The 72089-nt window shown below is 38.2% G+C and overlaps 3 protein-coding genes across 3 annotated transcripts; 1 reads left to right on the top strand and 2 right to left on the bottom strand.

The window, feature by feature from the left end:
• Positions 1-15070: 15070 nt before the first annotated feature.
• Positions 15071-28276, bottom strand: KLHL42 (kelch like family member 42). Its single transcript, XM_015871129.2, has 3 exons — positions 27278-28276; positions 19585-19778; positions 15071-17578 (listed from the first exon to the last, which is right to left on the bottom strand). The coding sequence occupies exons 1-3, from the start codon at positions 28135-28137 to the stop codon at positions 17136-17138; spliced, it is 1497 nt and encodes a 498-aa protein (XP_015726615.1). The 5' UTR covers positions 28138-28276; the 3' UTR covers positions 15071-17135.
• Positions 28277-38821: 10545 nt separating this feature from the next.
• On the top strand, positions 38822-50093 carry MANSC4 (MANSC domain containing 4). The gene is made up of 4 exons (XM_015871108.2): positions 38822-39204; positions 41556-41894; positions 48317-48451; positions 49250-50093. Exons 2-4 carry the CDS (start codon positions 41666-41668, stop codon positions 49924-49926), a joined length of 1041 nt encoding a protein of 346 aa, XP_015726594.1. The 5' UTR covers positions 38822-39204; positions 41556-41665; the 3' UTR covers positions 49927-50093.
• Positions 50094-54793: 4700 nt separating this feature from the next.
• Positions 54794-68009, bottom strand: MRPS35 (mitochondrial ribosomal protein S35). Its single transcript, XM_015871095.1, has 8 exons — positions 67784-68009; positions 67011-67054; positions 65842-66009; positions 65383-65443; positions 63293-63432; positions 60492-60601; positions 58878-58947; positions 54794-55281 (listed from the first exon to the last, which is right to left on the bottom strand). Exons 1-8 carry the CDS (start codon positions 67911-67913, stop codon positions 55003-55005), a joined length of 1002 nt encoding a protein of 333 aa, XP_015726581.1. The 5' UTR covers positions 67914-68009; the 3' UTR covers positions 54794-55002.
• Positions 68010-72089: the final 4080 nt, after the last annotated feature.

Here is a 72089-nt window from a genome sequence, read left to right as displayed (position 1 = left end):
CTGTTTTCTACAAATTCTGTATCTTATATCCACTGAAAATGCTAAATGATCATGAATTTCTAAACTTTTCAGTCAACATGGTGGTGGGAAAGAGACACACAAAATACATGCCCGTAGTCACTGAAAATCTTTGGGAAATGCATATAGAGCATACTCCATAGCACTAAAAAATTCCAATGAGATCAGCTCATCTAGTATCAGTGAAACTAAAGTACATCAAGATTTATTATTTAATTACAAGTACTCAGGGAGCAAACGTTTGTGTGTCTGATACTATATTTCTCAATTACTCTGATATGTTTAATATTTGTACAAATGAAATAATTCCACACACAGGAAGAACAAGGGTAAATGCAAGCTAATGTAATACTGGCTGTTGATTACGATTGACCACTGTGAAGTAAGGCCACATACAGAGGTTGAAGTTTAAAAGGATTTTAAAATTAGAAAAAGTGTTTCTGAGCCTAGCACAGAAAAACCTTGACATTTGCAGTGCTGAGAGCAGGCTGTGAGAGGGATTTCTATCCTGGTTTCCCACTCAGAAGAATATATTTACTGTTCAAACATTTTGAGGCAGGCACCCATGGAAAGCAGCGGGAATTCTGCCACTGGTTTTAATGGGAGCAGAATCTGTCCCTATGTGTAAGTATGCAGCAATACTTTTTTCCTCTGACTGTTAAAAACCACCATCACAACTGGATGGAACCTGGTTTAAACACTCAGACGTGGGGCCTCTTTACCTCAGGAGTCTCCGATGATGTCCATCCTTAACACCATACCAGCTGCCAGTTGAAGGCTCTGAAATGCTGATTTTAATCAAAATCTTTCCTTTTAAATCTAGGTTACAGTTTACTCATAGTGCAAAAGTGCTTCTCAGCACTGGAATTTTCAGGATGCGATGTTGAGCCAAATACTGCAGGCACAGCTTGCTCATAAGACAGCAATCTTGTGGCCCACCTTGGAGGCTGTAATAGGGCTACTGTACTCAGCCTCCCACCCTTGGTGAAGCCCTCTAATAACATCTGTTTTATAGCATTCACTCCTGCAACCTGCTAGTTCCTTGGCTCTCCTGCTGTCATAGAGAGGATGTGCTTTACTATGCTGCAGGTCTGGTGGAAAGTTGTCAGACTTCAAGCCAAATGTAAAAGCAGCCAGTGCTGAATAAATGACTTGAAGTGCTTTCTCCAGGGACTCCTTCCAGATCCCAGATAGGCAGATTTGGCCAGTGTTTGTAGACAGTCTTGCTCAGAGGCAAATTAAAAACCAAAATACAGACACTGTTTGAAAAACATCGAAAGCTAGACTCAAACATCCACCATGTATTAAGACATTCTTATATAAAAATAACCACAAGGTTACAAATTCATATTTTCCTACTTGGTGAGACCAACTGCAACCAGGAATAAACCTGGATATGTGTGGGGCGGACTGCGGCACTGCCATAAGAGAAAGCATAAAACTGGAGGCTGAAAGCTGGAGGGATTAAAACAAGGCACAGTGAGACAGGCAATTGAATTAGCAGTGGGTGGCATGGGGAGAGGCCCCACCTGCACCAGCCCCACAAGCTGCCCTGCTAAGGCAATGGAAGCCAAATGAATGCCTAGGCTTTAGCAGTTAAAGCTGAATATGAGGGGATAGGGCTGTACAGAGAGAGTGCAGAACTGTCAGTTGATGTAAGTGGAGAGGAGAAAAACTTCAGGACAGTTTTTCTGCCAGATTTTATCTTGGAGAGCAGCAGTGTCAGATAAAATTGGCTAGCCATCTCCCAAGTCCTCTAGCCTTCTTTTTTTATAAAAGACGTTCTGATCTTTACAGCATTGCTATGCAAGTGTCTTGTCAACATAACTGATCAAGTGTGCTGTGGCACAGAGGTTGAAACGTGTAGAAAAATCACAAGCTAGAACAGCCGTCAAAGTCTTGATAGTGACAGATCTCAAGCTGTGGCTTCATGCACAATTTTGACAGCAACTCCATCTTCTCCAGACCACACTCTCAAGTGCTCAGACACTCTCTAACAACATGGAGCCTGGCACTTCTCAAATCTGCACCAGCTCATGCCAACATGAGAACAGTGGCAATCAGGGATGGTTTCAAAGCAATCATACAATCCTCAGTTTATAGCACGTTTACAACTAGCCCTTTTTGCATGACAAAAACGAACCTCTTTTTTACATTCTTCTATGCCCCTTCACTGCTCGTAGCACTAAGTCTTTTCTCTTCTTGTGTATTATGTTATCACTGCAAATATTTAGCAACTCAGAAATTAATAACTGTCTCTTCATGTCACCCCAGTTGCTGCTTGGGACAAACACTGTTCAAGAAAGCTAACTGTATTGGCAGTATTTGGGTGCAAACAATGTTGGCCTATTAAAAAAAAAAAAAAAAAGTGTCAGCAGATCTAAACTATAACTGTAACAAAAATGGCGGCAAAAACAAAATGAGAAACAGAAATATTCCACAAACAGGAGAATCTTTGGATAACAGTGGACTTACTGCAGGATACTTTGGCAAAATTCACTGTCATGAGTTTTTTACTTATTTGGGAGCATGCAATTAAAATGTGATTGTGATTACAACATCCACATCCAAACAAGTTTAAATACAAAACTTGGATCTGTGGAAAAAAACTAGCTGCTCTTTGAGATGGATTTTACTGCTTCTATTCAAACCTGGGACTCAAAGCCCAGAAGCCTGTCTACTTCCTCCAACTACATTGAATAATAAAAGATATCCCCACATATGAATTCTGTTTCCATAATTTCTACCAGGCTTTTGCTCCTGCTTCTATGAAGCTGAACCCTTTCTTTCACTATTCTCTATAATCTTTAAAGAATTTAGATAAGTTCTAAGGAATTCTGATGGAGCGTTTTCATTTTCACTTTCCTATTGCATTCTTAGTTTTGATACCAGTGTGTTATTCATACTTTTGCTGTCAGACTTTTCAAATCACAGTAGTTAGTGCTCTTAATTATTGGTATGACAATCTGGCCCAAGAGCACTCTTCTGGAAAAGATAAACTTTAAAAGCTTGCCGAACTGGGGGAAGCACTCATACCTGCATTGCATAATGATTACTCATAGAAGATTGGTTTGTTTTTCCTTAAGCAGAACCGATCACCATACTGAGTTACCAGAGCAGCAGGAGCAAATAGTATGTTGGTTCTCCAGCCTCTGAAGAAATAAATTCTCAAGTTTCCTTCACCAAATGAACAAACAACTGCCAGTTCTGCCTGGAGAATTACTTGATTTTTTAAAAAAGATTTGTGTGGACATCCAACTACCTGTTGATTATATGGAGATCAGAAGACATCATCAAAAATTCTGATTTAAAGTAATATTGAAGTGTTAATAAGCTCACCGTTCTGAATATAACAATAGACTGCAGACTTCAGACCAGATTTCTTAAAAGGCATTATTCTATTCTTGATACGTTTCTTTGCACTTGAACTGAACTTGATTGTTGGATTATCTGGTAGAAAATGGTTTGTTTGTTTCATTCTTGGCTACATACATTTCTTTACAGAATTAACAGCTGAATACGCTTCTCAGCTCATACTCCAGACCTGCTTACTCTCACCCTCGTGCTCTTCATTCTTGCTACTAATTGCTTCTAGGACACCTATTTTGCAAAATTTTCCAGCTTCATCTAGCTTTCTTACTGCTGCTAGCATTTACTCTTTGTGTGCCATCTCCATTACAAGAGCCAAAATTATTCTGAAGCTTAAGAGCTTCCCAAAACTTAACCCAAGTTCCTCGATGCTGACTGTGGTTTGCACATTATGTTTGGTCATCAGCTTATTGTTTTCTCTTATTTGATCCCAGCCATAATGATTATATTCAGATATAGCTGAATTACAGAAGCACAAAGAGCACCTCTAATGATATTTTACACCAGTGCTGCCTTCTCAGTGTGGCATCTTCTGCTGTATATCCTAGTGCTATGTGTCTACTTGAGAATCTGCTATCATTATGTTTGGGATACCTTTTATTTTGTCTTCACTCTTCCTCACTATCCCTGCACCAAGCCTATTTTGTATGTGTTACAGTCCCAATGACACAAAATGGAGAGAATCCTAGGCCTCCATACTTAACAAAATCTCTCTAAAACACTTAACACCTCAAAGTTAAAATCTTAGATAGGTTTTTACATAGTTTATTGATTGTGCAATTTTAATAAGTGCTTTCTCATTACCTGGATTTGGGAATAATTTGAAATGTGCCACAAATAGTACTGTGGAAAAATCATCCCTAAGCAGTAAGGAAAAGATTAGAATTTTGGTCACATTTCCAAACTAATATTTAATGTAATCTTCGGTCAACTTACATCTACCACATATTTGCCTACTCTAAAATGCTTGCTATCAAATGGGAAATTAAATTCTGACAAACACCATCACAGCTTCACTACAATGTAGTGATTGCAGGAGAGGGTGTCCACAACAGCATATACTCTGTCAAAATGTGATACCCTCATCTTTCTTAAAATTATTTTTCCAAATTATAAGAAAAAAGTAAATAAATCAAAGATTCTCAGACTTCTCGTTCATAAAAAAAGCCTGCAAGCAATTGAAGATGCAACAAGAATTTCTTCATATGCTCATTCAGGGACAAACTGCTTAAAAGGTTACAGATGAAAGTCCTTTCTTCAAGAGGCAGAGGTTATAGCCTGCTCTGGGATACCTTTATTATTGAAAAACAATGCCAAGGTTTATTATTCCATATCTAATCTGTTGTCACAAACAGTTCAAAACCATGCAATTAAATTCAAATTAAAGCAAGCCAGTAAGGCAGTAAAAAAACAGAGAGTGACAAGGATGTCAGAGTTTGGAGATATGTTCCTGGCTTATTGGGAACACACTAAAATTGCACAACATCATAGAGTACAAGTGCTAGAGGCAAAAGCATGAATGAGAATAAGCATAAAAGTTAAACAGAGTTTGACCACATGTGCATTATTTTGTGTCTTAAAGGAGCACTGTTATTACAAGCCTATAATCACATCATGATAAAGTTGCCGGCAAACACATCATATTTTTGCCAGTGATCTGTGGTCTCTGGAGTATTTTGACTGCATGGGAAAATGAAAGTTGATCTCCCATCTTTGACAGCTAAAAAGATCCTACCTTCTCTGAATTTCCTTCAAAGAAAGACTCTACAGTCCATAAATAAATAAGTTTCATGGAATGCTTGTATCTTTAGCTGAGGAAAATCAAATTCCTCATTTTAAGAGGTGAAATGGACGTGTAGGGCAGAGAGAATAGACATACATTTAAAAACAGGATACAGCCACAAAATAGATAACACAGGTATCAAAACACTGATGATGTATTGCCTTGAGAACATAGTTTATGAGAGACCAGGTTATACTCTGTTTAGCAAATCTGTACCTTGCAACTAGCAACATATTTTAGTGCAGATTGTATCTTCTTGCACATGGAATTATTACAGCTACAGCAAAGCCAAAGAAAAGGTATCTATCTCCCACATGATCAAGAGCTGCACAAATATACAATTGAAATAAGCTCACCATAGCCTTTTATTTCTTAAGTAACCAGAAATAACATCTTAACTAATACAAACCAGTATATTTATTCTAGATAACAGGCTCTTTCAGCAATGATGTATCACCACTGCAAGAGCAGTAATAACACCCAGCAACAACTTCCTCCTTACCCCTGGGGAAGTCTACATCTGTGTTGGAATAAGTTAGATAACAAAATATTTACTGAAGGAAATGTATTATACGATAAATGTTTATAGAATGCATAGTATGCTTTTTCAAAAGCAGTATATTTAAACTGTAGAGTAGGTGCATAGGGTTTATCATAAGTGCATGAGTTTAATTATTGGAAATGTTCCTAAACAACACAAAATATGACTTTTTAATAATATCTGATAAATGGCAGTTTCTCTTAAAACTGTATATGGAGTTGAAAGCTAATGTAGGACATTAACTTTCACACTGCTCCAAAAGCGATGCCTCCCATTTTATTATGTTGGTCCAGAGGTGGATGTTGGTGGTAAAGCAGCAGATATTCCTACTGGTATTGTGACTTTTTCTTTTTTTTTTTTTTTTTTTGCTGTACTGTGCTACACTGTGAACACAGTGAGGTGGTGAGTGGTGTGTTTCAGCAGTGGTGACAGTGATGTGAAAGACGAGCTCTGTTCCAGACAACCATGCAGATTTTTATAAGTATGGCATGCAGGCTCTTGTCATCACTGGAAAAAAAGCATACTTAAACATGGTGACCACATTGAAAACAAATGTTATGTAGTTGAGGATTTGCTCTATCAAATAATGTTGCTCTCTTTGTATCTGCTTTAATTTCCATGGAAATAAACAGGAGGTATTACTTTTGGAGTGACCTACATGCATACATCTCTAAGAAATCATTAAACCCATCTTACCTAGGGTGTAAAACCATATAAAAGTTGATAATTTATCTTTCTATTTTTCAAAGGATAAGGTTATTTTAGCTTCTCTGTACATTTATGTGCTGAAACTGTTTAGTTTGTAGATAGGTATTCAAAGTCAGATCAAGTCAGAGTGGTTTTTTGAAAAAGGGAGTTCCAGATCTTTTTTTAGAATAAACTAAATTGCAGAGATAACAGTGTAAGAAAGGTTATTGGAGTAAGAGCCTTCTTCAATGCATGTAAAAGCTCATTTGTACACATATACACAGGCCAAATTAACTAGTAATGAACTAGAACCTTCCTTCAGACCATCAACAGCTGGGCAGATGAAGCTCTCACAAATTCTGCCACAAGCTGTACCTTGGCACCATGGCCAAACAGAGCTGGTTGAAACTCGTGCAGATAAGAGGAATTTCAGTCTTAGCTTAAGTCTGCTGTTACCACTAATGAAGAATAATTCCTTTCTGAGCTTGAAGAGTAACACTCCTTTGTTAAAAAAACAAAACAAAACAAAACAAAACAAAATAAAATAAAATAAAATAAAATAAAATAAAATAAAATAAAATAAAATAAAATAAAATAAAATAAAATAAATCTACACAAGCTTGTTGACTCAGCACAGATGAAGTTGTCAGCTACCCAGAACAAGCCCACTGTGACAAACTCACAGAGTTGTAGGAATGGAAAACATCTTTGCCTCTCTAATCTAGCCACTTTTTACTGCTTTAGGAATACCATGGCATAAATGAATTATTCACAAAGAGACTTCTGTTGTGAAGTTCTTACCGTCTCTTTATTCATACCTCTGCTCAACATGGAGAACTGTGATGGTAAAACCTCTGAAATGGCTTTTCCACAGTCACCAAAAAATACTTCATATCATTCTTCAACTGCCAACTCTTGGTAGCAAACCATCAGCTAAATAAATTTTACATCTGGCAATTCTGAGAATCCAAGGGTGTTATACCACCTGACATCAAAATTGATATTAGCTCTACAAATCCGATATACAAATGAATACATTTTTCTTCCAACAGAAGTTTATATTTTAAATGAACGATGGTTAGAAATGCAGTAAAGAAATTGGGTTCTAAATATTCCCAGTTGCTGCTGTCAGAAAATAATGGAGAGATGGAAGTGCAAGGCTGCTCCCTCTTCCAAAAATCATCTACAACATGCACACAATTTCTCCGCCACAGAAGACATTAGGGGATGGAAGAGGAAAGGGAAGGGTGAAGAAGGAAAAGACATCTGTTAAAATCTGATAGCGAAAACTCTAGTTTAAGCAAAGTAAAGAAACTGATCCATGGAGGACTAGACTCAGACGACACAGCATTAAAAAAAAATAAATACATTTGAATACTATAATTGCTGGAAAAGATTTAGAGAAAACCTACACAAAAAAGCGTGCATCTGAAAACAAAGGCCTTTTAATCACAGTATTGTACAGATAATTTCCAGCTATTTCTATTTTTCTGCCTGTCTCTTCAGCTGAATACGTACTCCCTTTGTTGCTTAGCTTAATGCTTAACTACATCAATGCTGAGTGGTTTTCCTGCGTCATACTGTTCTTGTTTACCGATTGCTGCTCAGTAGCTCTTAATATACACATACAATATATTTTGAAATCTCTTATCTAGAATACATAGCATGAAAACTGGAGACTTGGGCTGGAAGAATTGCTCTTCCACACTGGAAGTGAGGCAAGTCCCTCACTGTTCCTGTCCAGATAACATGGGTTGAGGGAGAATTACCTAAATGAACATTTTCCATTGAGCAAATAGGTGTTTTGCCTCTAGGGTTTTCAGCGTTGTAGAGCATTCATGAGAGGATGATACTGAGGTCCTTAGTAAAATTTACAAAACAGGCTCAGAGTCATTGACTATGAATTCTAAATGCCCAGTTAGAAAAAAATTCTGTGAAGGCACTAAGTGCTGAACTTAAAACATCAGAGCCCTTGCATAAGTGTCTGAAAATTAATGTTCTGATGCTTTGGCGTTGTAAGTCATACTGAAATACCTCTACACCTTTTTCATATTTCTATGTACATCTGTGTCAATTGAGCTGAGGAAAAATAATGGCTTGCCCTGTACCCCAGTTAATATTTTCTTGGCACCAAAATATGTCCTGGATCTCTGACTTCCTTTGATTTTAAAGTGTAAGTGCATCTTAATTCTGACAAAAAGACAGCTAAATTTTACTACTGCTATTCACCACCCATGCTTGCTATAGAGGCAGGAACTCAAATCCCAAACTTGCTGTCTCTGAAAAAAAATCTTACAGCTGTTTTTAAGACCTCCCACAGAAATCAGGAAAGAATTAATGGGCTGCTGAGTTCCTAATATGTCCCACCCTATGGCACCTGAAGGAAGCAGTTGCTAGATCGACAGGGAATCTTGACAGAGTGAGTATCCAGCTTTGGCTGGATGGCCTGAAGCCAAGAGAGACTGCACACTATTACAGTCTCCCTGCAGAGAAGAAGGCCTGACAGAGAACTAATGCTTTTTCTGGCTGTCAGTGACTTAGGGTCCTTGCTCCAAGATGGGAGGGAAGTATTACCCTGTTTTGTTGTTTTTGTTAAACTTCTATTTACCACTGGAAGAGAGACAGCAGAGTGCTGGACCCAGAAGGGGTGAAAGAATTTATGTTCTTCTAAGTTTATTTTGGACCTCAAGGGATATACAGAGAGTGGAACTTCTCGTGAAAAGCAGCTGGCAGAACATGATAATGAACTTGAATGTGTTGGAAAGTAGATGGATCAGGAGAGAATCCACAAGGAAACAATGTCAAAGTTCCTGATGCATTAAGAGTGGTGTCCCACAGGGTTCCATCTTGGGACTGGTATTATTTATCATCTTTTTCAGTGACATAGATAATAGGATTGAGTGCACCCTTAGCCAGTTTGTTGATTACACCAAGCTGAGTGGCGTGCTTTCTACAGCAGAACAAAGGGATACCATCCAGAGAGACCTTGATATAACTGAAAGGTGGGCCCTTGTGAACCTAAAGAAGTTCAACAAAGAAAAGTGCAGGGTTTTGCATTTGGTTTGAGGTAATCCCAGATACATAGGCAAACTGGGAGAACTTCTTCAGAGTAGCCCTGCTGAGAACGACTTAGGGGTCCTGGTTGATCAAAAACTTAATATGAGCAAGAAGTGTGCACTTGTAGCCCAGAAAGCCAATGGTATCCTAGGTTCCATCAGAAAAGGGATAGCCAGCAGGGCAAGGGAAGTGATTGTCCTCTTCTACTCTGTCATCATGAGGCCCCCACTCGTGTACTGTGTCTAAGTCTAGGGCTTCCAGCACAGGTAAGTATTTTTCTGAGGAGGTGATAAGACATAAGGTGATAAGCAGGAGGTGGATCAGGTTGCCCGGAGATGTTGTGGATGCCCCATTCCCAGAAGTCTTTAAGGCCAAGTTTGATGGAGCCCTGGGCAACCTGGTCAAACACTTGATCTAGCAGCTGGAAACCCAGCGTTTGGCAGGGATCTGATATTTGATGATCTTTGACGTCCTGTCCAACCCAATCCATTCTATGATTCTATGATTATGCTACTTAGAAAAGGAATGTTCTAGGGGCATTATCTTCACACTGGTTAACAACAATCATTCCTTAACAGTGAAAATAGCCTCTATAACTAATCTTGAATAGCAAGTTCCACTCAGTGACCCACTTTCCTTAATGAAATAACAGTGCCAGTAAAGCCCATGTCCAATTCCTCACTAATAGATAGAAATATAGCAGATTGCAAGACAGAGGGAAATACTCTCATTTCATGAGCTGTTGAATACATACAAAAGAATATACCTGAAATGGGTTGCTCTCAAATTGTTCATGGAGCTGTTTCACCTTACATGGTTATCTGCCAAAGTTCCAGTTCTTCTGCAAATAAATCTTTTGTATTCATATATTGACCATGTAAAACAGAAATAATGGGTCTGTGTTCTACTCTGCATTTTGTGCTGTATTGAAGTATTGTAGCAGATTAGACAAATCCAACTACCTATATACAAGATTTTTTTTCCATTTATTTGATCAAAGAGGCACTGCTGAAAGAAATATAACAGTCTCAGAGCACTGTAATATAAAATATGTTCACCAGATATTCCCAGGAAAACATAATTCTCCTGACTATTTAGAACCAGCATGCTTGAAAGACTTGTCTGAACAGAGGTAAGACAACAGACAGTGCAGATGGGGCATACAAGAGATCACACTGTAAGAAAATTCTCCAAGTCTTCCATCTATGCCTCTTTTTTTCTCAACCAATTGCACAATTAGCATCTTTTCAGAATCTTTCAGAATTGATTAATTCACTGGAATATGTACCAAATTCAAAGCTGGTTCTGCTTTACTATCATCAAAAGTCTTTGGATCCAGCTCTACTAAAAATATAAACTAAAAAAAAAACAACCTTCTGCAAGCCCATTGTGCATTCTCTCCTAGATATACAATAGGGCTTCTGTGACTCTTCTCCCTGTCACATTTACCATTATTACATGTGTTAGGAGATAATATATCATGAAAAATCATAAATGTCACTCAAAGAGATCTACTGAAGCTGAAAGTAGGTTTCTGGACCTGCCAAGCAGCAGTTCTGATAAGAGATCATATTCCCAAGAACAGCATATTCTTACCTCATCGCTAACGTTTTCTTCAAAATGTACAGATGCCTTACCACAAATTATTGTGGTTGCAGGGGGAGAGAGGGGAAAAGGGAGTTGTTATTTTAAAAGCATTTAAAACTTCTTCTACTTGCTTCCACTTTGAAAATAGCTTGTGCCTGTAGGTTAGAGAATGGCTGCTCCTAGGCATCTGTTTTCTGACTTCATATTCATCCCCACCACCCCAAATCATGTTTTATGAGCTTCAGAGCAGTTACGAGTTGCTAATTTATAACAGCAAAACACACATTTCACATGACAAAGTTCTAGTCTTCACAGTAAATCAAGGCCCTACCTGTTAAGGGGCAAAATTTCCCTTACATTACTAAAAATATACTAGATTGCTATATCAGACATATATAGTAAGCCCAGCAGAAAAAGAAAACTACAATAAGAATTACCAAAGATGAAAACAGAGTCCCTTTAATATCAGTTCCAAATGTCTGATAAGTAATAGATTTTCTAATCTTGGTAAATAGTGTAAATATTGAAATTAGACCGAGTTCCAAAGGAGAATAAGTAACATCACTTTTTTATATTTCAAGCTGAAGTAGCTGAAGTCTTCCTGTAGAATAACAGATAAGATTCTACTATCTTCACTCTGCAAAAATCCCTTTTACTATGACCATTCACTAAGTACAATAACATATTCAGGGTTCTAAATAATTATGTTTCAAAGCATGACAAATAAAAGCTAACCAGAAAGTTTATATGGTAAGTCATTTTGAAGATGTGAGAACTTAAAGTTAAGAAGATTCCTGAAAGGAGGGTTTTAGGTTATACCAAAAGCTACATAGCATTTATGAGTAAGATTCAGAGGAACTTTTTGTATTTACAGAAATCTTGAACAAGAAGTGCTAGAAATAAACTCAAAAAACTGACAGAAGCTACAGCATATAGAAAGATGACAGTGATTTGTGGACTGAAAGTATATCTTAACTCAAAGTTGAATATTCCAGTACAGTAAGAAGAACTGAATTTAAGGTTTGCCCTGGTAAAGTACTTACCCAGCCACAATGGATAAGTAAAATCTTCACAGGCAAAAACTGGTGGGGCAGAGTAAACTATTTTAATGTTGGCAAGTTATTTATAAAGGGCGTCTTATCATAAAGGCACACCCTAAGAAATATATGGAAAGTATCAGACAGTGGAAAATCAACAACAGATCAAATAAACAAACAGAATATGAAGCGAGGGAGTGAGGGACTGAGAATTCAAAGAGTTTGTATTTATTGTTAAATCTTAAATAATGGTACAAGTACCATCAAACAGAAAATGCTCAAAAGCTGAACACCTTTCTCTCCTATTAGCGCCTGTATTAGTTGAAAACATACAGAATTGGATACTCTAAAACTGGATGCTGTCTAATCTGCCTTCCACTAGAAAGAGACAGCAATTGCAGTGATTCATTTACTTTTTATAAAAACTGAACAGTCTATATTTTGGCAATGAAAGCTCTCTAATTAAAATAAAGGAACCAAAACTTACTTTCAAAAATACTGATAAACTCAGGACATTATACATGCTATTGGTAATGGCAATTGGCTTCAGAAAAAAAAAAAAAAAAATGATAAAGAATGCATAATTGGGATAGCAAGTTTAAATATGTAGATGCTTTACCCAAGTAGTTCACAAAATCCAGACTCCTTATCCAAACTCCACCCTTCTTGTGGTGAAAAAAAGACATTGTTACACTACAACAGACTCTAAGCTGATTAGAGAGAAAACATACTCTGAGAATGTTAGTTATGTGGAGAAAAAAGTTTAAACATACTTCATCTCATCTTTTACTCTGGTTCATAAGTAGGTATGGGGAGCCACCCTTTGGTCATTATTGTAAATGCAGTATCAATATAGCATACTGTGGATGCTAACAGTTCCTGCCCTTAAAAGACTTTTGGTGACTCCTTGTAAGTTCACTGGTAACACTGACAGGTATCCCAGGGACTGTCACTGGTTTAACATCGTTTACAGTACGTACCTTGTCTTACAGGGACGACTGTGATGATAAATCTCCGCTCTTGCAGGTCTTTGAGCACGTTGTACGCTACCTGTCATCACTGTACTCGGAGCCTTCCACACTGACATACTGATATGGGCCAATTTCCAGAGATTCTGAATCTGTAGCATTATTTCTCACTCAAATGAGAATTAAATGGGAAAACAAACAAATAAATAAATAAATGAAAATGTAGCTTGGTAGACTTACCTTTCAAAAGGCAAGAATGAATAAATGAAATGAAAAACCTGAATTACAAATTACTTTTTCATCTCAGTGTCTGACAGACACAGACCAGTGAAAAGGAGACTAACAAAAAGAAAAGGCCAACAAACTGTTATCACATGATTCCATCCAAACAGTCTGGACTCTGATGTAGGACAAAACTCTCACAGAACGGAAAAAATAAAAAATGAAAAATCAGGCAAAGAAAGTTCAGCTGACAGGGCAGAAAGAGAAATCTATGGAAATTGGCCAGGGAGATTAAACCTAAGCTTCACATAACTCTTATTTCACATTGAAAACCACAAACCATTCCTGGAAAGGAAGAAACTATTATGCTCTCTTAGACTTGATGCGAGCAACCTTTCTAAACACTTCTCTATTTTATGGGAAGGGAATAAAGTTCCCAGAGTTTTCCATTTACCTCTCCCTCAGGACTTAGAGGCTGTTGTTCTTCCTGTTATTCTTTCTTTCAACTTGGGATCGTCCTCTACTATAGTCAGCTTTTACTGGCTAGTATCAAGCAGACTCAGTCCACGAAGATGAAAAGTGGATATGCAAGCACTGGATAACCAAAACACGGCAGGAAAGCAGCACTTCTAAATTTGGATACAGCCTTGAGAACACCAACACTAAGAAACCTAGGGAAACTGTAAGCTAGTAGGTGACAGAAACAGAAGTAACAGATAAGAAGCCATCAGTTCAAAATGAAGATAATTAGCAGAGACCAAATGAGGTTACTAGCTGTCTTCTATCTTGCCACTTTCCATCAAATAATTAAGTAGATGCAACAAGCAGAATATTTTTTCTTCTTCACACACTCAAGAGATCTCAGAAACACTGCCATACCAGAAAAACCATGTGTCCCCGCATGATCAACATTCCTACTCATATGTTGTTGTAGGGAATGAAGACATAAGCAGGTAGAACAATCTCTATAAGGCCACGTAGTAAAGTCAAAATGTGGATAACAGGATAACCCTGAAGAATTTTGTAGCTGATAACATCATTAAGACCATTGCTCTACACTTCAACTGCTGTCATTCAAAAGAAGCTTTTCTGTCTGCAAGACAGGACTTTTTCTCAACCAAGAAAGCAAACACAGCACACGGAATCACTGAACATTTCCACTGGCTATAAAGCAGCTTTTAAATTATTCGCTGCGAGTGACTCTAAATCAGTTTTCCTTGCCCAGAATGGCAGAAACTGCTCAGCACTGCCTTATGTGGAATATTAAAATGCTGGAAAGAAAATAAGGGCACAGGTTGCAGGAATTTTTCCTGATTTACAAGGAATATCCATTGTATGTTTTTCTGTAATTAATCTTGCTTAAAAACTATATTTATTTCAGCCTGTAGTTATACAGTCCAGTTAGCTTAATTAGTTTCATTCTTCTAAATTTAACACCAGTTTTGATTTGTGACTGTAGCACAGTTAATTGTCATTACTGATAAATTTACTCCACAGATCTGACTGCATTTACAATCTGAGCTGTTTTCTCTTCTACATTTGAGCAGGTTCTCTACCTGCATATATATATATATACACACACACACACACACACACATATATATACACACGTATAATTCTGATTTAGGAAGGCCTCTCATGACAAAGATCACACTATAAGCACCATATCACATCTTTTGTAATGATGCCTGCTCTACAAAACAGGTGTGTTTGAAAGGATTAGACACACTAAACTGAAAATCTGGAAATGCGAGTTCTTCACAGTTAATATGCCAGGTGAGAGAATGTCACAACTCAAATATGATTTCTGCCACCGCTATTAATGAGTTTACTAAGGAATTATAGTAGGGTAGTGTACATAGAAATGAAAAGTAAAATAATGTGGCTGAAATAATTTATAACCAGACAACAGAACAATGCTTACATTTATTCTAAAACACTTATAAAAGTTAAAAACAAATCACTTAAGAATCTTAGGAAAGTCACCCTATTTTTTTCGTTGTAGAAAAGCCATTGTTTGGTCTGATGCAACTGTTATAACACAGCAGCCACTCAGTGCATGAGGTTTTCAAAGGAATGAAAACTGAAAAATAGACAAAGGCTAAACTTGTGAAATCTATGCATACAGATGAATGGCAGACACTATTTTCGGCTTAAGCATAACATGCTCCGCCAGACTGCAAAAATTCCACCCACAAGGTTAATTCTGGTTATTCAAAGTACCTTGGTTAATGTCCACACTAGATAAACAGAGTTTCCTGGTTTTCTATTTGGGTTGCTATACATGATCTGATCAGAAGCATCAAAATTATGCACCTAAGAACAGAATGTGTTACAGATAATGGTCTGATAGCTCTTTTAACATCAACTTAATACAAGACCATGGAAAAGATGGGAGTTAAAAAGAGACTTGAGGGAACCATTGCTGCCTTTTCTTTCTCTGTACAACAGGCATCTTATTTTCAAGTCAATTCAGATTCCTGAATTTCAAGAGGGGAAATAAAAGTCTCCCCTCACTAGGAACACATTCAAGTGAATTAAATATCACAATTTCGAGAAAAACCTGGTACAAAACCAAAATCTATGCAACCTCTCTTTCCCAAAGGCAGCAGTTGTGAAACCTTCCCAGGATAACAACCAAGGCCTTCAGGAGACTCCAGTGAACCTGTCACCTCCAAAAAGGAAAGGATCTCAGGCAATATGCAGAAACTAGGAAACACAAATAAGAATCTATGGTGATTATCCCCCTATGTTCTTTGTAGAAACTAACAACTTCAGGTAACAAACTGGTTATGTTACCAGGAACCTGGTAGATATAAGAAAGTCAGCATCCACATAAACCTGTTAGAGCTGGTGTCGTAAGGAAGCTGCTAAAACAAATGAACCCTGCCACATAAAGTCTCCTCTTTTGCACTAGATAACTGTTATCAAGCAGCGAGTGCCTGGTGCAGAATCACCACAGTGTGTACGCAATTACATCCTCCTACAACGCAGCTTGCTGCTAACATCTGTTTTTTAGTTTCTATAATTTGATTTTTAACATTCAGTGCTGCAGAAAACAACAGGATAACTAAAAGTGAAAATCTTCTGAAGATCAGTGAACTTCTCCCTTTGAATTCACAGCCTTTTTACCTCTGTCATAAAGGCAACCATAAATGCTGCTAACTGCCATTAAAGCAGCATTTAACGTCCAGAAAGAAAGAAACTTTCGATCTCCAGGTAGTTCTTCCCAGTTCCTTGTGAAGTATTTCATGCCAAATAATTCAGGGGAATACATGTTTCTTGAGGATACCTACTTACTGGAACACTTGAAACTCACCCATGACTATAGAAGAGAGAATAACATGAGACACTACGCAATTTTAAACATTACAATTTTAAACATTATGCATTTGACAGAACACAGTTTGTGTAAAAATCATATTAAAAAAAATTATTCATTTTTTTGATATATCTCAGATATAGTATTTATTTTATTGAATTACATTCACTTTCACCATGTATGCTCTCTTCTATTTTGTCTATAATGATGGAGAATAAAAATGAGAATAATCAGCTTTGCCTTTGGAACTCTATCCTTCATTAGTAACCAACATACAATTTTTATGTTTAAGTTGTAAACAATATTCGGTGAAATTTAAATACAAAATACAAGAAAATTAAACTGAAATCTTGGAACTGTTTCTAGAACCATTATTCTTAATATTAGATTTTGAAACTTTTTTTGTTTAAGAAAAGAACCTTTATTTTATGCCTATGTTATGCAACCACATTACATTCTGAAACTGGAATTACTTAGAGGGAGCAATATTTCTTCCAAGAATGATTAATGAGCTGCAAAGAAAAACTTGATGCCATTACATGCCTCACACACCAGGCAAGTACATAGAACAGATCAGCATGTTTTGTCCAAAGGCTGGAAAGCGTCTTAGTGACTCCCAACTGTCTGTGAATATATTATACTTCAGAAAAACACGGTGCTCCAAGCTCGTAGATAAAGTAATATCTCTACTCAATATATAAACTCCATCGTTATGTAGAGTGCAAGTCAAGTTAAGACCCGACTTCGATGTGTTCTCTTTGAGGTAGAGCCATTCTTTGGTAGCAGTGTTGTAAGACTGCACAGCTAAGACATCTTCACTTTGGCTGGATTTTTGGTTTGGTCCAAGTTCATGGATACAACCTCCTACTAGATAGATTGTTTCTTCAACAGAGACCATCTGCTGTTTACGAACGTGGACGTCACAGATTTCAAAGTTGGTCCAGGAATCAGAAGTAGGACAGTATTGCAAGATGTTCATATTTCTGTCTGAAACAGAGGAAAGAGATTTATAAATAAAAAAAATAAATAAATGGCACTTATTGAGGAGTATTCTTTCTGTCTACAAATTGTATTAGCCATTATTATGGACAATACAGAAGTTTAGGAGACAGGGAAGGAACAGATTACTGAGAACTGTGAGTCTTTGCCCCCAGTGATAAAGCTAGAACGTTTTATTCTATCACAGTAAGAAAAATAAAGCTTCTGGTGTCCTATTAAATCATACAAATGGTCTGGGAACATAGATTTTAGATGCTTAATTCCTAGCCATTACCTAATAATTTTGATTTTGCCTTTGATCGATATGCAAGATATTTTTTTATGTAAAGGTAAATAGAACTATGTTCTGCTTTCCAATGGTGGTCAGAGATAAATCAAATTATCATGAAAATTCTATGCTTCATTAATAGCTGTCAAGTGATGATTTATCATCCAAGCTTAACTTTTCATTTCAAACCACAAATCAAAGTTTTAGGGAATAAAACTCATAAAGCCAGTTACATTCCATCAAGTGGCATGGATGGATGACCTAAGGGCACATTTTCAGTACCTCATAAAGAGAGAAATACACAAGGTCAAACTCACCTAAAGATCAGGAAATCCATGCAACAGCACCAGATAGAGGTACAGAGAAAAGCTTAGCTGTATCTGTGCTTCAGCTACAATTCAACAGATGTATTTGCAACACTGTTATTCTGAGAAACTGTTACACTACCTCCCTGATTTAATGTGCAGGAGACATGGTAGCATCCCCATTGAAGGCTTCACTAAATTAACAAAGAATGCACTCGAATTTTTAGCTAGTAAATTCAGTTTCAACCTCTGGAGACCAGAGCTTAAATATGAACCCAAGTGTCAAGTGGTAACAGGCCTGCAAACTCCAGTTTGGCCTTTCAATAAAATCTGCTCTGTATTACAAGTCTACTCTGCATGATGATCTCCAGATGAACTCCCAAGTGGAACAGCAGATGGTGACACACTAACAAGTTATGTAAGAGCACAGGTATAAACAGCCATAAATATAACTGGATTGTCCTAAGTGCAGTTCACGAGCAGCATGGCTTTGGAGATTCTGCTATAGCATTTGCTTGCACTGTAATGACTTTTGGTCATTGCTTATTACTCATTATCATCTTCCTGTACACTTAACCCACATTAAATAAAGAAAAAAAGAATAGGAAACATATTTGCACTGCTGTATAAAAATGCTGATCAAAACTCCACTTATAAATGATCTTTGCCTATAAACAATGAATAATTTCCTGACTCTCTGAGGGGGGTTGGGGGGGAGGGAGAGGAGGGAAATCCCAGTATTCCTAGAAACATTAAGTTTCTGTGTCTTTCCATAGCAGTAAAATTCCAAGGAAAAAAAAATAAAATACCATGCTACTGTTTGAGAGAAGACAAATGAAATGGAAGTCTATTGCAATGTAGCCTTCACTTATTCAGTACAAAGCCCAAGATTTTTGATATGCACAGGAAAAAACAACAACAACCTTGAAATGCTGCATGCACTATAACAAATATGAAAAACACAATATAGGCAGTCTTTCTTAATATTTTTCCAAAAAAGTTTACCTCCTGACACCTTTCTTACTACTACACGACCAAAATCTAAGAGGAGGAGGACTATGCTGGATTCTGAAGTACACACTGGACTATTTCATCAGAAAAGCAGAGCTGCAGGTCCAAATACCAGCTACTCATGTGGGAAATTACAGACAACTATCTAGTTTTCAAGTTCTTATGTTTGACAGGCAGAATTACAGCTCCTAGGTATAGGCTGTGAAAACACCCATAACCTGATGATAGTATGACAGAACTAATTTTTTATTTCATTTCATGGGTTTGTTTCATTACACCAGATGAAAATATTTCCTGAAAATTAAAATGATGTGGTCCAGAGAAGCAGTAAGGAAAAGAGGTAAAGGGGGGGAATACAAAGCAATACAGAACAAACTCAAAAAAATAAGAATACAAAAAAAGCTTTCTACCTCGTGTAGTATATCCGCCAATAACATAAAGCTTACTCTTGCACTTGAAATCTGTGAACTTTACAAGAGAGTTTAGCTTGGCTGCTACAGAATTCCATCGCTCATTTTCTGGGTCACAGCAGTCCACATTGAAAAGGTATTGACCAGTGATGGCATAGAGCTTTCCATTTACAGCCAGCAGCTTAAAGTTTGACCTGAAAGACAAAGATTGCGGCACCAAAATAGGTTAAAAAAAATGTACTGAAAAACATAAGAAACTTCTTCCTAATCAGGCTCCACCACACTCATCATTACATCATATCAATTCATTTATTACAGAATCTGAAGTCTCCAGTGCATGTCCAAAATTCTGTAATCACACTTTAATTATTGAGGACAGCAAATGGTGACATTCTGATATTTCTGATGTTGATACTGAAACTAATGCAAATTTTATTTTGGATTGCAATCTAAGGCAGTTTGAGCTGTAGATGTTTCGTTAGCTAATCTAACGATTGGTAGATGTCTCATTTTTAATAGGCTTTACTGAAGTATCTTTAGTACAGACAAATATACATACACACAGTCAAGGAGATTATTTTAGTTAAAATCACAGAAATTTCAAACAAGATAAGCAAGTGCAGGAATGTGTACACATCCTAGTCTGTTTCACAGTCTCTTCAATAACCTTAATAAATAGAAATATAATGTGGAAAGCAGTGAATTACATTCTACAATTGAAAAGAGAAACTCCTGTACCTCATTTAGCATTCATTTAGGCTGCTAAAGACACCCTCCACCCCAGTGAAGCAAGACGCATCTGTAAATTAACGTTCCATTCATAGCTGAACAAAATACGCTGCACTCCACAGACAATGATCTGTTTTTATTTCTTATTCTACTCAGTTATCTTGTCATATCTTATATGTAACAAAGGGTAACAACCTAGTTACTGAACTGCAAGAAGCCTTACATCTTGCAGTTTTAAGGCAATATAGAAATGAATAGTCACTGGATACTGGAGTGCAAGTGTGGAGGATCTGAATTTCAATCTATTCCTTCTGGCTATAGAAGATGGTCTAGTAAAGTCTTCCCCTCTTCAGAAACAGTCCTACTTACAAGTCTATGCCATCACCTAAGCAAGATTTTTCTTTCAGTACTGTCCATTTTAAACCAGATCCATGAGCTTTTATCACACAGTATCCTGATTAACTAAGTGTATGAAAGTCATTGGTGTGCAACAGATCAACACAAAAACAAATGAGGAACTGCATTATATCTGTAAAACCAAAGTGCTGCTTTAGCAATGCACTCACTGAGTTGTAAAAACAAATTCCATTCTGCACGAATCCAAGATTAAAAACTTACCACCATGCATTTTTGCAGGGTTTTACCTTGACAGAGCAAACCCTCTAGAGCTGCAGACTGTTCTGTAACTTCTTTAATTAAATGTATAGAGGAAAAAAAAAAAGTTTCCAGATAGAATCATTTTGTTCCTATCATCATGATAAAGCTTTGAAAACTAATATGCTTCTTCGAAGGAATTAATTCTATTATCTTTTTTACTGATATTTACAATTAGTCACACTGTTCATCTTCTCTGTACAGCAATTGTTTTCCGTATTAAAGAATTCAGAAAAATATGGTGATCAATAGTCGGTGTGAAATGAGGATAATTACTTGAAAAACATCATTATTTCCAAAGTAGCGTACCTGTCATAAAACTTATAGTAGAGAAAAAATGTCCATAAATTAGCAGAGACAAAAAAGAACAAACAAACCAACAAAAAAAAAACACAAAAAAAACACCAACAAGCAAAACAAAACAAAAAACAACCCACCCAAACCATAGTTTCCAAATGTCCTTTAAAATCAACATTAGAAAGTCTGCAACTCTGTGTCTATGATGGAGATGGTAGAGGATTTTGGCTTAAAAATAAGTTCATACACTCAGAGACAGTGTTTTATTATTGGAAAAAAAATTTAGTCACATTTAATATGCAAATTCCTCTAAAAGTAATGCCTCCTGTCTATTTCTGTGGAACTACAATTGATGCAAAGAGCACAAAAGCACTATTTGACAGAGCAAATTCTCAGCTACTGAACACTATTTTTCAACATGGTTCCCACCATTAACTATGTACTCTCAACAGCAATGAATAGGAGCATGCATGCTGCATGTGTATGGATTTTTATCCACATCGACAGAGGTGACACACTGTTGCTGTCACAACAAATACACCACTCACCACCTTACTGTGCTAACATTCATTGTTTGGTCTCCGTACGTTAAACAACCATCAGTGAATGTCAACTAGGTGCCATTTTTTCCTGCATGAAGAAATTCAGTTCCATAGGCACTTCCATGTCAGATGCTGTTTTGTCAGACTACTTCTCTGCTGTCATCTGTCACACGACAACAAAATTCAACAGCCAAATCAGCAGGAAGCTTCAACCTGTACTGCCATACCACTAACATCCACCTCTGATGTTGTGGACTAACGTAACAAAATATGAGACACTACTTCCAGAGTAGCAATTGTACATGCTATAAGTTCTGGCAGATAAGACATGAAAAACAAGCGTGTACTGTCCAAATACAAAAGAATTCAGGTTTCCTAATTGACACTCACTTTTCTAGTAACCAAATAATTTAAACAGGTGGTTGAGTGATTTAACCACTTCCAACGTTAATTAAAATGGACGTTAATCAGTGCAAGTATCTCAGATTTATGGGATACATTAATCAAAAGCTGCAACAAGTACCCAACAAGTACTACTTGACATGAATGTTTGGACAGTGGCCCAATACATCATGAAAAACTTCTCCCAGTCACCTTTCTACGCCAGTAACAGCAGGTATTTTTACGGAGAGTGAATATTAAGAAATATTTAGTGTATTTTTGCATTCTTAATGTGTTGGAGCAGCTGGAAACAACAAAAACAAGCGTGAAGCCAGCTCTCCACAACTAACAAGTGTTCTTTGTGCTACAGCTTGGGAAACAACCAAGCTTAAGAGCCTGTCAAATTCAGCTGTGGTAACTCCACTCACTTATGTGAGTTGATTAAACTCAGGGATCTGAAGCACTTTACAGACACTAGGCTTAGTGCTCTCTAGTTGTTATCACTTCTTGTTAGGATATGGCTATGTGTTCTGAAGATGCTCATTTCCTCTTGAAAGGAGTCCCAGGAACACAAGCAAGGGTGGGTATAAGGGTGGCTAATATAAAGATGTTAACAAAGATGATGGTAGATATTCAAAGGTTATTAGCAAAGGAAAATTAACCAATGTTGACGCCTTGACCGGAAAGCTGAAGCAGTCTCCACTGGGGAGCAATCTCCAAGAGATGCTGCCTCAGTGGTGGTCAGCCGTTAAATGAGCTCTTAGAGGAGGTGGAGTCCAGCTTCACCCCTTCCAGGAGCACAGCTAAATTACTCTCACCTGTGCTCCCACAGCTGACCCAACACTTGCCTCAGCTGATTAATCAGAGGTTCAAGCTGTGATTTCCCATACAGTGGGTTTTGCAGCAGTTTAAATTACAATTTTTTTTCATTCACTGAAAGAAGCGCAGAGTGCAGAAAGGAAAAAGAATCTGATGTACGTGGACCAAAGGGTCAGAATGCACAACTTTCCAAATATTTTGTGAAAAGCGCAGGTTGCTCTGGATTGCATAAACAGCCATATAACGTGTCTGTAAGAGACCACTGGCTATGAAGAAGACAGCAAGTGCTCTCTTGTTCACTGACAGACCTTATACATTCAGTATACAACAAGAAGTTATCTTAGATATTAGAGAGGATTTTCTAATCAGGGAGGTAGCTAAGCATGGGAAAAAAGTTACTTCCAAAGCACTGCACATTTACTGCACGAACTATTATTCATACGTTCCTTATATGACTACAGAACATACTGCTTCCATACTTGAGCTTTGGAAGCATGCATGATATATTTGCGATAGATGTAACATAGATACTTTCAGCCTGAAAATATTTGAAAAATCTATTTCCCCTCAAGCCAAGAGAAATTTTAAAGAGGAAAAAAAATGATTTTTTAAAAAAAGCAAATGAACAAGGAACAAGGAAATTTCCTAAACCACTACCAATTCCTAGGAACATCCTCTCTTGCATTCCTGTAAAGAGTCCCCAAAGTGGCAGCAGTTCAGGCAGAGATGGCTCACAAAAACAGTATTCAAAGTGCATGTATATAATCCCAGCCAGGGGCTTAAAAGTGTCTTCCAAGACTAGAAGATTTATCTGTCGGGAGCGTGCTGAAAGAAAATAAACATGAAATACTCAGCTGTGACTGGGACACGCAATAGAAATCCCATATTGTTTTTACATGATCAATTTCAACTGTCAACACTGAAATAATTTAAAAAAAAAATAAAAAATGGAAAGGTACTGAAATACATGACTTGAACCATCCTCAAATTTCCTTATTACCTTCCTATCCCCAAAGACCCCAAGTAGTCTTGGGCAACCTGTACATGAAGTTTCTTCCTCAAAGAAGTCCATGTAGTTCTCTGAAGACACTATTCCAAGCACAGCACCTCTAGAATGAAAAAAAAATTAGAGATCTAGAAACGATCATCTGTTAGGGATTATTTATGGATGGTATTGGATCTAGCCTCAGATGATAAGAAGTTCCTGGCTCAGACACCAGCTCCCTATGGACCTGAGCAAATTACTTTTTACCTAATTTGTGCATGCAAAAGCAGGAAATAGTGTTTCATCAAATTAATGTGGGCATTGCAGGAATAATATATGAAAGCTATCTATTATGAACAAATTTTAAATGACTGTAGTAAGATCTCTATGCCTAGGAAGAGAGCTAAAAGCTGTTACATAAACCACAGTATTCAGCATACATCTGACAGTTCTCTTCTATTTAGAGATAAGTTGGGAATATTTCATCTATGCACACATAATAGATCCCAACATCCTCAGTTACTACGTTATAATAAAGCAAATAAGATAAAAACATTGTAGTATTCACAAGTTTTTGGAGGGCAAAATACTTGCTATATTCAAATGAAATAAACACAATTACATCCATAAATCCTCATCTTTCTCTTAAGGACAACACATGCCTCCAGTCACATAGGCCAAATCTAAATCCTGCTAGAATGTTGCCTGAAGTCAAACCCACTTCAGTGAGAAGTAGAACTTTCTCTCAAGGTATGTAAAAGATGCACCCACAATATGTAATTGTATCAGCTGACATCGACTAGCTTGGTAGACAGCCAAACAAGCCAATTACCTAAGCAGCATGCTAGGCAACTGCCCTGCTTGTTTTATTGCAGCACAACAAACTAAAACTGCAATGCCAAGCAAACTGCATTTCATCTAATCAGCAGACTGGAACCAGTGCTGTTCCCGTTGAATTTAAACACTGAGTACAAAAATTCCCTTCCCCTGCTCTTAGCTCTCACAGCACAAGCCATCCTTTTTTTGCATTCTGGCCACAAGCTGTTCAACCAGTCACAATCTGGTATCAGAGAGTTGAAATGTTAAGTTAGAAAAGTTAGAAAAAATACAGAACTTCAGGGCTGAGACTCTACAAAGATGTTAAAGTCAACAAGTTTTATGATGGGATTAGTAGAATTTCCATGAAAAAAATTTCCAGTACTCATTATTCATGGAGCTATATACTCATTAGCTGCCATCCAGCCTAGAAGTCAACATGATGCTGGTCTCTTTTTAGCCTTCAATCACTACACTTTAATGTAAGACTGTTGGCTATTTCAAAAACATCTATTTGCATGCTCCTTTTTTGGCATAAATTGCCAACATGAAATCCCATACTGAGTAACACCTGTTGTAGGCTTAAAGATTGTTGGTAAGGTAGTATAGATGAAAATACTAATAAAAGGAGAAAATAATCATTTGTTTATTTCACATAATGACTATGTATCCTAGAATTTGAACAGTCAGGTAACAAGGTGAAAAAAGGGCCTTAACAATGCATTTTTAGAACCCCTCTCATTTCCCATGCTGCAGAGTTATTTCATATAATAACATCTGCCTTGCTATGGACACTACACAAACCAATACCAAACTTCATAATTTGATCAAAATGGGGCTTCTACAGGAGACGCTGATTGGTTTGATCTGTCATACTTTTTCTACTGAGGCCAATGTGCTCTCAGCCATTTTGGCAGGCAATACTGCATAGGCCAGGCCTATCAAAATAGCCCAGTCCCCAGAGGGGTCTCTAGGAATTACCAACAGGCTGCAAGAAATACACGCAAACACACAGAAAGAGATGTTCAGTGTTCAAAAGCTAAGCACTTTATAGCAGTTATTGTGTACAGTGTCTTTCCAACAAGCCAGATACACCCTATGTTTCCAATCAGTTCCAATGGCTGACCAGGTATGCAAACATTTCAGTGAATTTCTCACAGTGATAAACGCAGGAAGTGAAAGGATATTAAAGTAGGAAACTATTCATTTTAGGTCTCTAGGTCCTCAGTTTTGAGGCATTTTAGAATGCAAGCTCAACTGGAAGAGAGACTCCAGATTTACTACACTAACTGAAAGCATTCATGCTGGGGTCTCTAGTCGCTACTTGAATTTGCTGGATGGAGAAAATAATTTTCATTCTAAAGCAAATTCTAGATTCTGTACTTGTTTCAGCACAGATTCAGATTGAGAAGAAAAAAAATCAAACACCTTTGTAAAATGGAAACAGCTAAAAAAATTCATCTTTGATATTTTGTTTCAGTGAAGTTTGTATTTTGAGAAGTCTGCAACACCAAGGCAGAGCAGCCACAGCCTTTGATGGGAAGGACTCCCCTTGGGTCTCCATCAACACTAGCCCCCATACACAGAAATATTTCTGAATAGCAACTTCATCATAAATGTTAAAAGAAAAATTAAATAAATAAAGGGGAAAAAAATAATCAAGATGCTTAATGTTTACTAGGTTCAAATATTCTCATAAACTGAGACATTTCTGACAATCTTCGTGCCTTTTTTTTTTTTTCTGGTAGAGATTTCAACAAAATGCAGACCTAGAAAACATTTGGGTTTTTATAAAAGTACAAACCAATAACAAAACTTTTCAGCAATCCCTAGTTCTGATAAACTGAACATCTCCATTATGAACAGTGAAACATTTTATCACATAGAGTACTAGAGATAAAACTTACAAAAAAAACCAACCAAACAAACAAAAAAGTAGAATTCTCTTTTTTGTTGTTTTGTTATTTTAAATAGAATTTCAACTACCAGTATTAACAGCTGTTTGGAGACTGGAGCTCCTAGAAAACTATGATTTAAAGGAAAAATGGGAACCCACCATTACTTTACATCAAGGTGAATGACCACATATGGCAGATGGCCACAGCTCAGTCCTCAGCTGTACCTAACTCCCATTTTCCCCACACATGTGGCCTTAATCACCTGCATTTGCCCAACAGAGCCCCATTCTCCTCACCCTTCCTACAGCAGCTCCCTGCGCCACACTTTGGGGCCACCAAAAAGTAGAGAGCCTACAGGGCTGTGCCACAGCTGAGGGGCTGCCACCAGCAAAACTGAAGCCTTAAGGCTGCCATGCTATTGCCAAGCCCTTCAGTCCTTCCCATCACATGATGCAAGAGACAGATCTGAATCACTTCTTGTAAGGTTGCGTCTGTCCAACTCCAGGTGACTCAGCAGGCTCTGTTTTGAAAACAGACAGGGACACATGCACACACCAGGGTGCAGAGGTTACCTCTTCTGGTTCATTGAAGACAGCTGACTCCACTCATTTAGGCAAGGGTTGTAACAATGGGCAGCTGAGATCTCCTGACTGGTGGTGATCCGGTACCCCCCAATGATGAAGAGGTAGTTGTCCAACATGGCTGACCCGTAGCCTCGCACATTCACCAGATCTGGAGGTAGGTTGTTGGCCAGGGGCAGCCATTGCTCTGCTTCCTCATCGTATCTCAGCATGGACCAAGGGGCCTCTGCCTGCGGGTGGCCCGTGGATGAGGTACCCATGAAGTCCCCAATAGCCACCAAAGTGGCAGTGCCTCTCATCCGCCTCTCCTTCAGGTGCTGCTGGAGAGCGTGAGGCAGGTTGAGGTGCAGCCGGGTATCGGGCCTGCGCAGCACCTGGTGGTAATGGGAAGCCATGAAGTCCAAACAAGCATCGTGCAGATCCTGCAGGCCATAGACCTGGGCCAGGTGATGTAGCTCCAGGCAGTTGCCCAATCGCACCTGGGAGAGCAGCAAGCGCAGCAGGGGAGTGACTTGCAGGTAGGAGGCGGCCTCCACCAGCTCCTCTAACAGAGGAGGCTCCTCCTCACCCTCTTGCTCCAGCCGGGCAAGGCAGGAAGTGTTGATGAAGTCCAGCACCAACTCCAGTCCCAGCGCGCTCAGCCCTCCTCGCAACAGCTGCTCTTCCTGGCCCTGCCCTGCCTCCCGCATGCCCGAACGGTACAGGGCTCGGAAATAGTCACTCTGTTCGATCAGCTTCCTCTTGCACACCGGGTAGCACTTGTCCCCCAGCCGGATCTGAACCACTTCCTCTCCGCTGCCGTCCCCTTCCCCCTCCTCTTCCTCCATCCGCTGTCGCTCCGCAAGGGACATCGCGACCCCCTACCAACCAACCCGGCCCCAGCCGGCTCCACCTCTGCCCTGGGGTTCGCTGCCGGGTAGGAGGAGCTGAGCCGGCAACAACAGAAAAAAAAAGTAAAAAGCCCTAAAAAGGGAACGGCGCAGCGCTCAGCCGTTTTGCTCCGCCCCGATGGCAGTTCGCCGCTGGCGGTGCGAGAGTCCGCTGTAGGGTAAGGAGCAGCTGCTCGCCTCCTCCTCGCGCTGCCCGAATTGGGATGGCCGCGCTGCACCAACCCGCTGCCATAAATGTCCCTGCGAAGCCCCGCAGCGGGGAATGTTCTGGAACGTGGGGAGAAATGCGTGTGACCCTGAATAGCTGGGGGGAGGCGGCAGCGCGATTGCCTGCTGCTCCGCATAACAGCGAAAAGAAACGTCCTTCACGTCTAGCACCAAGATTTAGTAACTCGTACTATGATACCTGGTTCCTCTTGCATGTGTACCGGCTCTTCCTTTGGCACATAGAGATACTATAACTTTTTTTGCTACTCTTACCTTTTAAACTAGGTTCCAGGGATAGGAAGTGTATTACTCACCAGAGTCACCTGCAGAGCAGAGCCACGATTTTGTTTGACGTAAGTAACCAAGGAGTTAATAGCTGAGCATCTTGCTTCATGTTTAAAGTGGCTGCTCTGGTACTGGCTCCCTTGCATGCTTGAAGCACAGTGGAGCTGGTTGGGTTTTTTTTTCTTTTTTAAACGGCTGATGATGCTGCAAGATACACTCTTACATAATGACAATATAAAATGCACAACATGAAGACTTTAAAGATCTATTCTCCCCCTTTCTTTTAATTTCCATTCTGTGCATTGCTAGACTATAGTTTAGCATTATTTTCCTCTCAGCACTGATGTGACTCACCTCTAGTTACTGCAGATTGTGTAGCTTTCAGATAAATCCTGTCTTCCCCTGCTCATTTCCCACAGTTAATTGAACTGTTCAGAATGTCTGGGTTTGGGTTGGTTGATTATTTTCTTGTTGCTGCTTTCTTTTTGTTTTCCATCTCATTTCAAAAGCAAGATGATGCAAATGCTTTAAAGGGCCAATTTTGTGTTATGAAACACTTTCAGTTTCAAAGCAGTTTCAGTAATGTCATTCACAACAAGCTGAGGCCCTAACACTTCAGAAGAAGTCCAAGCTATTCATCCTATTATACTTAAATTCACAGAGCAAGACTTTCCGAGTCATTGTAATGGTTAACATGCTAGATGTAAACAGAGAGCTCATGCTTGTTATGGCCATTAAGATTCCCTCTGGAATACAGTGTGATTGCCAATGTGGTGGTATGATTGCCATCTTTAGACATCTGGTTTGGAATATCATATGTTTGATGCACTGGCAAGTTAGCTACTAATTGCTGAGTGATTTTTTCCATGTAGTGAGTTATGATAAGTTCTGTTCCCTCTAAGTATGAACACCGGCACCTAGATAGAATATTTCTGCTGCTGCCTTAGTGTCTTCCTGTGTGCCTGCACTTGTCACTCTGCCAGGGATTTCAAGTTCACCTTTCACAAGATTTTTACTAGACTGCATCAGTTCTGTAATGTACTAATAGATATGAGTATTTTCTACCAACAAACTTCTGAGAGTGTCATGTGCACAATAAGACAGCACAGCACTCCTTACTGAGTAGGCACTTTTGCAGAAAGCATAAATCTGTTTCCTCAGTCTATGGCTTTTCCTAGACTGATTCTCAGCTACTATGTTTTTATCCATGCTTAGGACTGGGTAACTGTGTTAAGTCAGAGCACACTGGCAGGGTCGATCTTCTGCTCTCTTGCTACATTAATCTGCATTCTGTGCTTACATGGTGCTAATACTGAATTGCATCAAGGTAAAGACTACCTTACTGTTTCACATTTGTACACATAATATGATCTCTTTCCTGGTGCACAGTTATACTGTGGTATACGATAAGATTGGTATTGTATCCTGCTATACTGGAGTCAAAGAAAAGGTTTTGCTGTTTCACTAGCAGTCATCTTAGTTGATCTTAGAAGCGGTGTATTTTTTACAGCTTAAAATGGAAATATCTATTGCTAGAGCTACAAAGTCAGAATCTGTAGGCAATTATAAAAACTTGCATGATCTTTGAAACAAATATGAAGGACAATCTGTAACTCTTAAAGAACACGCTGAAGCATGGAACAACATGAAAACAAGTCTGTATCGTGGTAGACATTAAACAAGTGTGTGTAAAAAGAACAGGACCTAAAAAATAAGACATTTTCACAGAGAGGAAGACAAGGGTAATTATGCTTAGCTTTTCAGTACTAAATTTGGATTTGGGCTTCTGGAGTGGAGTCTTCAGGCTTGTTTTAGATACTTCAGGTCTCTGTCTACAGTGTCTGAGAAACAAATTAATCCCTAGGGAAAAAGAAAATAATGCTCATGTGCCAGTAAATGAAAAAGGAAGTCACCAGAAATGGGCTTTCACTCTTGAGATGAAATGGCCATTTCTGCTTGGCATTCACAAGCTAGACGCTTTTGCTTGTGTACAGTAACCTAAGCTGTTCTCTTTACTTAATGCCTAAATTGTTTCCAGGGCTGAAAAAAAGATCACTCTTTTCTATTAGAAAGACTCTGAAATAGAAGAAGCTCTCTTACACAGCAGCCATTGTAATAGGCCATTCAACCATATAACTAAGCTTCTGATCCTGACTGTGCCTGGGCATACATTCTTATAGTCCTAGAATAGCAAAAATAAGGAAAGAGAGAGAGTCAGCAGGAATTGCTGCCACAAAGCAAAGCAAAGACAGAGATAACAACAGAGAAGCAGTACTTGTGCATGGCTCCTTGATTTTATCCCTCACAGAGGGCATGGAGGCACAGAACAGCTGGTTCGTGCCTGTTCTGTGTGCTACGACTGAAGCCTCCTTCAACTTCAACAGTATTTAACACCTGAACTTTATTTGTCAGAATGACAAATGCTTTTCTTCACAGGAAACTTGGTTTGCATATACATGAGATACAGCCTGAGGTTATGGAGTTGGTGAGAGTCCCTCTCTATTCTGTACTTGTGAGGTGCCATCTGGTGAATTGCATCCAGGTCTGGGGCCCTCAACACAAGGAAAGATGTGGAGCTTTTGGAGGGGATCCAGTGGAAGGCCATGAAGATGATCAAAGCGTTGGAGCACCTCTCCTATGAAGACAGACTGAGGGAGCTGGGCTTGTTCAAGAAAGCTGTGGGGAGACCTTATTATGGCCTTCCAGTATTTAAAAGGAAGATTATAAACAGGAAGGAAATCAACTTTTTTACATGGGTAAATAGTGATTGGACAAGGAAGATTGGTTTTAAACTAAAACTCATACTAGATTTAGATTAGATGTCAGGTGGATTTGTTTTTCTGTTTTCTGTGTTTTTTTAAAGAGGACAATGCTTGCACAGGCTGCCCAGAGAGGTTGTGGATACCCCATCTATATGGAGGTGTTCAAGGCCAATCTGGAGTTGGCCCTGGTCAATCTGAATTAGTACTTGATCTAGTGGTTGGTAATCTTGCCTGTGGCATGCGGCAGTTGGAACCTGATGATTCCTGCAGTCCCTTCTAACCCAAGGGTTAGAAGGATTTTTCTTTTTTTTTTTCTTTTTCTATTTGTGGGTCTAGCCCAAGACACCACAAAGAGTCTGCAGCAGTAGAGAAACAAATCCTTAAACATCAGTAAAGTGTCTAGAGGAAAACTGCATTGTTTAGTGTATATATTAAGCAAAACTTATCTTGATTTAACACAAAAACACTGGGTCATACATGGGAATTAATAAGAAACAACAACGTGTTGTTTCTTAAGGACCAGACCATGACAAAGGCAAAAAAAAAAAAAAAACAAAAAAAAAAACCTAAGAAAAATCTGAATTCCTTTCAGCCATGTCAGTCTGAAATGTGACCTGGAATCAGGGGTTGTTTAAAATATTAATACTATCAAATATAAAATGCCATATTCTTCCTTTTAAGATTCTTCCCTTAAGTTCCCTGCCAGGCAACTGTGTATTGAGAAATAGTAAATTATTCAAGAGAAGAATTAGTCTTTGGAAACAACTCACTAGCTGTTGCTAGTATTTTCCTTGTCACAGGGTACAAAGTAAGTATCTGTGGAACACAGAAAATATCCTGCATTATTTCAGCATTAAAAACATCAGTGTTTTAAAGTAACTTGGCATTTCTAAGAGCATAATTTTGTTTTAACTGAAATCTTTATCATTTGTGAAGGATGAGCTGCTTAAACGAAGGTGGGGGATTTTGTTTGGTTTGTTTGTCTCAGATTTGTAGCCAAACAAAGCACTTCTTATACAATTCCATTAATAATATTATTCAGGGAAAAAAGAAAAAAACATTAATTTTTGATAGCTCATCTTGATTTTATTCCCTGTTCTTTTCTGTTTAACTTTTTTCTGCACCGAATGTACAATTTAATATTTATTGTTTGCAATGCAAATGTTTTATAATTGTATTGGAAAAAAATTCTTTCATGATATTTTTCAAACAGAATTTAATGAATGATTAAGACTGAACTGTATATTGCAGGCAGCAGAGAGGCTTTTCCTATTGTTTGTGTGTTACTAGTCATTTTATGTGAATCATGGTAAGTTTCAATCGCCAGACAGCAGAATTGAGGTAGGAGTATGTAAACAGTTAAAATGCTAGTTAGTTGCTTCAAACAAATTCACTGAGCATGCCCAGGCCAGAATTTTCTTGCATAGCTTTGTCTAGAGTAAAACTGGTAGCATTTAAAACATCACACACATTTAAAACCTCTTGTAAACAGATAGAACCAAGTATTAGTATGAAACAGCTGGGTTAGATAAATAGTATTCTGCATAGAAAGCTTTCATTATGCATCCAGCAGTATAAAATTTTTCACAATATTGAAACTTTATCCATTTTGCTTGGTTTTCTGTTCTGTCATAAATAAATGTTCATCATGCACTGGAAAGTTTCCTAAACATTGTGCCCTTTTGTCATAAAACTTGGCTCAAGTTTATATGCATGCTATTAGATTTATATTTGTATAATCTCATCTGGCTAAGCCTTGTGTTACTCTTTGTTTGAACACTAAGACTTCAGCTTTCATATTGAAGCTTTACCAGAATTGGCCAAGCTCTGAGAGAAACTTAGGGGCTGGCAGCCCCTTGGAAACAATGTTTAAAATATGGTGGTTGTTGTTGTTTTGTTGGTTTTTATTTTTTCTCCCACAATCATAGAATCATAGAATTACCCAGGTTGGAAAAGACCTCAAAGATCATCAAGTCCAACCACAGCCTAACCATAGTGCCCTAACTCTAACAATGCTCTGCTAAATCATATCTCTGAGCACCACATCCAAACAGCTCTTAAATGTCTCAAGGATAGAAAATGTAAAGTTATAACACTTTTTACAAGAGAAGAAATATAGAGAAATGTGTTTGTAAATTCAAAAGAAGAAAGTGAACATAGTTATTTTTCCAGTCATGTAATAACGAGATATTTGCTTTTATATTTGTTTCAAAGTATTTATATTTTGTGATACATCTACAACTTTTATACTGTAAGTGTCACAGTGATATATTCTGACATTATCAAAATCCTCGGGCTTAGGTAAAATTTTGATCTTATCACTGCTGTAGTAAAATAAAAAACACATGTACGTACTTCAGTCAAATGAGATAAAAATTTCAGTCTTGCTTTTCAGCTGGCAGTTGTCCACTTTCAGCTGCTCTGTCAGCCTATAACACAAATGGATTAAGCCAGGCATGTCCAATCTGCAAGCTCTGTACAGCACTACACAACTCCCTGTGTGGCCCACCCCCTACCCTGCACCATAATGGCTGTGTCTCCGCAACACTGAGTACCCCAGCCAGCCCCTGAGCACCAACCAACTGTGCTGTTAACCTCATCTGGGCTGAAACCTGGGCACAGGGCTCGATGCAATGTCAGCTTAAATTATGGCAAATATGTTTATGGATTTTGAGGCATTAGCTGAACACAGTTCTGTGAGCAGCAAAGAATATGCAGCTGTGCTTTCTATTTTGATAAAGGAATTTGAGAAAAGGTTTCAAGATTGCAAAAAAAGTCATTCATTTCTTTATTTGCGACTCCATTTTCAGTCAATATAAATACACTATCTGCAAATGTTCAAATTGAACGTATAAAATTGTAATAAGAAAATGGATCACATCTACCAGACTTTATAAGATCTCTCTTACCAAACAGAAATATCCCTCACTTCAGTGGCATGCCCTATTCATGTAATCACTTCTTGGAAGTACGTACATTTGTGAACAGCTGTTTTCAGGGATGAAGCATAGGAAGAGTGGAATTTCATCATAAATCTCTACTGAACACCTTGAGAACTCTCTAAGAATTGCCACTGAATCAGACTGTTGCGTTACTATCACAAAAACAAAGTAAAAAAATCCCCTTTTTTTCTATATGTTTTATGGTTTTGTTGCTCTCTTTTGCATATATTTTAATAAAACACATTAAAATAAGTTATTTTACTTTATATATATATATATAAATAAATATTATATACTTTATGAAGGCTACTCAGAAAGTAATGTCTTCTAATTTATTGTGTTGACATCAGAGGTGGATTTTGGTGGAACAGCAGTAGAGGTTAAACCTTCCCAACTGTATTTTATTACATTTTATTGCTGTGTGACAGGTGGTAGCCAAGGGGAGTCTGACAAAATGGCATCTGACATGGGTGTGAAGCGAAGCCGTGGAACTGAATTCCTCTGTGCCGAAAAAATTGCGTCCACTGACGTCCATCAATGTTTGCTGAATATATGTGGACACCAAATAGCGGACAGTAGCACAGTGATGTGGTAGGTGGTGCATTTGAGAAGTGGAAGTAGCAACAGTAGGCCACCTCTGCTGGTAGATCTTTACAAACATTGTTTTCCAATGTACTTGTGTATCAGCATGGCAGCATCAAGGAGCGATTCTTGGCTGCATTGGGTATTAAGAGCATCTCTTGCTTCTCTCCCATAATCTCTTTGGTATAGAGAAGGCCCAGACATGAGATCTACCTGTTCGTTCTTGTCTAGTTTGCATCTATATGATAGATGCATCCATCTCTCATCTACCTCTGGTTTAACCACCACTGACAGAGCAGAAAACGGGAAACTTTCCAAGATAGACCCTAGTATTGGCTGGGAAAGAGCAAGGCGCAACACTGTCTATCATAGCACTTCATACAGCACAAAAGTGTAATGCCACAAAGCCATGAGGAGACATCTACTGTCCACCTGCTCCCTCTCAGCAGCCAGAGGGCAACTGTGAACAAAGACAAACTATTTGTGCACTATAATCTGACTACAGAAAGAAAGTCTTGGCACTTTTGGTCACTTTCAGGGATGCTTCCCTGTACCACAGATCATCCTTCTGGTCTTTACATATTCCAAGTACTAGAAATATATATTCCATATAAGCGAAATAAAAAAGCACATAGATATTTGAAACTACAGATAGAAAAGGTGTCTACTTTTCTTTAAATCTGGCAAAAAAAGAGTTAATGTCTGATGAATCCTTTGTACTAGTAAGCTTTTGGATTGTGCCACTATTCCTGCCAGCCCAGGTGGAACTCTTCAGGTGCTGTTTCTGTTTATAACCAGAAATATCATTCTTTTCCTTTGTGCCAGTTACACTTAACTCTTCTACTGAAAGATCTGCAAATACATCTGGCTTCTTACAGAAAACAGGTAAATGCCAGTTTGTTTTCCAGGAAGAAATCTGAGTTGAACAGTGAAAAGAATTACAAATAGCATGAAGTGCTGGTTTGATACCAGTCAGAGACTCCTTACTAACTGCAAAAGTCTCTCGATCCCTCCTTTCAGAGCACATGGAATGGTCAGTTACTAGTTTGCAGGTAAGTTCCAGATATCTACTTCTTGCAAAAACTTTTAACTATATTTCAGTATTAAATATGCATTTTCTACCCAGAAGTCAAAGTGAAATTTTGGGCAAGGTGGCAGAAGACTATGAGCTTTAACAGGAAATTGTCTACATAATTTATCTATTTATTTCAATATCTTTATTTAAACAAAGTATTTTCGTGCAGCTGTTCCTGCTCTCATAATTTACTCAGAAACAGAGAAAGAATTATGAGTAATGAAATAGAAAACAGGTTGCTTTGTTGAAGCAGGCAGCAGAAGAGAATAAAAATGGGAAGGTACTGATAAAGATTAGCAATGTGTCTATTGCCAAGCAGTGGCAAACTAAACACAGATATAAAATATATTGAAGACACATCGATCTGTACAGAACTTAACTGGTTACCAAATCTGAATCTTGAAAACAACATACTTAAACACAAGGAGTACTCTCACTTAGCCGTGTTTGGTGACTGCCTCAAAGGCAAAGGCAGGTATTTGAGAAGTTGCTCCTTTATTCAAAACACGATGCCAGATAAAGACTTACTGAACAGTCTGAAATATTATTAGAGGTTCAGTTATGTTTCACACCCAGTGTACACTTTATCCTAGTGTCTAGAGAAAGCATCATTGAAACGAAAGAAACTGTATGGTATTTCAGGTCCTTCTTATTCAAATAGGGCACAAAGCTAATCTTTAATTAATTCTCTCTTCCTACAAAGAAAGAAGCATATCTGTGATCTACGTATACAACTTGTAAGGCAATACATTTATATAAAAACAGATGATCTGAGTAATCATAATCTTTAGCAACCACAAATATATACCACTGCTGTTAAAGCTACCTTTTTTTTTCTTTTTTCTTTTAAATTTTTTTGTCATCCAAGTGATCTAATTCATTTCAGTGAACTAAAGACATGTTCAGTTTTACCCAGTAAAAATGCTTGTTTGATGTGGGTTTAATCTTTTTGTTCTACAGTGCTCCATATTATTCAGAAACATATTATTCACAAACTCTTCTTTCTTTCAGAAGAGCTGGAGCAGCAAAAGCAATCAGGAGTGAACATTTCTGTACACCAGTCTTATATACAAAATAGATCCAAAATTTATACTAAATGCTGGAGATAAAGCCACAATACAAGCATATCTTTCAAAACCATGTGTCTCACATCAAGTGATGCCCTGGAATATTTAGAAAACTTAAACCAAAATGTATTTCAGAAAAATACAAACAGTGATGCTTGTTACAATGGCGGATGCCTAAAATCACCTCTTTGGGTTTCACTGAATGCAAAAAAGTACATTGAAACACGTTCAAGGCAGAGATAAAAGCAAAAACAATGCACAACATACTACAAATAAATAAATAAATAAACCACAATAATAAGTAAAATAACAGAAATGCCAAAAGCTTGTTTTCAAGACTAAATAATTACTTCTAACAATTTCATTGAAGTTCTCACAATAGACATAGAGTCTGTTTGAAAACATAAAATGAAGGCTGCTCAGAAGGTAATGTCTCCTATTTTATTGTGTTGGTCCACAACATTGGAGGCAGATGTTTGTAGTGTGACAGTAGAGGCTAAACTTTCCCACCAATATTCAGTTACACATTGTTGCCATGTGACAGATGGCAGCAAAGGGGAATTTGGACAAAATGATGTCTGCTATGGTAGTGCCTTTGAAACAAAGGTGTGGAACTGAATTCCTCCATGTGGAAAAATGGCACCCTCTAGTATTCACTGATGCTTGCTGATTGTTCATGGAGACCAAACAGTGGATGTAAGCACAGGGAGGTAGTTAGTGGTGAATTTCAGCATAGTGACAGTGAAAGTGGGTCACCTCTGCTGGTGCAGATTTTTACAAGCACAGTATGCTGGCTCTTGTTCCTTGCTGGCGAAAATGCATAGTTTATAGTGCTGACTACTGAAAGATGGTATTCTGTAGCTGAAAATTTGTTGAACCAGACAGTGTTACTGTGCTCTCTGTATTTGTCATAGTTTCCATAGAAATAAATAGGAGGCATTATTTTTGAGGTGTCCTAAATATATATATATTATAGCCAGTATTTTAGCTGAAGAAATAAATGCTTTGATCTTGTTATTAGATCAACAGGAATTAACCTATGCTGAGGTCCTTTACCTTTCAAGTAGCTCTATAAAGAATAAAACTACTTATATGTTGTCTCATTTCCAAAATGGGGGATCTGTTTTGCAAAACAAATGCTATCAGTGATGCTAAAGAACTGAAATGACTTTGAAGCTCTCTGTGCATCTCACAGGTCAATCCTAATCTTGAAGAAAAAAATTCCTATCTAAAACAATGTTGCTGTTCCACACATGATCTCGATGGCAGACAACTGTAGTTCCCTCAGTATCTCCACATGGTCCATTGAGTGTATACGAACATGCATATTCTAGTATTTAAAATCCGTTCTGCATGGTATGTTATGTTGCATACTGCAGTGGGAATCAGAGATCAGATTGCATCCTTTTAGAAACAATACGCATAGGAGTTTCAGGTTTCAGAGCAGGTGCTTTAAAAGTTGCCTTCCTATATACCATCTGTACTTTCTTTCTTACACTCTCACAGGCTTCTTCCAAGCAGAAAAATTATGGAATCACTCTGAATAGCAGAACTGTTGGAGCTGGAAGATCACCTATCTAGAAATAACCTATTCTAATTCACCTGTTGAAGCAGGTTCCCTACACCAGATCACATAGGAAAACGTCCCAGTAGGCTTTGAAGATCTTCAAAGAAGGAGACTCCACAATCTCTCTGGGCAGCTTGTTCCAGTGCTCTGTCACCCTCAAAGTAAAGAACCTTTTCCTCATGTTCATATGGAACTTTCTGTGTTCCAGTTTATGCCTGTTGCTCCTTGTCCTGTTGTTGAGCACCTCTTGAAAGATCTTGGGCCCATCCTCTTGACATCTGTCCTTTAGATATCAGTTAGCATTGGTAAGATTTCCATTTGGGAACTGCTGAATCACAGCCTGAACCTCTAATTGATCACCTCAGGCAAGCACTGAGTCAGCTGTGGAAGCACAGGTGAAGGAAATTCAGCTTTGTGACTGAAAAGGGTGGAGCCTGGCTGCACCTTTCCTAGATCCCATTTAAGGGCTGACTGCCACCAAGCAAGCATCTTTTTCTGGAGGTTGCTCTCTTTGGAGTTTTTCTGTGAGCTTAGGAAATGGGTGAGTGTTTTCATTTATTTCTCTTATTATCCCTTTCTTCTGTGTTAATTTTTCTAGCTATATGATCTGTAGGTACCAGGCTACTTTTTATATCTGTTGATTATGCACCATCTCAGTCTTCTTCTAATCAGTTACCTGCTACTATGAAATCTACTTGAAGCCACCCATCATAAAGTTGCTTAACTGTTTTTAATATAGTTTTTTGTCAATTAAGATTGATCCACCTGATAACTATAGCTAATGAATAAATACTTCTAGAAGTCAGTTTTTTCCTAGAATATGCATCAGTAAACTGGAATTTTAACCTGAATTTGTAGTTACTATAAATAAGTTATATGTTGCATGTTATTTTGCCAGTTCAAGCCATTGAGTGTTCTTAAATGTGTGAAAGGTTAAAGGCAGAGCTGCAATTACTTCTGTAGTATGGAGACAAGTGTAGAGGATAATCTGGGAAACTACAGGCCAGTCAGCCTCACCTCTGTTCTTGGAAAGATAATGGAACTTGCTCTGGATACCATTCCCAAACAATTAGAAGAGAAGCAAGTTTTCAGGAGTATGGGCTCAACAAGGGGAAATCATACTTGGCTAACCTGGTAGCCTTCTACAATGTTATGGCTGGCTGGATCAATGGGGGGAGAGCAGTGGATGTTGTGTACTTTGACTTCAGCGAGGCATTTGATGTTGTCTCCCATGGTATCCTTGTAATGGAGCTTAGAATGTGCAGGATTGATGAGTGGACAGTGAGATGGGTTGAGGATTACCTGACTGGATAAGTTCATGGACTCGTGATCAGAGGCATAGAGGCTGGCTGGAGTCCTGTAACTAGTGGTGTTCCCCAGGGGTCAGTACTGAGTCCAGTTCTGTTTGTCAGTGACCTGGATGATGGGATAGAGGCTACCTGCAGCAAGCTTGCTGGTTATATGAAGCTGGGTGGTGTGGCTGACATTCCAGAAGGCTGTGTTGTCATTCAGCGGGACCTGGACAGATTGAAGAGTTGGGTGGAGAGTAAGCTCATGAGGTTCAACAAAAGCAACTGTAGAGTTCTGTGCCTAAGGAAAAATAACTATGTGCATCAGTACAGGTTAATGAATTACCTATTGGTGAGGAGCTCTGCAGAGAATGACACAGTGGATAAGAAGTTAGCCACAAACTAATCATGCCCTCGTAGCCAAGAAGGCCAGTATCCTGGGTTGCATTAAAAAGAGTAAGGTGAGCACACTGAAGGAGGTGATCAGGTGATCCTTCCCCTCTACTCTGCTATGATGAGGCCAGATCTGGAATATTATGTCAGGTTCTGGGCTCTCCAGTTCCAAAAACGTAGGTATCTCCTAGAAAGAGTCCAGTGGAGGGTGACTAAGATGATAAGCAGCTTGGAGCATCTCCCATTTGAGGAAAGGGTGAGAAACCTGAGTCTGTTCAACTTAAAGAAGCCTGGGAAGGAATATGATCAATGTTTATAAATATCTAAAGTGCAGGAGGCAACTGGACAAGTCCAGACTCTTTTCAGTGGTGTGTAGTGATAAGACAAGAAGCAGTGCCTAAAAACCAGAACACAGAAAGTTCCACACAAATATACTGAAGAACTTTACAGTGAGGGTGACAGAGTACTGGAACAGGCTGTCCAGAGAGGTTGTAGGATCTCCTTTGGAGATGTTCAAGACCTGTCAGGGCACCTACCTGTGTGACCTACTGTAGGAAGCCTCCTTTAGCAGGGTGTTGAACTTAATGATCTTTAGATATCCCTTCCAATCCCTGCAATTCTGTGTTTCTGTAGGTTGTAGCCTTCTCCTGTCATAGTTATCTATTGCTAGATCCTTGCAAATAAAATTGTTCTACTTTTACAACCAAAGAAGAGTGGGAAAGTACAAATTTTCACCTCTCTATGGCAGACATAATTAAATGCTTCAGTTTATTACTCAAGAAAGAAACTACATTTGCAACAACCATGCATTAAGAAACTAAATGGATCTGTTCTTTCTGTATTGAGAGTAGCAGTGGGGATGAACTAAGTGCCAGACCTGTCTGTTCTCAAATGGCAGGAATGCATTCTTTTGGAGCTGAGGTGAAACTGAATGCTGTCCTTACCATTATTTATCATGTATTAAGGTTGTCTACATAGTTTGATATTAGGACAAACAGGAGATTACAGAAGCAAGATCTCTGAATGACTACAAGCAGCACGTGCCTATTGCCTCTCAAAAACTGCCTCCAAATAATGCAGGGCACAATAATAACTATTACAACCATATGTAGCTCATAAAATAGCTGCTTCCTTTCAGCAGCTGGCCAAACAACATCATCAGAATTGTTTGGGGGAAAAAAAACCTTCTCTTGGCTTCTTTCCCTGGCAGAATTGGTAGTGTCCTTACCACTCAAGAGGATGTCTCTTAAAATGCTGGTCCAAACTTCAGCACATCCATGAAGGAGAATGCACACTCACTAAACCAATTACACTGAAGAGATGGTTCTGCTGGTGGCAATATCAGAGGTGCTGTTGATTCTGGGATTGGCAGGAGAGTCAGATTCTCTCTGCACACCCACCATGTTTTACAAGAACTGCTGGATCCGACGCTTTCCAGGTCTTCTGATTGACCTGCAGGAATCACAGAAGAGAGGAGCCCAGGTGCTGAGGCTTTATGCAGAAGTCTCTTCCCAGCAGTGCAGCAGAACCTGCTGCCTTCAGAGGAATGGTGAGTGTTTATTATCAAGACTGTGGCATACGTAAATACAAAACAAATAGCAGACATACATAATTTAGTGCTTTCCTGTCTCAAACAAGGGCACATGGTAACTGTTATGTTCAGTCCTGTAGAAAGGCATTATTTGCTAATATGAATTTTTTGGAAGTCCATGCATCCATCCATGGATGCTGATTATGTTAGGGCTCTTTGGTAGATGAGGACATGGTTTGTGCAAAGGAGGGAACACATTATTTAGCCATATCTGAGATACAAGAGTATTTATTTTCTTTGAGAGGAAAGAATGCTCTCCTGCTGTGTGTTCACACCATATTTGATCTAATTAATCTTTTATGATCCCAGTGCAGGAATGTTATGGGAGCTAGTGGGAATGGCTTGGGGGGTTGGTGAACTTAACATAAGTCTGTTTTAGTTGGGAATTGAAAGAAGACCCAAATATATTTTACAGCAGAAATGTACTCTGGACACCTCGTTTATTTTTACTTTTGCTTGAATTATGAGTCATTCTGATAATTAGGGAGCACCTTTTGCCTTTCTTTTGAGGAATCTGAAGTCAGGAAGCAGGGGAATCTCATTCTGTGTGCCGGTGACCTGCTGGTACTCTTGGGCTCTTCAGCAATTCATGAAGTGCTATGTGGCAACTCAAAAATGCAGTGAATGCTCTTAGCAATTAAAATGTCTGGAAGAATGAAGCGAGCAGTTTAATTATCTAAATTAGCTTGCTTAAGGTACCATGGTTATAGCTACTCTTGCAAAACATGCCATGAAATACATAATATTTATTAGCTGGTTGTGGCTCTGGGCAGCCTGGTCTAGTGGTTGGTGACGCTGTGCACAGCAGAAGTGTTGAAACTAGGTGATCATTATGGTTCTTTTCAACCCAGGCCATTCTATGATTCTGGTCCAGCCATAGTATAACGTTAGAATGAGCAATGAAGCTGATACAGCAGTCACTCAACAAGCAATCCTTTTTTTTCCTAGTTTTATAAAGCGAGACTTAGAATAAAAATGAGACAGTGTCATTCTTTCTCTTAAACCCAAGTCTATACTTTCCCTGTATCACACTCCTTTTGTACACAGTAGGTATATATTTTAAGATGAATCATGTGCCTGTAGTGCCTAAATTTGACTGCAAAACACACAATACTTAAAAGGCTTTTTGATATGGGAGATCAAAGTGAGCTACCAGTTATTAAATACAAATAAAATATATACATTTTGATGAAGTTTTGAATTATGAATACAGTTTTGTTCTTGAAAATCTGGCACCAATTCACCTAACCTAATGGCCATCAGTGCTCCTGTGAGCAGTCAACTTCTGCTTTAAATAAGGTGAATAAATAATAACTATAAATGTTTTAGTAACATTTTTTCCTTTTTGGACAATAACCTTTTTGGTCATAAAACATGAGACTAGCTATATAATGAAAGTAAGTAAAGGTAATTGGAGCCTTGTTTTTATACTCTTTCACAATCACAGAATCACACAGAATCAAGGTTGGAAAAGACCTAGAAGATCATCTAGTTCAACCATTACCAATACTTCCCGGCTAAATCATATTCCTCAACACAACATCCAAACGTTTCTTGAACACTCCCATGGTCGGTGACTCCACCACCTCCCTGGGCAGTGCATTCCAATGCCTGACTACCCTTTCCAAGAAGTAATACTTCCTAATGTCCAGCCTGAATCTCCCCTGGCACAGCTTAAAACCAATCCCTCTTGTTTTATCACTGATTACACGAGAGAAGAGGCCAACCCCCAGCTCACTACAACCTCACTTCAGGAAGTTATAAAGAGCTATAAGGTCTCCCCTGAGCCTTCTCTTCTCCAGGCTGAACAAAGTCGAGTGCAGGTTTGTTGTAACCTTAACTGAAGCACAGATGTCAGATGGCATTTCATAAATATGATTTAAATCAGATTGTGATTTCCATGCAGTCCTAAAGAGACAGGTGTATCCTACTACAGATATTACCCATAAGAGTCTTAATTAAAGCTTTGAGAAATGATGATTTGTAATATAGTCTTCTTTGCTGGATTCTCAGTAATAGTGCAGTTACTAGAAGGTACTCTTACAAGATAAAAATAAATTTTGAAATAATTTAGAAACAAATAATTGCAAAGTTGGCTTGTACCTCCTCAAGATGATGCAAAGTATCTTTTAACATGTTTTTCCTGACCAAATAACTATTTTTTCGCTCACCCCAAAAATAGGTTTGTGACTTACTTTTCTTACTCAATTTTATGCAATGAAATCTAACACATATACCGAAGAGAATACTTTCTCAAAAGCCAACTTCAGAGTCTGAGTTTTGTGTAGTACCTGTAAATTATCATTCTGTTTCTAATAAGCAGTGTTCTTCTACTGCTTGAAATAGCCATAACTTTCTGTGTACTAATTCTACTTTTGTAAAAGCCTTCTCTAAGCTCAGCTGCTATTTTCATAACTGGAAACTGACGAAGCCTTGTGAGAGATAGAAGATGGTCTCAGTGAAAGAACGGTTGTTTAACATCTTAGATTTACATGCATTGTCAAGTGATGACTTTGCTGTCTATTCATTGCAGCTAAGGATCCCAGTAGTTCTTGCAAGTATTACTGTTCTTGTTTCAGCTATATGAACAACTTTGATTACTTAATGCAAGTAGGTAAAAAACATAGAACAACATTAATTCAGTAACAGCACTTCTACAGTGTTTTTTTTATATTCTACATTTTATTTCCACATGGAAAAATATTTCCTAGCTGTATATACAGTGTTATTCAATGCAGTGTTTAGAATACTAACTGAAAAAATACAATGAATATAGAAAAGATAGTAGGGGTGGGTAGAGAGCATGTTCATTCTTTTTCTCATTTGTTACAAGGTAGGGTAATTTTTTTTAGTTACACATACAATGGAAAGAGTTGCATTACTTTTCTACTGCAAGTCAGTATCATTACTTACAAATAAGACAATATTTAGAATAAATACCAAAGTAAATGGAAAATATTTTGAAACTATAAGTAGCTTTTTTAACACTTTGTGTAAAATAATGGTTTTCCTTTTACTGTCTTGACATCATTATCTTGCAACTAAAATGATTGTTAATATTACAAACAAAAACAGGGAATAAAAAACCAATAACACAATTACGTTGCAATCATTTGCTTAAAGTAATAATTCAGCCATATTATAAATGTGCTTATTTGACAATTTCTTAAAAGTCATGTAAGCATCTTATCTTAATTCATTTCATTCATAACTTTCCCATCTCAGAGTTCAAAGGAATACTACAGTGCCATCCAGAGGGACCTAGACAGGCTTGAGCAGCTGGCCCAGATGAACCTCGTGAGAGTCACAAAGCCAATGGAAGGTCTTGCACCTGAGTTGAGACAACATTCGCTATCAGTGTAAGCTGTTGAGCACAGCCCTGCCAAAAAAGACCTGGGGATGCTGATGAATTGCCCTTGCAGCTCATAAAACCAATTGTCTCCTGGGCTGCATCAAAAGAAGTGCAGCCAGCAGGTTGAAGGAGTTGATCCTGTCCCTCTGCTCTGTGCTGGTGAGGCCTCATCTGATGTACTGTATACAGATATGGAGTCCTCGGTACAGGAGAGATATGGACCTGTTGGTCCAGAGGAGGGACACAAAAATGACCCAAGGGATAGATTGACTCTCTTATAAGGAGAAGTTGAGAGAGCTGGGGTTGTTCAGCCTGGAAAGGGCTGTAAGGTGACCCGATAGCAGCCTTTCAGTATCTAAAGGTGGGCTATAAGATGGAAGGGAATAGAGTCTTCAGCATTGTCTGTTGTGGTAAGACAAGGGACAATGTTTTTAAGCACAAAGAGAGTGGATTTGGGTTAGATATAAGGAAGAAGTCTTTTACAGTGAGGGTGATGAGGCACTGGAATGGGTTGCCCAGGGATATGGTGGATGCACTGTCCCCAGAGACTTTCAAAACCAGGCTAGACCAGGCTTTCAACAACCTGATTTAGCTGTGGATGTCCCTATTCATTGCAGGGAAGTTGGGCTAAATGACTTTTAAAGGTCCCTTTCCAAGCTAAGTATTCTATGATTTTCTGAAGTACAAAGCCTTGAGAATCAAAGTCAGTATCAGGAAAATTTTCCTTCAATTTTCAAATAATTTACAGTATTTTCTGCTGTTGAATGTGTCCCTTCCCTGCCGATACTTTTTCTGTAGTCCTAAAAATTCAAGTATGGAGTCTACATTCAGGACATGTAAAATAAGGTAAAAATTATAAAACTTCACTTGACTAAACAAAAATCAACACTGATCCTACTCCAAGCACAATGATACAAAATAAATTCAACTTTTGACTTGATATTTTGACTTTGATTATAACATTTACCTTGAGTATTGAACCATATATATGAGAACGTAGCATAACATTTTCAAAAGCATTTACTTAAATTGACTTCTAACTCCCTATTTTCATGCTTTCAGCTATTTTAAACCACTAGGATTCAGGTGTTTATATAGTTTTGAAAATTGGTTCTCAGTGACACTTTCTTCAAGTAGTAAGAGAGAAGTTATACTCCGAATATAGATGATGAATTGTTTTAATTTCACAGAAATAGGAAGCCCAAAGCCGAGCAAGATAAAGCAAGGCATATATTGTAGTTAAGGATATGGCATCCTATGGTTGTTTAGTAGTCTGAGTGAAAGAAGTGTTTGCTGTCCGGTTTCAAGTAGATGGGTATCAATTGCTTAAGAGAAAACACCTCAAACTTGTACTGACAGCTTTATTTTAGCAATAATCCAGTCACTGTAATAAAGATAAAAAGGAAAGGTAAAGGAGGACTACAGGCTATAGCATGTGGTTCTACTTAGTCTGAGAATTGATTTAGAATTCATTTGGCTATTCTTTTAATCTTCTCTAGGTGTAAAATATGAATACAGTTACAAGTTATTCTACTTTTATGACTGGGTGCTTAAGAGGTTTTACTTATAATGAGAATCACAGATTTGATGTACTGTGCAACTATTCAGTATTAATATTTCTTTTAATATTAAATAATGCATATAGGTCAGTCTGAAAGTAATGCCTCCTATTTATTTCCATGGAAACTACAACAGGTACAAAGAGCGCCATCTCGATCCAGTTTATAGGAGAGAGGGGAGGTTCTTTGGTATATGCATACCTGGTGTGAGATTAAGAAATAGCAATTCAAATGTTGGTCCAACTGGTTTATTACAAATCTTAATGAGGGAGAGTGGGAGGAAGGATGATTTAGGGTGATAGTGAAGGGAAAGCAGGTAATAGAAAATATAGAATAAGGCAAGAATTGCATAAAGTGGGGATAGTTACCACCAAGATCCAGAAGCTGTCCTGTTGCAAAGATGTTCTGATGGTCCCCCCCTGCAAAAGTGCAGGGGGGAGAGCAGCAGCAGCATGGCTGGCCTTGGGCAGCAAGTAGGTAGCAGGAAGAAGCCACAGCGTAAGTCCAGGAACAGGCAGCAGCATTCAAGTAGCAGGTCCGGGAGTGTCCATCAGCAAGCAGGACTTCTGTAGTGAGTGTTCTAATGGCAGACAACACTTATCCTCATGGCTTTTGATCCCTCTTTTACTCTCCTTTTTCCCTGCCTATGTGACATACTTGGGTGCTTGGGTAAGAGTCATGTGCAGCACCCCCTGAGATGGCCATCTTCCTTGAGATAAGCCCACACAAAAGACTGCTTCCTGGCCATTCATCTGCAGCTTATCTCTCTCTCATTGCCCCTGGCCTTGTCCATCTGTGTCCCTCAGACAAAGGATTTCTCAACCCTTGATCAGGACTTGCTTGGATTTGTTTGTTTGTGTCCTTCAACAAACTCTGAGTCAATGGTATAAAAGAATCATCTCTTACGAGCACAATAATGCTATTTCATGGAGCAAATGCTCAACTGCAGAACACTGTTTTTCAGCTTAGTCACCATCACTAGCTATGCATTTTTGCCAGCAAGAACCTGCATGCCACACTTGTAAAAATCTGCACTAGTGGAGGTGACCCACTGTTTCACAGCTGCTATGACAGTGACATTGCTAGGAAAACTCTTCCTATGCAGTTGATCTTCCAACAGCCCAGATGGAATTCAGGGTATGCCAAATCTGGACTGTAAAGTGGGTATGGTAGGACACTTCAGCCAAGCCTCTTTCTATTTCTTGTGTGAGCATTTGTGGGACCCACCTGGTGCAATCTTTGTGATAATCCAACATTACCACCATCATTTCCAATGCACTGAAGCTAATATTTAGTTCCACACATGGTTCCATGGTTCTTCCTACTCAGTTCCATGTCAGACACCATTTTGTTAGACACATGGGCCAACATATTAGGAGGCATTATTTTCAGAGAGGCCCTTATAATAACATGGAAAATACAACGGTTACTGCACTGATAAATTCAGCTTTACTCTTTTTGTATTATAGTTTCCTGTAATCTAGCAGTGTTCTACCATGGAGCTACTAGTGAAAATATGAATTGCTTGCACGTGTCTTGCCCAGCACTGGAAAGTTGCATACTAAAGGCTAGAATCAATGTCGTTTTGTACAACATCACAACAGGTAATCAAACATTGTGTGCATAAAGGCTAAAAACACAGCAATGTATATATAGAGAGAAAGTTGCTAAAATACTTTCAACACATAATGATAAAAATGTGTAATACTTTTTTTCTTTAATGTACATACTTCTTGGAATACTTCCTCACTCTTTCTTTCATTCAGCATTTGAGAAAGAACTTGAAGGCTCACCCTGCTGCCAAGATTTGTTCTTTGAATATTTAATTTTATATTTAATAAATACTTTTGTTATGGAAAAGTACTATATAAGACCAGATAGAGAGAGGAGAGGCTATTGCTGCTCTGTGCCCCTAGATTCACACACTACATGGCTAAAAATGACCACGCATACAAGTATATCACATGTATACATATTCATATATATACACAGCCATCCACATAGGTAACGCAGTGAGATGCATAAAGGCAGCACCAAGAGCCTTGTCCTCCATTCCGTGCAGCCACATGGAGATCTGCTAGTGAAAATACACATATGTATATATAGTGAGAACATACAGTTTAATATGTGTGTATATATATTTTATATATATAATGTGTATAATATGTATATGTAAATATATATTTAATTCATGTACAAAGTGTATTTAAGCTCCAGTAGCTGGGCTCAGACACTCATTCTACCCAGTATCTGCCCCTGAATCCCAGTCTCCACCACTGCTGGTATCTGGATGAATCAGCCCCCCAGGAGCACAGTCAGCTGCTGGTCAGGTGGACTCTCTTCTTCTCTTGTATGCAGATGAGCTTTTATCACATAACCTAATATTGTTTATGATTTAATAGGGATTGATCCAGACCTTCTTATTTTTGAAAAACTGAAATTCAAGGGGCCAAGCACCTCACCGAAAAAATATGAAAGGCAAAATAGCACAAAGACTTCTGAGTGGGAAAGATGCCAGCATGGTAATGTTACGTCAAGTTCTCTTCTCCAAGCTCCATCTTCTACCATCAGTCACAGCGTTACAGCAAACATTTTCACCTCCAGCACAAGCCTGATGGTTGTAAAAACAAAAGGCAGCGCGTATTCCAGGGAATCAACTTCTCTGCTGGATAACTATTTGGCTAAGAGGACAAACACAACTTCAGGAAGTACTAAACTATTCACTAGCTCAGACAGAAGGACTGTACATTCAACTTTGATAGCTAAATCTGCAGAGGTGTTATCCCGCATACCCACTCCTCCCCGTCTGAACAGCAGCAAACAACACTTAAATGAAACCAAAGGCTATAGTGGCAGGAATTATACTTCAGATAACGAAGCTCCTGCTTGGGAATCTGCAGCTCTGGGTGTCTGGCTGATTCCTGTTGTTCTCTGCTCTTATCTCATTTTCCTTTGCTTTTGTACTGTGGCTCCTGGAGCAGCGTGCTGCAGAAGTAGAAAAGGTCACTACCAACCCATACAGAGAGGAAGAACAATGTCTAGGCAAATAAAATACACTACTGTCCAAGGTAGCTTGTAAAATACAGTCACCACCCTTGTGATACAAACAGCCTTTTTAAAATGAACCATATTTTCTGGCCTAATTCTTTTACAGAACAATGAATAAGTTTCAGAATCATTCTGAATATTAAACATATTTCCACGGTCTCTTTGGGTAAGAACTGCACACAGACAGGTCTCACTGCATGTTCAAATCTGTTTGAGCATTTTCTGGTACATAGTCTGACTCAACATAACACCTAAATAAAACAGTACACTAAGTATAATTTAAGACAGCAGATTCAACACAAGCTTTATATGACCTCTGCCCGGCCTTTGAACAGCCTTAGAGAATATAAAATGCAATCAGTATAACTGATTTAACTTTTATAATATCAAATTGATTGTAGTAATTACTTAATTGTTGTTGTAGTTGTTTCCATTAAAGCTGTATTCATTTTTTCCTGTTAAATTCTAGATTGTTTTTTTTTTACTACATACCCCTAATACTGGAACAAAACAATTTAACCAGTGCTGTTTACTTCCTCAAAGAAAAATACCCATTAAAAAGTAAGTCCGCAAAGCTACTGAATTCTGTTAACTCAAACATCTGATCATCCAATTATTAATACTTTGCTTTCACTTCAGTCTACTGACAATTACTTGGAATGTTTTTGAAGCCCTCCTGGACTAGTGCCATTACCTCCTGGTTCCATTAGACTTTTCCTGGTTTTTAAACTTAATTGCTGTGTGATGCAATGACAGAACCAACTCTATGTTAGGTTAAGGGAAGCACAAATGCAACCACGAACTGTTCATGAATTGCAATTACGACTGATTTGTACTGCCCACCTTGACCTGCTTTATTGTGCCCACACATATTTATCATTTACACCATTTGCTTTTTTTTTTTTTTTTTAATAAAATGGATATTTAATGTATGTTGCACAGAAATATACAAAAGGTTTTGAAAGCTATAGAAGTTAGTGTTATAATTAAAAACAAACTTTGTTTCTGTATCCTGTATATTCCCTTCATAAAACTGCTACTCCTGAAGATAAATCAAACAACTACATCAACAAGATGTTTCCTTGACTTACCTTGCTCAGGAAGTTTGCTTAGCAAAGCAAATATTTTCAGCAGTAATCAGGATTGTTCTTTCTCTTTCAAATTTGTTGATGTCTTAGAGTTTCTCGCTTTCTTCACTAGCTGTAAAAAATATCTATTTCCTAGATGAGTGTAACTGTTACTAAAGGAAACAAACAACATTAAAATTGATTGTCATATGTCTATGTAGAGAATTATGTTAAAAATAATATTTACATAAAGCTTAATAATTATAGTGATGGAATTAGAAAGTCCCATGTATATCTAATTACAGTTGAGCAGCTTGGTTTGAGAGGAAAAGGCCACCCTAAGATTATATTCTAGTGCACACTGAGTAGCATCACAGCTTCAGAAGCTGAAGTTTATAACAAGTTTTTGTTCTTGACAGAACATATTTACTAACTTACATGTCACAAGAGAGACTGACACAGGATAAGAAGCTTGTCTGGTGGCTTGTCTTTCATGTCACTCTCCTCACTTCTGAAATGTACCACCCACCACCCACCACCCCACAGTACTGAGATCCACTGTTTGGTCTCCATATGTTCAGAAAGCATCAGTGAATTGCAATGGGTGCCATTTTTTTTCACATGGAGGAATTAAATTCCACACTTTTTTCAAATCTAAGCAGCAGATTACATTTCGTGTCACTTTTAAATGGCAAAAGCATGACAGAACACAGACAATAAACCTCAAGAAAACATAATGACAACAAACATTTTACTTCACGATTCCTAACACAGTTTACTAAAGACGTCTTATGCTAGTGCTTACAGCAGTTTCTAAGATGCAAAAAATCAGTCAGAATCCTGACAAAGCAAGTTCTTTTTCAGTTTGAACAAACACTAAATTTCAGCTTCTCTTTGGAATGTTTGCATGGGAGATAAAAGAAAGGTTAGGCTCCTCAACAGCACCAGTGAAACTATACAGCACAAATATTTCAGAGGGCCAAGAACTTCTGTGATTTTTTCCCATTGGAGGCAGCTTATGTTTCCCTTGCAGCAAGGCACTTACTGTTCCAGTTTGTGGAGGCAAGTGTTTGGATTTGAAATAAGACATCTGCCACTTGGAGGACTTGGAGGCACTTGGACTGCAGAGAAGTGCACCTCGTACCAAGTTTCAATTGGTAATGGACAGTTGCCTGAGGTCAGGGCTGTCAGGAACCAGCCTTTGGCCAGTAAACACCAGTAAAATAATTGCCCAAGGAGAAAGCTAATGTCTCCAGATATTGTATATCATTTTCTGGTCCCCCTTACTTCCTATTCGATGCAGTGGGGAGTTTCCCTGCTTCCTAATTTAAATGTTAACTATCTTCATTCCTATTTAAAAGTAACGTAAACCCTGACTACTTCCCTGTACCAGAATGTGTTACATACACACACATGCACATAGATGTATCATAGATCTATTGAGGGATACAAACCTTAGAGTCACGCATTTATATTATAATGTATGATACAGATCACTGACAAGGATGTATTTATTACTATAACCTTCAAATCTATTGCTCTTCACAGCTTTTAAACTACAATGAAAGTTTCCAATGAGATGGTCTGTAAGTGTTACACAGGAAAATAAAGGTGTAAAATTTAGTTCATGAAAACACACTCTTTATTACAAGTCAAAGTCAGGGGGATTCACACTGGAGTTAAGATCCCAGAGTTTTACATATTCCACAAAATCACAGCAAAATGCTGTCACCCTTAAACACATAAACAGTTTTGAGGGAGAAGAAATAAGAGTACCTAAGATGAGAGCTCAAAATATCATCCAGTTTACCTGTGATCCAGTCTACTGCATTACACAAATTCTGCACTGTAACACAGATCATTAGCTAAAGCTACAAATGCAACTGATTTTGGTATTTCCTTTCTAGAAGTTAGACTAAGCACATACAAGATTATAAATATCTTTTTCTTGCTCGTATGTTTCTTAGTAAGGAGAGGAAGTGGCAAAGACATTGAAAAGCAAGTTGCAGGTCAGTACTGTAGATTTTTAAAGCTGTTTGGCCAAGCAAGGAGTGCAGATCTGCCTGGGAGTAGTGAGGCCCTATAGAGGGATCTGGACAGGCTGGAGAGCTGGGCTGAAGCCAATGGGATGGGGTTCAACAAGACCAAATGCCAGGTCCTGCACTTTGCTACAACAACCCCAGGCGATGATACAGGCTCGGGGCGGAGTGGCTGGAAGACTGTGTAGAGGAAATGGACCTGGGGGTATTGATTGATGCTTGGCTGAACATGAGCCAACAGTGTGCCCAGGTGGCCAAGAAGGCCAATGGCATCCTGGCTTGCATCAGAAAGTGTTGACACCAGGAACAGAGAAGTGATTGTTCCCTGGTACTCTGCACTGGAGGGGCTGCACCTTGAGTACTGTGTCCAGTTTTGGGCCCCTCACTGCAAGAAAGACATTGAGGCCCTGGAACGTGTTCAAAGGATGGCAACAAAGCTGGTGAGGGGTCTGGAGCACAGGCCGTATGAGGAGAGGTCTGAGGGAGCTGGGAATGTTCAGCCTGGAGAAGAGGACGATCAGGGGAGACCTTATTGCTCTCTGTAACTTACTGAAGGGAGGTTTTAGTGAGCTGGGGGTTGGCCTCTTCTCTCATGTCATTAGTGATAGAACTAGAGGGAATGGTTTTAAGCTACAGCAGGGGAGATTCAAGATGGACATTAGGAAATATTACTTCTCAGAAAGGGTGGTCAGGCACTGGAATGGACTGCCCAGGGAGGTGGTGGAGTCACCGACACTGGGGGTATTCAAGGAGAGACTGGATATTGTGTTGAGGGACATGGTTAAGTGGGAGCTATTGGTAATAGGTGAACGGTTGGACAGGATGATATTTTAGGTCTTTTCCAACCTTGGTGATTTTATGATTCTATAAATATTTATATTTAAATACAGTTCACCTTGTAACCTTCCCATTTTGCACCTTATTTTGTTGTAGGACAAAGAAAGTCATTACCTTGCTAATGAGTAAACAAGCTCAGTAGCTACTTGAGCCAGACATAAACACACACAAGGTGCCTGGTTCGTACATGTGACCAAGTTGTTGTTGCACAGGTATAAAAGATTGTAAGCACCTACAATAAAGGTGGCACTTTGTTCTGCATCAGCAAGGAAGCCTACAGCTCCCCTACCATATTTTGTTCCATTATTGTATTTTTATTTAGAGAATAAAATCACATCACTCAGTTTACTTCAAAACCTCTCCAACAGTAAAACACATTGTATGGGAAATCACAGCCTGAACCACTGATTAAACAGCTGAGGCAAGTGTTGGGTCAGCTGTGGAAGAACAGGTGAGAGTAATTTAGCTGTGCTCCTGGAAGGGGTGAAGCTCGACTCCACCTCCTCTAAGACCTCATTTAAGGGCTGACCACCACTGAGGCAGCATCTCTTGGAGATTGCTCCCCAGTGGAGACTGCTTCAGCTTTCCAGTCAAGGCATCAACACTGGTGAATTTTCCTTTGCTAATAACCTTTGAATATCTACCATCATCTTTGTTAACATCTTTATATTAGCCACCCTTACACACATAACACAAACTTTACTTTCTAGAAAGGAAGCAGAGGTAGAAAAAAAATCTGAGATGACTAGAAAGCATTGAAAAACTTTGAACCTCTTAATTAAGAACCTCAAAGTTAATGGAACTTAGAACCTAAATCATTTCATAACTTGATCAAAAATATCAAAAATAATACACCAAAAGAAGTTGTGTGAGAAGCCAGAATGCGATTAAATACAGAATTAAGACAGGATTTCCCAGGCTAAGAAAGTACAGAATAGAATGTTTGTATCACCAATATGACTCAATGCATCCTTTATTCAAGAACAAGATTCCTGCACAGCTAAGTTATGTTTACAAGAAAAACTTGGAGAAAAAAAAAATCTAATTACATTCAAAAGTAACTCATCAGCAATTTGGTTAAAGTTCTGAATCCATATCATACAGTAATATCAACATATTATAATTCAGTATTTCAGTAATAATTAAGTGTACCTGCAGAATCTTTCACGATAATGCTTGTATATTTAATAGTTTTTTCACAGATTCCTTATACTGAGACATGTTACTTTCTGTTTCACCTTCATTTTTAAGTGCAATTACAGAGTTTCTGTAATTCCTAACAACTTCAGATGCAAGAAGCTCTTCCTTAGTTACATTACTGACATTCTCTGTGGCTTTTATTTGAAGTAGAGTGTCCAGGGCATTTCTCTGAGAGGAGCTGTTTTCCCAGATATACTCTTCCATGTCTTCTTCAGTCTTCTCACTTTCCCATGGTTCAGTTTTCTGAAAAAAAAATGTACCTGATTTTAAAACTAAAAACTGAAACAGAGACATAATTTGTTGATTCTTTTCTTCCTCATTCCAATTCAGTTTAAAAAAAAAAGCAACAAAACAAACAAAAAAATATCTTCTGTCCTAAAAGACATTTGCTCTCTGAAGTACAAGGCCTGTTAACTCTAGTCTCAAACAGAGTTCAAAGAGGTGTCCAAGTGCCATTCATTTTCTACACAGAATAAGTTTCTTCCTTCCCACTTATCAAATTACTTACATAGCTAGAAGATGCAACTAGGCTAGCTGAAGTAGAGGGAGAGCTTATGGACTACACCCAATGAATAATAAAACAGCTTATATAAATAGTTTTACACAACCCTTTAGTTTAGAAGTCCCAAATATGGACATGCTTTAATTTGTAGCACTAGAACAGTAGCATCACAAATTGGTAAAGTATTTTTGTACGTCTGAAAAATACGAATCAAAACTAAGATTGATTATGTTTATTTCAAGAATGCATCATGCTTCACATATTTATCATTTATCTGCACAAGGGATATCCAAGACATTTTTAAAACAAAGGCTTCTCTCACAGGGATAGCATTTCTCAGGAGTAAAGGAACACAGGTAACACTCCTAGTCAGACCAAACTGACAAAACTAGAGTCAAGCCTGAGGTTCAAACTAAAAGATATTGTGTAAAGAAAAAAGGCAATACAATGTAAGTATGAATTTGAGTCTAGAGGAAGTCTTTACTATGGATTCTGGGATAACCAATGGTTATTTAAAACATTCACTCTGCTGCAAGCAAGCATATACTCCTCATCCCACCTGTGTCTTGTAGTTTAATGCTCTACTGTAAAAAGAACAGGAAAGCAAGGTGGGATGTCTTCTTCAAATTCATTTACTACATACAGCTTTGGGAGTTCACAGGCAAATTCAATTAAGTCTCTAGTGTCACAACATCCTGTACATTCCACTGTTTTTTCCTTCTCCCATCCACACTCCTGCTTCAACTTCAGTCCCTTCAGTTCATGAAGTATTAACTGCAGTGCAAGCACATGACAAAGGGAAGCACCCAGAAGACCTTTGGCTATTACTGTATATATTCTATCAGAAACCACAATCCAATTATCTCTGCTCCTACAAGCCTCCTTCCTTACTGTTCAAGTCTCAGACCTTTTCTAATCATACATCTGTACTTAACACTTTTAGAAAAAGTAAGAGATCAGAAGCGAGCACAATGTCATTACTGGTTTCATTATGCCAGATTACACTCTTTAAGAGATGCCCTTTCTATTTCCATGTAACTTTCCACTAAGATCTCATCTGTGTAATGCAGAATTACATCCTCCACTCTGCATCATTTTGCTTTGCGCATGTTGAAAATCGTGCGCATCTGGAACATGAAATACTGTTGCAACTTATTTTGTCAAGTTTAAAACAACTGTGAGTTCTTCCCCTCTCACTATCTTTTCCAGATCCATCACCTTTTTAGGTGCTCATAATATTTTTTCTTATTCAAAACTTAACTGTGTTTTTTTTTCCCCTTCCACTAGAAACTCATACAGGACTTCACTTTATAGTGACAAACTACCAATCCCAATTGTGTGCTCTTCTTAACCACTTGGGGGCAGGAAACCATTACTTTTTAAAAACCACTTAATATCTTGAAAGCTGAGGTTACAGCATTCAAGAAGCACAATCGCATAAAGCAGCAGAAATACAACTATTTTATCTGCTGTTTAATAATGTACTTAATGTGTCTCACTCTTTCATTTAGTGAATTCACTCCAGACACAATCCTGGGAAATCCAGATGTCCTTCCTACCCTCAAACATATTAGTGTTTCCTCCCAGCTTGGCAGATCATATGTAGACCGCTCCAAAAATGTCTAATTAGTTTCCATGGAAACTATAACATACAAAGAGCACAATTACACTACTTGATAGTGCCAACTATCTCTAAAGCCAACAGAAACTGGGGATGATGTCCCTATTCTGAGCTCAGAATAGGACTTTCAGTCCTCGCTCCTTTCAGCTTAAAGTAAAATTTGTGAGAATATTTTAAAAACAGAATACTTCCAAGTTGCAGCCATAGGTTAAAAGAGATCAGGAAACAACAGATCCTAATTAGTAAGTAATAGGATTTTGGAATTGGGTTATATTATAGTTTTCATAACTTTTTATGATGTAGCATTTTATAACTTCAAATACCTGCTTTTGCCTTTAAAGTTTTTTTTTGGTTTTTTTTTTTTTTAAAGATGATTTCAATTTATTTTTCAGCCACATAAATCACCACATAAATTGTTGCAGATGACAGTAAACTGAGTGGTACAGTTGACACACTGGAGGAAAGGGAAGCCATCCAGAGGGACCTGGACAGGCTGGAGAAGTGGGACTATGAGAACCTAATGATGTTCCACAAGGCCAAGTGAAAGGTGTTGCACTTAAGCCAGGGAAACCCTAGGTATTTATACAGAAGAACTCCTTGAGAGCAGCCCTGTGGAGAAGAACTTGGGGGTCCCGGTGGATGAGAAGCTGGACACAAGTCAGCAGTGCGTGCCTGCAGCCTGGATGGTCAGCTACATCCTGGACTGCATTAAGAAAGGGGTGGCCAGCAGGGAGAGGGAAGTGATTGACATCCTCTACTCAGCTCTTGTGAGGCCCTGTCTGGAGTACTGTGTCCAGCCCTGGGGCCCCAGCACAAGAAAGATGCAGAGCTCTTGGAATGAGTCCAGAGGAGGGCCACTAAGATGATCAGAGGGCTGGAGCACCTCTCCTATGAAGAAAAGTTGGGGAAACTGGGCTTGTTTAGCTCAGAGAAGGCTCCAGGGAGACCTCATTGTGGTGTTTCAGTACTTGAAGGGAGTATATAGACAGGAGGGGGAACAACTGTTTACATGGGTGGATAGTGATAGGACAAGGGGGAATGGTTTTAAACTAAAACTGGGAAGATTTAGGTTAGATATTAGGAGGAAGTTTTTCACCCAGAGGGTGGTGGTGCACTGGAACAGGTTGCACAGAGAGGCTGTGGATGCCACATCACTGACAGCATTCAAGGCCAGGCTGGATGTGGCCCTGGGCAGCTAGTTGGTAACCCCCACTCATGACACCGGGGTTGAAACTAGATGATCGTTGAGGTCCTTTTAAACCCAGGCCAAATTTATTCACCTAGGGAGACTTTTCCAGCAAACAAACATCATGATGACGCATTTGACACTCAGTTATGTGTGAAACTTAAACTAATTTGAATCAGTTAATTAGCCAAGTCAGATAAATTTGAACAAAATCTGTCTTAAAAGGGAATTTTACAGAAGTTTTAAACCCTCTGATGTAACATTTCAGACATTGATATAAAATACACACATGAAATAAAAACAGCACAGGCCTTATAAAGACAATGAAAAGAATTCTAAGCTAACTGTGGAAGTATGATACAAGCATAATCACCTTTGTTGAATTTGAAGAAATGGGATGGGGAAAAGAAATTAAGGTAACATTCTTTAAGCTGTACAGTCAGAAAACATATTTAGAAGTTTCAGGTAACATTTAGCTTATGTAGATGGGAGAAAAAGAACATAAGAAATTTTCTTCCCCAAATGCTTACCCAAGATTCATGGTACAGAACTGTGAGGAGATGTATTCCATAATCATAGTTCTGTCTTCTTAGTGGACACCTGAAAAATTAATGAACAAAGAAAGTCTTTTTGAAATCCAACTACTATAAATATGTAAATATGCTTGGAAAAAAAAAACCAAAAAAAAACTTCCCAAAATTTTTAATCTGTAAATTAGGCAATTCCAGGGAAATGTGTCTGTGTCTGATTTACACATTTCTGAATTCCACATTATCACAAATAGCATGATCAGTAAAAACATGAAAGAATTGACATCTGCAAGTCTAAAGGAAAACATACAAAACCAATTTACAGATCTCCAGAACCTGTTAAAAACCAGACTAACATATGCTGCATTCTACTTTGTCCTCTGCTAGAAATAGCTAAAATTGAATCCAACATGTACTAGCCTGGACTGCCTTAAGACCTGATTTTTTCTTTACCCCCCCGATCTGAAAGGAAGAAAAAGGTGAGAAAGTCAATTCAACATAGCTCAGATCAGGCAATCTACTCAATCTAGACAGGAAAAGTCTCTAAGTCAACATAGCTTTAAAACAAAATAAAATCACCATCAACATTTGTCCAGATAAGGCACAGCGCTGCAAAAAGACTTAAAACAAGTAATACAAAATGCCTGCTGAGATTCTGGTGACATTACTCATTTCCTCATGCTGATCACCAGGAACCTCCTCCTCCTCTCACCTCTTCCAAGAGGCTGCTTTGTTTCCCGCTTTTTTGATAAGCAAGAGTTCTATTCTCTTTCCTAGAATAACATATAGCAGATAAACTCAAACTTCGGAAACCATTTGTCCTGTACACAATATAGCATCTCAGTTCCAGCAGCTCTGCAGTGAACCAGACCAAAGACTGACAAAAAATCCTTCAGGAACAACACATGAGACATTCACAAATACAATAGAGGTAGAACTCCTTTCACCTATCCTAATAGCCACAAAGTAAGTTTTGCCATGGATAAGAAATTTCAGCTCACGTGGTCCCAGTAAGCCACCCAGACTTTCAAGACAAAAGGGATACATAGCTTCATCCATTTAATAGTAGAAATAAAACTGTGTTTTCTACTGAATGTCAGGAAATTAATTGTGGGAAAAGAAATCGTAATAGCTTTTTAAAAAAAAAAGCTAACATTTAAGATTACCAGTATTATTTTTCCTAACAGAAAATGCAGATGTGAAATAAAGCACAGTGTGATTAGCAATACGCATGTATTCTCTTAAACGCTTCAGAATTCAAACACAAAGCAAACATCTCCAGTGCAGTTTCCTGAAAATAAACGTGAATAATTACAATGATTTTTTTTTAAATCTAGAATATCAAAACACTGAAAAATGTCTGACGTCCTCATTTTTCTTGCTCACACCTCTTTAGATAATTGTTGTAACAGAAACTGTTCGTGAAAAACTGTTACTACTTATAATTAAGATTTCCTAATCTGATAATACTAATAGATTATACCTTATATTACGTGATTTGTCCTTAAAATTTAACATGAACAGAAGTACTAATACTGATTAAATTGGAAGAGATACAATCCCTTTCTACACTGCAACTACCAACACTGACATTTTTTTGTCCTGTAATCATACCTGTCTGTTTTAATAGTGAGAACATCCGTATCCTTGCAGTACTTCTCTCCTACAAGTTTAATGAGCTTCTTCTTTGCATGGTCATCCAAATTCAGGTTAGAAAGTTTAACCTTGAAGTAGAAGAGAAAACACAATTGATTATTTGGAGAAATTCAATCTCTGCACCCCAAAGAATACTTTCAGATACGATTTGACATACCTTTTATCTGGAATTAAAAGCACAGTTATTAAATATCCATTTTTGGAGTTTCTTCCAGTTTTATCACTTAGCAAAAACTTTTAAACACACAGCAAATACAATGTGAATATTCAAGTAATAGATTTCTCCTCACTCAAGTATCAGAAGGTTAGAGAGAATATTTCTACTTAAACTTCTTTCAGAGGGGAAAAACAACTGTCAGTTTCATCCGTAGCTTCACTTCATACTCATATGAACTTAATGTGGAAAATATTTTGAACAAGTTTCTGTTTTTTGGATACAGTTATATAAGGGTAATATTTTTAAATATCTTAATATATTTGTTACAAGCATCCAGAAAGGAAGGAAAGAAATCAGGAGTTGTCAACTCAGAATTCTCACTATCACTATTAGATCATGAATACAAGTATACTAAAGATGCATACAAACTTAAGGGACCACAACCATCTCACATAATTCATCAAATCACTGTATTAACAGCCTCCCTTTTCTGGCAGTATCAAAAAATAATAAAAAAAAAAACCACAAACATAAGGAAATAACTGTTACTTGTCTAGAAAGAAAAAAAAAAAACACCCCAAAACTACCACAACACAAAAAGCCCATAATTAAGTAGTTACTCTGAAGCTAACTTCTGAATGTAGTTACAAGTATGAAAAGTAAAGCAAGGTATTTTTAGCTATTAAATGTTCGTACAGTAGCAAATAGCAAAGCTAAATATCTGAAGATATATGGGGTTAGAAACGTAAAAGATGTAAGACCACTGCTTTTTTTCCACCCATCTCTATATCCTTCCTAAGATGTCACTGCAGAACAGAGGAACTGATCAAATTCAGGAATCTTGTATAAGAAAACCACCTGGTCTGTTACCTATGCTACAGGAACACAAAAAAATCCAAAGTGATGACAAATATTTTCATGGCTTCTTGCTTCAAAAACAGGATATGGTTTAGAGAGCTTATAATTGTGAGCTGGAATGTTGCATGCTATTTTACGTTGAATTTTAGACAAGCTAGAGCTCCACAAGGAATAACGATTGCTTAAAAAATAGTTTCGTTTTAAATCCATTTGTTTGGCTTAATTCTGACAACTGCACTTGGGACCAAACAATGATAAACTTGGTACCAAGAAATACAGGCACCAGGCTACAACTGATGAAAAATAAGCATTTACAGTAAGATCTCAACTTAAACAAAAAGTCTCTTAAAGAATTTTTGCTTTTAATTCCTACAGTTTACATTATTTTCTTAATAGTTATATCTTAAAGATCCATGAGAAAGTTTAGTGCAATCTGTAACAAAGCAAACAGAAAAAGTTCTCACTGATACAAACTCAACCCTATCTGACCCAGTGTCATCTGCTGTCACTTTTAAATCTCTCTCTTCTCCCTCCCAAAACAGTTTCTGTTGTCAGAGGATTAATCACAAAATACCAGACAATTTATTAATCAAGTCCGAGATCAGAACACCTGTAACTTGAAAAGGCATACAGACAGTTCCACCTTTGTCTCTGACTCCAACCCCTCCTCTTTCTAACACACATGCATAAGGCACATCCATACTAAGCCTTACAAGAATCAGGACCTACTAACATTAACGGAAGATTTAGAAAGGATAAACCAAACTTATTTCCGTTTATCATTTGAATTATCCTCTCCACTGCAACATATCTGACTTTTAGACCAACATCCTGTATCTCAAGAACCCCATCTAAAAGAAGAGATTTACATTTAGTAACATTTTACATATTTAGAAGGCAAGAAAAATACATGCTCTCACAATCTACTGTTTTTACTGGGAGGAGACTGAATTTTGCTTGACCCAGCAGCTGAGATTTTTGCCCTATCCATGATACCATGACCACCACTGTCCAGGGGATGCTTTGAACACAGGAGTGATGATGGGGGTGGGAGGGCAAGATCAAATGCGTGTCTCCATCTGCACATTCACAGCCCGGCATAAAGCTGGAGGCTTTTATCCTCATTGAATTTTCTTTTATTTATGATACATACAAATCTGTGAAAATTTGACCTTGACTAGGAACGTGAATTAAGAGACAAACAGTTAAACCCTAACATGCAATGACAAAAAAAGGGAAACTACTGCCAATGGTTTGGTGAAATGTATATTTAAGTCAAAGACAAACCAAATTAAATTCCAACCAATTAATTTTCACAATCTGAAGAAAAGATGTAGCCTCCTACAGATAAAGTGAACTGCTGCTGTTTGGTTGCTTTAATTAGATGAAGGTGCTATCAAGCCATATTTGAGCTTCTGCAGCAAAAGAACACAGCCATCACTGACTCCACTGATGCTGCTTTTAGAATAGGCTCAAATCTAGTCTCAAAAGGCATGTTAGTTAGTTTTTAAGAATGTATGCTATTTTGTGTGTATCAGAGCTCAACATTTAGTTATAAATATATCCATAACATTAGAACTCAACTTATAATATGCTGCAATATATAAGGAAATCCTTTGCTGATTTTTTTTGGACACACAATGAACCATTTCCCACATTCCCACACTTCTAAAATGTTTTAAAAGCAAGTCAAATATTTAGGTTTTAAAAACAAAGGCAATTGCTTTCCAAGAGTACTACTTACTCTTAAAGTCACTACTCTTGCTTTGGGATTACGAATAGATGTACCTGCAGAAACATAATCCACTGTCTCGATTTCAACAGGAAAATGCTGTTCACATTTTTCATCACTGTCCAAAGCACTTGGCCATTCAGTGCAGAAATCTATATAATAAAAGAAAACAACCCAAGTAAATTCTGTCTTTTCTCAAATTTACTGTAATTTAAGGTTTTAGAAGTAGTTCTAGAGAAACAATATACTCTTTCACAGGCAATGGCAGCATCTTCGTTAGACTCACTCTAGTATTTCAACGTCTTTTTTTGCACTGGGTTCCTCAGAACTGGTCACAGTATTCCAGATGTAGTCTCAGAAATTACAAAGACGGGGGTGAAAAAAATCATTTCCTAAATATGTTGATTACACTTTTGCTAGCACAACCCAGAATACAGTTAAACTTCACTGTTGCAGGGGCACACTTCTGTTCCACATCCAACCTTCAAAGGCCTGCTGAGCTCTCCGTGGTCTTTTCTGCAAAGCTGCTTTCTAGCCCTTTGTCCCCTGCAGGCCTCACATGCAACTGGCATGAATTAGTCCATCCCAGACACCTGACTATTTACATTTTGTTAGCTTCACAGTATCACACAGTATCATAGTCTGGTGCATGTTGGAAGGGACCTTAGAGATCATAGAGTCCAACCCCCGGGATTCGAGCCTCCTGTGTAGCAGAGCGGCACTTCTACCACTTGCGCCACAGGGGGGATTCGAACCCGGGCCCTCCAGTGTTGCAACATGGCATTCCTACCACTGCGCCACCAGGGCACACTTCATGGAAGTCCTAGCAGCAGTTTTTTTCCTGTCTCTTGACATCCCTCTGAATGACAGCCCTGTATCACTTGTTTTACCCTCTCCCCTATTTCTCATTATCTGAAAATGTGATGCTCTGTTACTGCCCAGCTTGTTACAATGCACACTTCCCACATACCTGGAATAGTTTACAGGTTTGCTTTGTAACCTTTCAAAGACTACAGTGAGGCTGACTGACCTGTGGTTTCTGACACTCTCTCTCTCTCTCTCACCCTCCATGAAATTTTCACACAAATATTCTATTCATCCTGGGTAATCTGAGCAATCCCAGGCAATCTTTGTTTTTGTATCTTGGGTCACTCAGGAGTTCCCTGCTCACCTGTGCTGTCCTTCTACCATACCTGCTCAAATTTTTGTGGACTAGAATGGATTATTCTTGTGCTTTTAGGAAGCAGTCCTAAATGCTCCCTTTCTCCCACCCCCACTATCTACAATGAGATCTGCCAAGCAGACTTCTGAATAAGCCAATATCATTCTTCTGAAGTTCTGGCTGCAGTTCTCTCAGCATTTTGAACTCCACAGTTTCATGGTCATTGTCACCAAGGCTGCCCGTAGTCTTCCCAAGTGCAATCGGTTCTTCCTAGTTTGTGAACAACAAATCTAGTAGAGCATCTCTTGTAGTCAACTGGTAAATTAACAAATTGCAGTTAATATGCTAGATGTCATCCTCACTTCTCTCAAGATCTTGAACTCCAACATCTTTTTTCGGAATCAAGGGTTGCCATCAGCTTTCAAATCCACAGCCAATTCATCCATATTTGCGACTAGCACATATAAAGCAACTTTCTCATGGACAGTTTACCCAGGATCTGAACACAGTGATACTGACAGCACTCGACAAGTGTTCAAGATTGTTTCTATCCCATTCTTCTACCCTTCCAGAGGATGTTTAGACAGCTGCAGCTTCCCATGAGAACCAAAGATGGTAACTGCAAGGATTTTTCATCTATTTCAAGAACAGTTCATCTGTTTTCCCTTCTTCAGGCAGCCTAGACCACCAGACTCTCAATCAGCTTGTAACCCATCTCACAGCAAACATCCACATCAAAGCTGTTTTGGAACACATACTATACTATATGGATCATATCTCGCTTACTACCTCATTGGACAGTTACACTTTGAATTGGCTTTTTAGAGAGACAGCTATAAATAACAGCTCCGTCCACCCCAAAAGAAACAAACAAACAAAAAAAAAAAACACCAAGAAAGAGGCAAAGAAAGTAACAAGGGTAAACAAATCAAAATCCTACCTCTGAGAGCTGCACAGTGTTTCTTAACTGCAGGAGGAGTAAGATGTAAAAAATTGGGAATCTAAAATAAACATACCAAGAGTTACCAAAATAATATCATTTTGTCTCTTCATAATTAAAGGGGCGTTACTGAAATTTGGTTACATTTTCAGAATTTGTTAATGTAATTCAACATATACAATAGAAGATAAAGATGAGAAAACTCTCCTCAAGCTTCATTCAGGAAAATATTTAAGTTCAGTAATAAGTCACAAGCATGATAACCCAATCAAAGCATGATTTGTTTCACTTGTATTTCTTTTTAAGATTTGCCTTTGTGACTTCTTAATTTAGAAGTTATACAGAACATTTTTCTATTCATAGAAAACAGTATCCAATAAAACTATTTCAGTTAAAATAGTTCAGTCTTAATGAATAATAATTTTAAGTGTTGATGCACACTAGTAGCATGTGACTTACCTTTACAAGCTCTAAGTTGCCTTCTTTCGGTGGAGGTACTCCTCCCTTCACTGGGTAACCCATTCGAATTGGAAGAGGCACAGATGCAGGTTTAAACACAGCTGCTGTTGGATAAACACTGCTCCAGTCCTGGTCAACAGCCATCCTCTCAGTTCTGGGAGGTATATGCTAAGAAAATGAAGATTGTACAAGTTTGATGGGAGACATGCTGATTTATGATATCAAGCACGAACATAGGTGAAAGTTATTCAGGGATAAATTCTCATAACTAAAAATTTAATGACACACCTTAATATAAAAAAAAAAATAAAAAAATTAGTGCTCACTTCCCAAAGAATTTTTAAAAAGAGAAGCTCTCAAAAGTTAGGTTCCATGTCCCTCCCAGTCTAAATAATAAAAAACCATTATTTCAGAAACACTTCAAAAGAAGTCTTGGCAGGTTGAGGAAGAAGTGGGGGAAGAGTTAGAAAATTAAACTGAATTGCCTGAAGTGCCCAAGCGTTCACTACAGGAGGCAAAAACATGAGTATTAAGTTTCTTGAATTCTGAAAGCCTGAGTAATTTCATATTAAAAGAAACAGATATACATGCAAAAAACTAAAGCCACTGTTTCTTTTTCCAGAGCCTTAATTTATTGATTTTTTTTTTATTTTTTTTTTTTTTTTTCATTTAGAAGGGTAAAAGATAAACATACATATGATGTCAATTGGTTTTTATCATTAAATCTGTACCTGGGAACAAAAATTTACACCTGGTCCGTTTTTAAGTACTTGCTTGTAAAAACATGTCACACAGTACTACACTGCTCTTGAAATTTGTATGTGAGATAACAAAACTCCTACTTTTGACAGAAAGCAAACACTACAAATCCTGCCAATCTGCACTGAAAATAACATTAACATACTTGTTTTTCTTTTACATGCAACCTTAAGTTACATTTAAGACCTGCAGTACATGGTCTCTGCACAAGCCTTTTTTTCCTCTTGCTATTTTTGAGATTAGAGATTGAAAACAGGAGATTAAAACTGTTAAGTGTACACTCTGGAATTGATTCACATTAAATCAGTTCATCTTGTTTTTAGGGGCTCCTATAGAAACTATTAAGACTCAGAGCATGGAAAATGTTCCCAGCCAGTTCTGGGTTAGCTGCAAACAGACTCAGTTCTTACAGATCTTATGGACTGTGATGTCCTGCCTCTTCTCCTTGTCGAAGCTGAGGGGAAAAAAAATAAGAATTATTTTTCAATACAAACTATTAGGTTGTTTTGTTAAAAATAAAGCACATTCCACACTTATTTTTTCCCCTTGCAAAACCAACATATAAATATATCATGAAGTAATTCCATTCTACCTGCTCCTGCTATAAAGAAACTTAAAATAAAGAATACAAATAGGGCACTTCAACAAGTACTGTTACCTCTGTGGAGCAGTCATAAACAGACATACACAATTCATACCAGTCTTATTCCTTCAATCATAAACATCTTCAGTCTCTGATTAGGAGTGTTCTAATGAGCCCCCACCACCTGACATTGCTCAAGGGCCCTTTTTCAAACCTGGCAATCTACAAATGACAAATATCCACACTACCCTCAGAAAAAATGCTGGTAACAGCCCTGACCGACGGGGGTCTGAACACTCTGGAGTCATCTGGACTCCGAGAAGGCAAAACCGCTCAGCTTAGGGCCAGACACAAAAACAAACACGCCACGCAAGCTCATATCCCTTAGCAACTGTGAGATTCTATATTAGAATACTTAATTCACTCACTGGTCTGCTGGGCAAGCACAATCCTGACCCGAAGGGAGGAAGGCGGCGGACCGAGCTTCCCCCCCACCCTCAAGGCCCTACCACTCAGCCCTACCACTCGTAACCAGGCACGGCCCGGATTCAGCCTCATGCCCGGCAGCAGTAACCGCAGAGAGCACCGAGCCACCCTCACCTTCCCTCTGCTGGGCTTCCCTGCTGCTCGCAGCCGGCGCAGAGGAGTAAGCAGCCACCTCTGCCCGCCAGCAGCACCGCGCCAAAGCAGGCCACCGACCCGAGATACACACTGCCCAGCCCGCAGCCATCTTCGAGAGAGGAGCTGCGTGCGATATATCCCGCCTACAAAGGGGAGGGGTAAACTTAGCAGAACGCCCAAAGCGATTCGTTTCCTTATAGAAGAGAAGCAGGATGGGTAAAGAGAGAGAGAAATAGTCGGAAGTTGAATTGAGCTTGTGTATTTCTCTTGCAATGTTGTCCTGGTTAGTGCTGTTGAGGTACTGCAAAGATAGGGAAGGGCTGTGTGCAAGTCAGTGATGTTTACTAGCACTTCAGAAACTATTTCTCCTTAGCTAAGACCTGAACAGTTTCTGACCTGCTGAAGTACAAACTGGAAACCAATGATCACACTACCATATAGGTAAATCAACCTGTAAGTGACTAGATAACTTTCAGGTTTTTTATTCTGTTTCTCAGAAATAGTTGAATACAGCTCTGATATGGTGAGGCTTTGGGTTCAAGAGACGCAGTATGTATATTAATGCTAGTTACATGAGCTATACAAAATTACACTGAATACCATAGAATAAGTTCAGAAATACATCTTACATACAATACCTGCTTTTTCAGTTTAAAGCATTACTGCATTTTTACATTTAGATTATCTGTGATGCATATTGCATTGCCTTCATAATGACACATCATTGCCTAGGTTCAGAAAAACACTTTCTGTGTTTGCATACAGTTATGCTCCTGCTGTTTTCATCATGACAAAGTTTGGGAGTTAGCTTACTCATACGAAGATGAAACAGAAAATAAAGTTAGCATTTAAAGATTAATAAATTTCTGGTTATATTTTCCATGCATCATCACAAATTATTAAAAATTGCTACCCAGGGAAGATACTATTTATAGTGTCTACTTATAGTAAATCTTACTTTTAACTGTATTTTTGGCCATTGCTACTGTTTAATTGAGACATGTCTTCTGGCAGTTTTTCTTTGTTGTCTTTTTCCATCCGAGCAAGCTTTTCGAGAAAAATATATTTTTAAAAAATGGTATAATCCATAAATTTATAATTAAGCACTTCATCTGAATGGCTTTAGTTAAGACTGAACAGATATTCATAGCATTGCCGATCTAATGATCCACTTATGAGTACATTCAGTTTAAGTGAGCAGATCTATGGATTGGCTCTATAAATTTACCTCAGGATACATTCTTTGTGCACCTATTTAGTATACAAGTGTTACCCCTTTACTTTGAGATACAAATCTTTGAAAGCATTTCCAGTTTCAGTATGGGAAAGACGATCTTTATTCAAAACGATGACTTTACATAAAAATAAGATCTGGAGAACACGTTATTTACATAATATGTGTTATTTAGAAACTCAGCATAATCATAAAGGTACTGGAGATGTTAGATAATCTAATATGTTGTGAACAAGCATTTAAGTTACCACTATTTTTGTTCCTCCTTCTGTTTTTGTGTTTCTCCATCTAGCATGACTAGCCTGACTCCAGTGAAAAAGCCAGCTCTGTCATCTCAGTCATTTTTTAGCTAAAAGAGCGTCATACAATAAATTCTATGATTTTAAATATTGATCAGGGTTAGTTAAATCTGCACATTGTTGCAGAGTGTTCTGTGGTAACGGAGAATCTATTGGGCACCCAGTGTATAACCTCTGTCTACAGGTTCAAGGCTCCTTTCCCAGCTGAGTAGAAATAGTAAATTTGCACCTTTGCTGAAAGTCAAGAGGAACTCAAGCAACATGCAGTACTCTTTGGTGGCACTGGCTCTTGATTCCCTCATAAATAATGGATCTGGAATTCACTCTAATCCCAAGGAAGGCATGAAGGCCTCAGCCTTGACAAGTGAAGTCCACAGGGCCTGTACAACAAATTGTTTCCATAACCATTAGTCAACTAAAACTAGTTCACAGGTAGTTGTCTACAACTTCTTGGAGAGGCCCAGTGGATGGAAGTATTTTGTTTATCATTTTACTATGAAGTCACATTATTTTATCTCCAAGACTGAAAACTTCGGTTGAGTGAATAATCCCATTCTAAACAAAGGAAAAGCCAGTTTCACAGTTTCGCCATATTCATTAACATTTCCAGAGAATCAATGTTTATTCTTGATAGCTATCTTTAAAGGTATACTGTACATACATGTTTGTGAGCTGAAGTCATGGATGTTCGTGTCATCTCTTACTTAGCCTTAAATGTAAAGCCTTAGCTGCTTTACATTGTTCTAGCTTCAGATACTGTATTTTTTAGCTTGAGGCGGAAAGTTTAGTTGTGATCAGACCTTTGGCATTTTTATAAAAGTGTTTTGCTCATGCTGAAGTAATTTGTTGGACAAACATTTAGTCATAACCTTACTCATCTGAATTAATTTATAGGTGTGAACATGAGTACAAATTTAAAACTTAACAAAGTTTTTCATTATGTCGTGTTTGTAGTACACACAAAAAAGAACCCTTGTAAAGCAGTGTTTAATAAATGAATACGGCTGCTACCATTTTCTCTGAGCTGCTTATAGCATCTGTCAGACTTAGCAGGACTTCAAAGTACTATTTTAAATGCTGCTAAACAGTTTAATAATATGTCATCTTATCTATAGAATGGGTCCACTTGTGCCCACCAAGTTAGGAGGAAGTTTCACTGGCTAGGGTGATTGCAAACACTGCCAAAAGTCTTTGCTTTTATTAATGCTTATATGTCCTGAAGAAATGCAGAGCATTAGAATTACTCTGTTCATCTCAGATACAGATCAGTTACTGCAATCAGGAGCTACTCAGAGAAGGATATAGTAATTTTAAGAGTGAATCATAATGCTTCTACTTGGCACAAAAGAGATGGTTCTACCAATAATTATTTCCATTCACCTCTGAAAATCGTCTTTGACTTTTAAAAGGATATTTTGATTTGTGCCATAAAGACCACATAACTGACTCACAAACTTATGGGAAGTTTCGGTTCAGGAAGGATTAGAGTCTCTTCAGATCTGGAGCCACTTTTGCTATAAAGAACCTAACTTTTCTGAAAACAGACAAAGTGAGAGAACATCAGGTACTCTAGAAAATGACACTGCTCCTGTATACTGAATTTAGCAAAATAATCTCTTGTGTTGTGTAATGTTTATAGCGTTCCTGAAATTTACAGTTTCTTTGTAAGGAGGTAAACTCATAATCCTGAGAACCTTGCGATGTTTGTTAGAAAGAGGAGTTATTTTTGTCTAATTAAATTTGTATTTACTGCTGATTTCATGTAGTTATTTGAAGCTAAAATTATTGTTTCAAAACAAGATGTTTCAAGAGGTAAAGAAAGTTTGCTTGAGAGTTCTCCCTCACAATCTCCAAGATCTTGTCACTTAAGTAATTTTCAGGTTCACAGAAAATACTGTGAGATACATAACTCCTTAAAGCCTCAAGAACAAGGTAAATGACCACACTGACAAATTAGAAAGAGTGTTTCAGAGGTGAGATCCAGTGATCTTTGTGGCCCTCCTCTTGACGTGCTCCAATAGTTGAAGTCTCACATGGGCAGAGTAGGCGACAATCACCTCCAACATCAGGTCAGCCATCCCTCTTTTAAAGCAGTCCAGGATACTGGCCTACCTGGCTGGAAACAGAACAGTCATGTTCTGTTAATGCTAATGAAATCAAGAGCCAATGTTCTGTATTCCATTTTTGTTTAGCATACAACTGCTAGTGTAAAAATCATTAAGGGGCAAAAATATTGTCTGCCTCCTTTAAATGACTGTGTTTTTTTCATTCTTTTGGTGTAGTGGCTCTCAGTGATCTCAATCTCAATCATATTTTTCAAGTGATTTTACACAGTGCTTATGTTTTATCAGTAAATGGAACTTAGAGCCCATTATTTTCATATGTTTATCTCAAAGGGGCTATCAAATTCCCAGCTATGTCCTTCCTGCAATTATCCCTAGAATGCATGCTGATATTTTGCTTTTTCCAATGATGTGATTGTAATACTAGCAACAACTGAAGTTCAGAGTAATTATAAGCATATGACTGCTTTCAAGACTCCGGATTTGACCTTGATGTCAAAGCTTAAATGACGTGTTTTCAAAGCTTAAATGATGTGTTTTCAAAGCTTAAATGATACCTTTTCATAAGAGTAAGTTGGGGCTTTTTGTTGTTGCTGGATACAGGTTGGGTTTTTGTTGTTGTTGTTTTGGTATGGTTGGGTTTGTTTCTTTGGATTATTTTTTATTTTTTTATTTTATTTTATTTTATT

The sequence above is a fragment of the Coturnix japonica genome, chromosome 1 (assembly GCF_001577835.2).
Source record: "Coturnix japonica isolate 7356 chromosome 1, Coturnix japonica 2.1, whole genome shotgun sequence".
Taxonomy (NCBI): domain Eukaryota; kingdom Metazoa; phylum Chordata; class Aves; order Galliformes; family Phasianidae; genus Coturnix; species Coturnix japonica.
This window is presented reverse-complemented; position numbering and strand designations above follow the sequence as displayed.

Excerpts from the sequence above, each read along its gene's own strand:
- KLHL42 (XM_015871129.2), bottom strand. The coding sequence starts at position 28,137 with ATGTCCCTTGCGGAGCGACAGCGGATGGAGGAAGAGGAGGGGGAAGGG. Across the intron at positions 19,779-27,277 it reads TCTTCAATGAACCAGAAGAG|GTCAAACTTTAAGCTGCTGG; the intron begins GTAACCTCTGCA and ends TTTGTCTTTCAG. Across the intron at positions 17,579-19,584 it reads TGGCGGATATACTACACGAG|ACAGAAATATGAACATCTTG; the intron begins GTAGAAAGCTTT and ends CCTCTGTTTCAG.
- MANSC4 (XM_015871108.2), top strand. The coding sequence starts at position 41,666 with ATGGTTCTGCTGGTGGCAATATCAGAGGTGCTGTTGATTCTGGGATTG. Across the intron at positions 41,895-48,316 it reads CTGCTGCCTTCAGAGGAATG|TTTCCTGTAATCTAGCAGTG; the intron begins GTGAGTGTTTAT and ends TTTGTATTATAG. Across the intron at positions 48,452-49,249 it reads TTTGTACAACATCACAACAG|GGATTGATCCAGACCTTCTT; the intron begins GTAATCAAACAT and ends ATGATTTAATAG.
- MRPS35 (XM_015871095.1), bottom strand. The coding sequence starts at position 67,913 with ATGGCTGCGGGCTGGGCAGTGTGTATCTCGGGTCGGTGGCCTGCTTTG. Across the intron at positions 63,433-65,382 it reads ACACTGTGCAGCTCTCAGAG|ATTTCTGCACTGAATGGCCA; the intron begins GTAGGATTTTGA and ends TTTATTATATAG. Across the intron at positions 58,948-60,491 it reads CTCACTATTAAAACAGACAG|GTGTCCACTAAGAAGACAGA; the intron begins GTATGATTACAG and ends TTAATTTTTCAG.